This window comes from Myotis nattereri, assembly GCF_964212035.1.
Source record: "Myotis nattereri genome assembly, chromosome: 18".
NCBI classification, from domain to species: Eukaryota; Metazoa; Chordata; class Mammalia; order Chiroptera; family Vespertilionidae; genus Myotis; species Myotis nattereri.
Window position 1 is genome coordinate 22435550 of NC_138093.1, and position 61584 is coordinate 22497133.

At 47.9% G+C, this 61584-nt stretch overlaps 1 protein-coding gene across 1 annotated transcript; it reads left to right on the forward strand.

Annotated features, from left to right (window-relative positions):
- The first annotated feature begins 11881 nt into the window (after positions 1-11881).
- FAM163A (family with sequence similarity 163 member A) lies at positions 11882-58602 on the forward strand. The gene is made up of 5 exons (XM_081112308.1): positions 11882-12155; positions 48982-49073; positions 53324-53344; positions 54940-55054; positions 55547-58602. Exons 4-5 carry the CDS (start codon positions 54962-54964, stop codon positions 55949-55951), a joined length of 498 nt encoding a protein of 165 aa, XP_080968434.1. The 5' UTR covers positions 11882-12155; positions 48982-49073; positions 53324-53344; positions 54940-54961; the 3' UTR covers positions 55952-58602.
- The last annotated feature ends 2982 nt before the right edge of the window (positions 58603-61584 follow it).

Sequence of the window (61584 nt, forward strand, 5' to 3'; positions counted from 1 at the left end):
CCTAAAATTTATATGTTAATTCAGGAGGCTCAGAATAGCCAAAACAACCTTAGATGGGGGGAAAAAGAGACCCAAGTTAAAGGATTTACACTTTCAGATTTCAAAACTTACTATTAAAGCTATAGTAGTCAAAACTGTGTGGTACTTAAGTATAGACATGTGAATCAATGGAACAGAATTGATAGGTAATAAACCCATACATTTGTGGTCAATTGATTTTTGACAAGGCTGCCAAGGATAGCACCCTTGGGAAAAGGATTGTCTTTTCAACAAATGGTGCTGGGATAAACAAATAGCCACATGAAAAAGAATTAAGTTGGACCCTACCTTGCATCATATACAAAATTAACAGAAAATGAATCAAAGACCTAATTTAAGAACTGCAATAGTAAAACTCTTAAGGGAAATTATAGGCATAAATCTTAGTGATCTTGGATTTAGCAATGATTTTTGTCCTACCCCTCATGTTTCATGAAGAATATTTACAGAGTATATTAGTCACTGATACTTCTTTTCCAAATTTCAGTGCAGGCATGTTAGAGGCACTCAGGTGACATTTTCCCTTATGGCAATTTATATCTGAACCCCTAGATCTTTAGAAATGAACAGCTTTCCCTAGTGGGATTTGGAATAGTAGCTTCTGTAATAATACTTGCAATGCCTTTGGAATAAAAAGAATTAGCATAAGGATTAACTTTGTTTAAAAGTCTATGTGAATTCTAGTGAAAACTAGAAACCTCCATCACTGAATGGCATTGTGTATGTAAGCCTGTTGCTTACAACCTCAGTCTTGGCAAGTATTAGAACACAAACTCTCAAGGATTGTTCCAAACAAATTGGGTCCCAAAAAAAGAAGAATGACTCATGGCAAGAACCCTGCAGAGTGCCTTTGTCTGTTTTTATGATTTATGATCCCCAACCTCAGTGGTGGCTCCCACAATGTGGTCCGGACCCACAGAGGCCGTGTCTGAAATTTTGGCAGAGAGAGGGGCATATACCATCTTGAACCTATCTTGGACTCACGAATCACCTTTCTTCCCTGCAAAGTTATCATCTGCTTAATTATAGATGAGAAGTTTGCATCTGTGGCCTGAAACCTGGGCCAGGTTTAATAAAACCTGAACTGGCTCCCAGTTTCCAAGGACAGTCAACATTCAAGGAATCCCGCTGCAAACTTTCCCAGGATTATGGAGATAATGAAAAATGCCAATCTTCCCCAAGTATAACGTTTTCTCAGATTCACGAGTGGCTACTAACAATAATCTATAACAAAAGTAACTGCTAATATAGCAGGGTTTGAGTGAGATGACAGGAAAACCAAAATTAACTATCAAGGTGACATACAAAAATCATTTCCCATCTGTGTTCGTTCCTCTTCCTCTAAAACAAAATGTAGGGCAGTTTGGTATGGCCCTGTAAAAGAGGGATGAAGGACTTCTCAAGATTCCTTAACTACCCGTAGTGTAAAATCCAATGTTTGGGAAATTCTGTGCAATTACTATTTTTATAGCTACTAACATGCATATTGTATAAAACTTAGAAGATTCAAAAATATCTACAGAGAAAGATCTCCCTCCCATCCATTTCCCTTAATCCTCCGGTGTTTATCTCAGGGGCAGTGATGCCAAGTACTATTCTAGGTCCGGTGGATAGAGCAGCGAACAAAACAGAGCCCCTATCCTCAGTGAGCTTACATTCTAGTCTAGAGAGACACGAAAGAGCTTTAGGAATTGATAAATCCTATGAGAAAAATAAAATAGCCTGAGGAGGACCAGCCTTTGAGATTCCCAAGGAGATCATGGTCAGCTCTGGTAAATGTTGCCAAAAGGTTAAGTATGGAGTAAGATGCAGTGGTATGTCTATAAGATTTCCCAACATGAAGATGGTTGGTGACCTTGGCAGGGGAGGGTAGGGAAAGGAACTGGGTTATAATGGGCAAAAGAATGCATAGAAAGTGAGACAGTGTTAGCCTGTAACAGTGGAGACCATGTTAGACACTCACTCTAGAGATCTGCTGTGAGTGGGCAGAGAGATGGGGCAGTAGCTGGACTATTGTGCAAGCTAAATAAAGTAGTGCATATAAAGTGCTGAGCCCAGCGCCTGGCACAGAGTGGGCACATAGCTATGCTTAGTATTGTGTTTCCTATCCCTACTCCTTTCTAGGTCTATTCCACGTTCATTTTTTCCTTAGAATGTTTTCCACCTATGATGGTCTTATTTGAGTCCTGGGAATGTAAAGGACTCAAAGAGTTACCTGGCGTTATGAATGATGGTGTATCTCTGGCCACTGTCGGACAAAAGCTACTCTTTGAGAAATTGTAATGGAAGGGCTTTGCGTTTTCAGTGGCCTGTCAGAGCGCATTTGGTGCTGATAGGATGAACTTAGATGACAGTGCATTTCAGCTTGAAATCATGCGCTGGAAGGTGCTGCGAAGTACCCAATCTCAGACAGTAAGTGATCTTTCTCCTTTTTTTCTCTGCTGCTCTGGTCATAGGGCAGAGGAGAGAGCACCCAGGGAATTTGTTGTCTCTAGACAGGTTTTCTGGCATTTTCATATTTTCCTGACAAATCAAGACGGGGTGGTGGTGGTATTTTTGTGGCTTATTTGGTCTTTTGTTTGCTAAATGTCTGCCAAATAGACACATTTCCCTAGTTGCCATCACTTAAATGTCCACAGTCTATCCGCGGGGATAAAAAGACAAAGCAACGTGCAGAAGGAAAAGTGGGCTGATGACGTTCCTCCTGAAGTCACTGCAGTGCTGTTCTGCAGAGCACCAACTCACTTCCCAGGCAGCAGAACCAGATGTTTCCAAACCTGGGCATCTGTGCACCAAGTCCTGTTGAAGAATCAGTTAGTTAATCCCAGCGTTCTCAGTTAATGCGCCTGTTTGTACCCAGCTGGCTAACTGTTGTTCTGGGAAGAGAACATTCCTTCTCATCTTCATGGCTGACAGTCAGAATAGACCCTCTGTTCTTCTCCTGCCAGCTGAAAGGCAGCACCCTGACGCTTCTTGCCTTGGAGTTGTTGCTTCTTAAAAGCCCTCCTTGTTGTCTCTAGCAGTCTCCTTTTCCCAAAGCAATACAGTGTATGTTCATTATATCATCCCAGGTATTTGTGACTTCAGTCACCCATTGCCTTGCACTGACATATAGTTGTTTTGTGTGCATCTTGTTTTTCCAACTATAACTGTGAGCCCCTTAAACTTCTTTGAATTCCTTTCAATTGAATATAGAATATAGACAGACATTCTGTAAGTACTTTTGAATTAGTTTTAATGCATTGCTTTACCCTCGAGGATCTTAGAATTTCACTGGGGAGGCGAGGGGTAACCAGATGAAATAGTGGGCTGATGATGAATAACAGGGCAGGGCAACAATTTAATGCCAGAGTGGAAATGTAGAGCCAGAGGTCCTATGCTGAGGATGTCAGGCGAGAGAAAGTCACGAGGCTGGGCCAGTCTGAGAAGGCTTGTACTTTGCCTGTAACAGTCTTCACTGTGTCCTGAGAGAAGAAGTAGGTAGTTGCCTTCAGAGTTGGCCTGGTTTGACCAATGAATCTCGCTAGCATGACAGTATTACCGCAACTGTCATTTTGTCCTTTGCACACTGATCTCTGCTTCCCAAAAGGAATTTGTTCTGCAGATCATCCCAGCTCCTGGCCCTGGGAGGTCTCACAGCAAACTCTACTTCTGCCCTCTTTTCCCACTCACTATCCAAAGCTCTTTCATCACTATTACTTTTTTTAAGCCTCTGTTTCTATGAAAAGATTTATCTTATGGTTCATCTCTCTAAAAGAAAGCGCCAGTAGCAGGAGAATGGGCGTAGAAAGGGTGCATATGTTTTCCTGCGCTGCTTTCTGGGTGCTGCATTTGTGCTTTTAATCTTGCTGCTGTCAAACTTCATTAGGAGATTTGAGCATCAGCCTCCTACCTCTGGGGCCTGCCTCCCATCAGCCCTGGCAGAAATGAGGATGGTGTTTGAGATTGGAAGAAAGATAGGTTGGGTATTACAGAGAGCCCTTACCCACCAACCTTCCAGCCTACTCACCTTTCATATTGCACAGGGGCATTTATCCTACCACTTGCAAGCACTGGCTGCATTAGGGAAGCCATCAGAAGGCCATGCGCTGGCATCCATAAAGTGGTTTAAAAACAGTAGTGGAAAATCAAGGCTAAGCCTCTGTAACCTTTGTACACCTTTGAAAGGGAATGGATTTCCTCTTTGGGGGAATATGGAGCAGTGCTGGAGGAGACCCTACTCCCATCAAAGTAGGAAGAGTCATTCCAAACAGTCCTGGCGGTCACGGTGACAGATGTTACAGCCAGACTGCCTTCACATCTGCTCTCTGATGTGGTTTTGCTGGGTCCAAGCAGTACGTGGACTCTTGCCTCAGAGGACCGGCAGTGAGCTGCTGGGAAGGAAGAGGCCCCCTGGTAACATTCCCTTTCTTGTCATTTGATATAAAGTAGAAACCAATGCCATAGAAAGAAACTAACTTGTGGACATTTTTAAATGTCAAATTGTGGATAAGGAATTATAGACTTGTATAAGAGAAAACCCATTGATCTAGGCTTCATAATCTGGTCCCTCTCTAGAGAAATCTGTGGTCTTAATTACTGATTAAGCAGTACATGGCATCTTTCAAAAGCAAACTTAAATCCTGACGCTGATTTAATACATGGTGTGAATGTCAGATGGCAGAGTTGGCCATGTGGAAGAAATTAAACTAACTGTCCTTTTTGATATCTCAGGAAGCTTGCAACAGAAGAACCTGTTTTTGGATTTTAAAAAATATTTTCCCCCAGTTATACCAACACCACCAAAACTGCTTTGGAAAATGAAGAACAGCCCCCTCAGATAAGGGAGGAGGAAATGTGTCCACTGGCCAAGGAGACTAGATTGATGCGTGAGTATCATCGCACTTCTGTTAAGTGATGTGGCCCCTGTCTGAATGTTACTTTGCTTTTTTAAAAATCTTCACCTGAGGACATTTTTCATTGATTTTTAGAGATAAGAGAAGGGGGGAGAGAGAAACATTGATGTGTAAGAGAAACATCAATTGGTTGCCTCTGACATGTTCCCTGACCAGGAATTGAACCCGCAGCCTAGGTATGTGCCCTGACTGGGAGTGGAATCTGTGATCTTTCTGTGTGCAGGTCAACACCCCTACCAACTGAGCCACAACGGCCAGGCAGATGGTCCTTTGATTTTATAATGAAAGTCAATAGATAAATATTACTGACTTTGCAAGCTACTTTACTAAGAGAGCAAAGGATATGGGTACTTTTTTCCTTGATGTTATCCTATATATATATCTTTAGCAGAAAGGCCATTTTCAGCCTAAATAAGTCCCCGCAGATTAAAACAACAACACATGAACACATGCCATGGCTTCCGATAGTGGCAGATTAAGTAATTCAGACCCAACCTCCTGAAGTATAAGCTAAAAATAAATAAAAGGTTGGTTAAAGGTTTATTTTCTAAATTAAAATATGTTTTAAATCTTCTTAAAAACACCAAAGAGCTAACAAGTTAATGAAGAATTACTGGCTTTAAGCACCAAGAGAAGATAGAAGTACAAAGAAATGAGCTTTACAGTTGGGGCCACTGGGGGGCATTTGGGGATTCTGGTTAGAGGTCCAAAGTTGGAGTCCATGGTTCACCCAAGGTGTGGCTGCTGCCCCACCCCCTGCTGATGGTTGGGATCATATACTCTAGGGCAGTGGTTCTCAACCTTCTGGCCCTTTAAATACAGTTCCTCATGTTGTGACCCAACCATAAAATTATTTTCGTTGCTACTTCATAACTGTAATGTTGCTACTGTTATGAATCATAATGTAAATATCTGATATGCGGGATGGTCTTAGGCGACCCCTGTGAAAGGGTCATTCGACTGACTGCCAAAGGAGTCTCGACCCACAGGTTGAGAACCGCTGCTCTAGGGTAAGGTGAATGGGAAGGGGAACAGTATTTGTACTTGGGTGTGGGCTGGATTTAGTGACTTACTCCTAATGAACAGTATATGGCAAAAGTGGTGGATACTCTTTCTCTACATGGTCTTTCATCCTGGGTTTCTTTACACCATGGTGGTCTCGGGGCTCTAAGATGACAAGGGAAGATGTTATAGGGCTTCTTTCTTAAGCTTTAGACTTTGGAACTCATACAGTATTACTTGCACCATATTCCACCGTATTCTGTTAGTAAGTCCCAAGGACAGCCAGAGTCTAGGAGGTGAAGAAAGAGACCCCACCTCTTCAGGGGAGAAGTACAAAGTCATACTGCAAAATACTATGGCCACTGGAATGAGAGAAGTTTCCTTCTGTATAAAGAGCATCTACAAAGACCTGCAAATGTTATACTTAATGGTGAAACTTAAGTTGTGCTTGCATATTCAGATCTGAAAAATGGCATTATAGCTCAAAAATAAATAAAACAAAAAGTGATAGAATTGAAGAGAGAGACAGTTCAACAAACCAAAGTTGGAAACTTCTAAAATCCCACTTTCAATCATAGACAGAAAACTAGACAGAAGATCAATGATGATATAGAAGACTTGAACAACACTATAAAACAACTAGATATACATCTATAGCACACTCCACCCAACAACAGCACATGAAACATTCTCTAGGCTAGACCATATGTTAGGCCATAAAATAAGCCTTAATAACTTCTAAAGGTCTGATATCATAGGAAGCATGTTCTCTTACCAGAATGGAATAAAATTAGATAATACAAACATTTGAGAATTTCAGAAATATGAATAAATTAATACACTCCCAAATAACCAATAGGTCAAGGAAGAAATCACATGGGAAATTAGAAAATTTGAAATGAATGAAAATAAAAAACAATACACCAAAACTTATGCAGCAAAAGCAGTGCTAAGAGAAAAATTTATACCTGTAAACAGCAATTTTAAAAAATAAGAAAGCTCTCAGATTCATTACCTAAACTTCCACTATAGAAAACTAGAAAAAAATAACAAACTAAACCCAAAGCAAGAAGGAAGGAAGGAAATAATAAAAAGATTAAGGTGGAAATAAGTACAATAGAAAATAAATATAAAATCTATGAAACCAAAACTAGTTATTGGGAAAAATCTACAAAATTGACAAACCTTTAGCTAGACTGACCAAAAAAATAAATAAAAAACTCAAATTACTAAGCTTAAGAATGAGAGGAAGGTAATCTCCTACCTCCTTCCAACTGTACAGAAATAAAATGGATGATGAAGGAATGCTATAAACAATTGTACACCAATTAGAAAACCTAAATAAAATGGACTAAGTCCTTCAAAGATGCAAACTATGACACTGACTCAAGAAGAAATAGAAAAATCTGAATACCTATAGCAAGTAGATATTGATTGATAATTTTAAAACTACTCACAAAGAAAAACCCAGTCCCAGATAGCTGATGAATTACACTGTTTAAAGGTGAATTAACACCAATCTCTCACAAACTCTTTCATTAATAGAAGAGGAGGGAACACTTCCCAATTCATTTTATGACATTAGTGTTACCCTGGTACCAAAATCAAAAATAAAACTGACCCATGTCTTTCATGAATATCAATGCAAAATGCTTTAAAATATATTAGTAAATATTGTTTCAAGCAATATAAAAAAATGATATACTAACCCATGTGGGCTTTATTCCAGGAATACAAGGCTGGTTGTTTTTAGTCAATGTAATCTACCATGTTAACAGGCTAAAAAAGGAACAAAACAAAAATCACATGATTATCTAACCCGATGTAAAAGCACTCAACAAATTCAACACTCATTTATAGCAAAAACTTTCACAAAAATAGGAATAGAAGGAAAATTTATCAACTTGATACCGACAGCTAAATCTTTGATATCTAGGGCTAGAGTAAGAGTTCTTAGATAGATTTACACCAATAGCACGACCCACTGTAAGAAAAAGTGAAAATTTGGACCTTATTAAAATTAAAAACTTTCTCTGTAAAATCCCATGTAAAAGGGGTAAAAAGACAAGCTACAGACTGGGAGAAAATATTTTCAAACCACATACCTGCCAAAGGACTAGGATCTAGACTAAAGAACTCTCAAAACTCAACGATGTTTTTGTAAAACAAAACCAAACCAAAAAATCCAATTAGAAATGGCCAAAAGATAAATAGATAGCCAAAGAGAATATGTAGATGGAAGTATAGATGCCATGCCAAATAAGTAAATGGAAAGATGTTCAACATCATTAGCCATTGGGAAATGAAAATTAAAGCAACAATAAGATATCACTACACATCTGTCAAATGGCTAAAACTTAAAAACTAGTGACAACATCAAATGCTTGCAAGGATGTGGAGAAACTGGGTCACTTACACATTGCTAGTGGAATGCAAAATGGTATAGCTACCTTAGAAAACAAGTTGGCAGTCTCTTAAAAATCTATGCATGCAACTACCATATGATCCAGCAATTTTACTCCTGGGCATTTATCCCAGAGATATGAAACGCATGTTCACAAAAAACTTGTACATGAATGTTTATAGCAGGTTTGTTAGTAAAGCTCAAAACTGGGAGTGGGGGAAGGAACAACAGCCAAATGTCTTTTAATGGGTTAGTGAGTGGCTAAGCAAACCATGACACGTCCATACCACCCAATAAATAAACCTAGATGAATCTCCCAAAAATTACACTGTATGGAAAAAATTAAAAAGATTACATACTTTATGATTTCCTTTATATAACTTTCTTGGAATTCCACAGTTTTATAAATGGTAAACAGATAAGTGGTCTCTAGAGGTTAGGGATGGGGAGGGGTGTCAAAGGGAAGTAGATGTGACTATAAAAGGGAAATATGAGGGATTCTTCTGGTTTTGTTCTGTATCTTGAGTGTCTCAATGCCAATGCCAATGTCAATATCCTAGTTTTGATATTGGACTAAAGTTTTGCAAGATGTTAACAATGGGACAAACTGGATAAAGGGTACCTGGGATCTATCTGTCTTATTTCTTACAATTGCATGTGAACCTATAATTATCTCAAAATGAACATTCTGATTTTAAAAATTATTCTTGATCCAATGATCAAGATTAGCAAGTAGAGGAAGATACTTGCAGCCTATAACTGACAAAGGCATATAGACAGAATAAACAACAAGCTTTTATGAATCAAGAAAAAGTCAGATGACTCACTGTAGAAATAGGTAAAGATTTGAACAAGCACTTCACAAGGCAAAATTCAAATAGGCTATAAACACATGTAAAAGCGCTCAGCCTTATTAGAAATTAAGGGTATGAATGACAATCACAATTGTGATACAATTATGCATCCACCAGATTGATAAGCATTAAGAAGTCTAACAATACGATGTTTTGGCAAGGATGTGGAGCAACTACCATCCATCTTTAGTGGGAGTGTAAATTTGATGACCACCTTGGAAAACAATATGGTATTCCTTAATAATAAAAGAGTAATATGCAAATTGACCCTAACAGCAAAATGACTGGGAATGACTGGTCACTATGACACACACTGACCACCAGGGGGCAGACACTCAGTGCAGGAGCTGCCCCCTGGTGGTCAGTGCACTCCCACAGGGGGCGCTCTGCTCAGCCACAGGCTGCCAGTATAGCAGTGGTGGTGGGAGCCTCTCCCGCCTCCTCAGCAGTGCTAAGGATGTCTGACTGCAGCTTAGGCCTGCTCCCCACTGGCAATGAACATCCCCCGAGGGCTCCCGGGCTGCCAGAGGGATGTCTGACTGCCAGCTTAGGCCCAATCCCCTGGGGAGCGGGCCTAAGCCAGCAGGTGGTCGTCCCCCAAGGGGTCCCAGACTGCGAGAGGGCACAGGCCGGGCTGAGGGGACCCCCCCCCCCCAGTGCACAAATTTTTGTGCACCAGGCCTCTAGTTCTTTAATAAAGTTATATAAGCATACCCTGTAGCCCAGCAATTCTACTCCAAGGTATACACCCTAAAAAGTTTGCATTTGCACATCTGGAGATATATACAAGGACTTTATTAGCAGTATTATTTGTAGTGGCTGCAATGATAACTACATGCAACAAGAATGAATGACCTCACAGACATAATGAAGTGAAAAAAGAGGCCAGAAGCACACACACACACACACACACACACAAGTTCATGCTAAACAGAAAGTAAAACTAAATGGTCATGTTTAGGGATGCTTAACAATTTTATAAAACTTTAAAGATATAAAGGACATAAATACTATAAAGTAAGGATCGCTGTTGCTTTAGGGGGAAGGGAAGGGGTGGGGAGGGGAGGGGAGGGGAGGGAAGGGAAGGGAAGGGAAGGGAAGGGAAGGGAAGGGAAGGGAAGAGCTATGAATGGAAATTGGTGGGCAGGGGAGGTTCTGGGGTGATGGCAATGACCTGGGTGCTGATTGCACAGCTTTGGTTTATGGTGACTCATGAGGCTATACATGTATCTTGTCTTCACTTTCTGTCTGTTTATAACCCAGTAACATATCTCTTCATATTTCAGTTTTGCCTTTGAGAAGAAATGAGATGGAGGAATTTAGGTGTGAAGTTTGTGTACGAAAAGGCAGCACATGAAAATCTGAGGTCAAAATTAAAAACCTGTGATAAGAGAGAGGAAATAAGTGGAGTGTTGAAGTCACCGGTAAACCTGCTGGAAGGATCAGGTGGGTAGCTTGCCTTTGGATGTTTGTTTGTTTGTTAGTTTAGAACAGTGATTTAGGAATAATACAGGTTGCTCCAAGTGCTAAATTTCTTACTCCCTCTACTTTACAAGTTGGGCCTGGGCTGAGGGACCAAGCTTTTTATTTTATTATATGTTATTTTATTTTTTATTGATGCATTATTCACCATTGACTTGAATCATCCAGACTACCCAGGGTATGCAGAGGAACACATTTGATTTGAGGAGAACACTCCCTGTTTGAGCCCCTGTTAACCTGGGTGGCCCCATCCCACCCTCCTCCCGGTCTTCAGTCCAACCAGGATCGGAGAGCAGAGTGAGGAGAAAGATGAGCAGACCAGGGCAGGGAAGAGTTCCACGTTGAGATGCTTCGGACGTGCTAAAAAGTGACAGTTCCCTTCCATCTCCTCCGGTCATGTTCTCAGAGCAGACTGATGTCAGAAATTGTCGTTAGGGGTACAGCGCAGAAGCAGCCGGTAGACTTTTAAACATTCATTGTGGGTGGAGTGGCGGTCAGCTTTGCTTCTTTCCTGCCAGATCTCCCCATCACAACTATAGTTACACACTGTCTGCTCCGCCGGGAGTCCTGTGGGCAGCGACTCACCCTGGTCCTAAGGCGTTCTCGCAGGGTTTCCCGTGCTGGACCTGTCTGTACATAGCACGCCGAGCTCCGAGTTTGCATTTCTTAGGCACAAGGACAGTGGAGCTAGAGGAAGGCACCAGCCCGCGCTGTTCTATCCCCTCCCTTCGCTCTCCTGTGAACAGGCTCTGGGGTGGGGGCTCTCCCAGGGGTGGGGCCCGCGCCAATCAGGTCGCGCGGTACCTGCCCCCAGCCCTGGCTACCTGGAGGGGCCGTGAGGTTCTGGGCTGGCTCGGTGCAGGGCCAGTACTCAGAGCGCCACCCCGGCCCCCGGTGCCCGGAAGGACGAGCGCAGACCCCGTGGGAGTTGCCTCAGGCGCGGAGCTGGCTCAGCCTCGGTAACGGTAACGGGTTGGGGCGCTCCTGGGCACCTGGTTCCTCCAAGGAAGGAAGAGGAGGGCGGAGACGGGGCCTGGCGAGCGGAGGACCCCCGCAGGACACTGGGTCCGCGCGGGGATGTCCCTCGAAAGTGAGCCTCTGCACCGGGATAGCGCGTCCGGGCTGCCTCCCACTGTCCATCTTGAGCTTGACCTTGGCGCTGTCGGGCTGGGCTGGGCTGGGTCCGCAGTTGGCTCTCCCTCTGCACAGTAAGCCGTTCACTCTGAAGGGCGCGGATGTGCTGGGGGAGGCGGGCGGCTCCGGCCTGGTAGCCCGGCTGCAGGTCGAGCGCCCCCGCCTCCTGGCAGGACTCGGGAGTCCCTGCCCCAGAGTGCAGCCTAGCGCTTGCCTTACCTCCGCCCGCCTCGCCGATCTCCTCCGCGGCGCGTTCCTCCTGCAGCCGGACCCCACAGGACGCGCTGCTGCTCCCCGTGGCGCGACCACCCGAGGACCATGCGGTGGCCTGAGCGCTGGGCGCACGTGAGTGAGAGGCGCGGGGACCGAGTGGGGGGAGCGGCCGGATGGGAGCGGCCGGATCCGTCTGCGCGGCCAGGTGGGTCCGAGAGCGCAGGCACCTCTGGGCCCGCCTGGCCACCGGGCTAGGTTTGCTGGAGATTTTCCTGGAGTTGTATAGAATGAAGAGGGAGGCGGTGCGTTAGCGGCGCGCCTCCACCTCTCTGCCTGTGCATTCGGGTCCAGAACAGGGTTGGAGACACCGGACCCTCGCCTGGGTCACCAGGCAAGTCTTCCGAAGGCCCCAGAGCTGGTGGCCCTCACCCTTATCCCTTGGGGCTGGTGTGGCCTTCTGGGCTCCAGAATCCAACCACAGCGAAGCCACCTCCCTCCCCCTTGCTCAGTGGCCTTGGAGGAGGATTTGGCCCAAGTAGAGAGACCAAGGGGCGAGCAAAAAGCCTCGGGTCAGGAAGAAAGCCTAGTTCTGCTCCTTCATTCTGAGTCTCTGGCCAGGCTGGGGTGAACCAAGTGCAGGGCTCCAGCAGGCTGGCGGCAAAGGTGGCATCCTGGGTCCCCCACGGCAGCGAAGGAGGCAGCGGGGGAGATCTGTCTTCTCCGTCAGCACTCTGGGGCTCCATACACCCCCCATGTTTTTCAGCCACACTCGAGCATTCCTTTTCTCTGAGTGGGTTTGTGTGGAGACCTGGAAGTTTGCTCTTCTAGCAACTTTGCGGGGTAGGTATCCAGCCAGGAGCCCTAACCCTAACCCCAGCCCACACTCGTGGCCTGGCTGGAGGACAGGGTTTGGGAGGAGGGGAGCCTCATGGGCTGGGCTAGGGGCTTCTGAAGAGGCAGCAGTGTAACTGGCAGGGGTGGACGTCTGTGCGGTCGGATCCCAGTGCCCTGCCACACCCTCCAGTGTCTGAGCCAGACCCACATTTTATGTCGCCTAAGAGACAAACAGTGATGCAGGGACTTTAGATCCCGTGTGTCCACTCTGCTTCAGAATCGGGGGATTCGGAGACCTCAGGGGAAAGGCAGTTTCCTGTGTGTGCTAGTGCAGCGCCCCTAAGTACATCCAGATCCTGCCCCTTCCCTTCTAGGGGAAAACAGAGCAAAGGAATGTTCTCTGAAAGCAGTTGTAACTTCTCAGTTCTCTCTCAGGCGGTCTCAGCTCCATGCCCGAGGGGACCTAAACCAGCATTAGAGATGGGGGTCATGTTGGCACCCAGACAGGAACTAAAATGTGCTCCCCAAGGTTTAGCTGTGGCGTTAGCTGAGTCAATAGCATCGTTTCCCCTCTCACATAAGGGGCATGGCTATAGTTTCTACAGCCTGGGGGGTGAAATGAGACAGGACCATGTGGGAATGGGAAAAGCCTCTGAAGTCCTTTGGGGTGGGGGTGGGGTGGGGGACCCATGTGTACATAGAAACCTTGTTTGGGGCATCGCTGGCATTTCTGCCAGAACTAGAAATCTGCGTTTTGTGGCCTCATCGAAACCGTGCTCGGGAAAGGCTCCGATGCTGGGGAGGGCAAATCCCTCATGTTTTGCCCAAGGATCTCTGTTTTGTCTCTAGCTTGCCCGTCTGTAATTGGAAATGAGCTCTGCTCAGTCCAGAGAGTGCCTCTGTCTGAATGCAAACATCGTCTGGTAACAGGGAAGCCTGGCACAGAAACAGCCCCTCTAACCTCCAGGCACAGCAAGGGGTTTTAGCGATATCTCCTGCTAACTGTGGAAGGAGGCTGGGTGGGTCACAGGAGGAGCTGGGAATCCTCCCGGTAGCTATTTAACAAAGAGCTATTTGGCCCTAGCGGGGCTGTTCCAGGTTCTGTCAGTTGTGAAAAGGGCCCTGAGGTCTAGGATCTGGCCTGATGGAAAGTTGCTACCATTTGTTAAGTACCGTCTATGTGCCATGCACAAGGCTTTGTGAAATCAGTATCATTATCCCCATATTTCATGTGAGTGGACTGAGTTTGGAAAGGGTTAAGTGATTTGCTAAGATCTTTAAGCTGATAAGTGGCAGAGCTGTGCTTGGAATGCGGGTCTCTCTGGTTCCAAAGTCCCTGCTCCTTCCACGGGGCCACTCTCCTCCCGCGAAGAACTGACACATACGCGGTCACTGAAAACCCAGAGCCATTGTGAACAAGAGGTGTTTGTGACCCCGTTAGGCTTCCCGGATAGTGCTGGCCTGGTAAATGCATGCTCTTCACTCCACGTAGGACTCAGGGATTTAATTAATACACAGAGCTTAATTCTTTAACATGTAAAATGCAAACTACAATGACATACTTATTTACCATTCAGTTAGCAAACTTCATAAAGACTGATAAGCTACTGATGAGGTTCTGGTAAAACAGGCACTTTCATATGTTGCTGTTAGGAGAATAAATTGGTACAACTTCTTTGGAAGGCATTTTAGAAGCATCTTTCAAAATTTGAAATGCCCATGCCATTGACACAGTGGTTCCGTTTTTTTAGACATTTATCTTGCTGTTATACTTGCCTAAGGGCACAAAGAAACATATGTATATTGTAGCATTATTTGAGCTGTGAAAGAACAACCTATATACTCACCACAGCGGGGTAGTTAAATACTTTGTGGTACTTCCAGATAGTCAAATACTGGCCTCTTCATCCATAAAAAAAGAAGTAGGAGAAGCTTACTCTAAAACTGACATGGAACAATTTGCAAGATACATGGCTAAGTGGAAAACATGCATAGAGTGTTTATAATATGCTACTGTTCACGTTATAAAAGAGGAGGAAGAGGGAGTGTTCCAAGATATTTGCTTGTCAGTGCATAGCTATATACACAAAACCTAATATCTGTTGCCTCCAGGGAGAGTGGACCTGTAAACTCTCTGTATCTTTTCAATTTTGAACCATGTGATTGCATTAACTATTTTAAAAATTATTCTCCTTGCTCTGTGCCTGACATTCTTTCAAGCTCTTTTCTAGCTGAATGGTGTGGGACTACTCCCTCCTGCCCCCCCCCCCCAAACACACACACACCCTCGGGTTGCTTAAGAGGTTTCCACTGTAATAAAAGCCAGCAGGCTGTGAGACCACACAGAGCCCATAGTATCTGGCCATCCAAAATCCCTTTCACTATGCAGGTTGTGCTTGGAAAACTGGAATTGTGTGTGTGTGTGTGTGTGTGTGTGTGTGTGTGTGTTTAGACCTCTCTGAGCTGGATAGGCAGGATCTTATCCTCCAACTTTGAAAGCAAATGGAGAAATAGAAACTACCTCTCTTTTTATTGCCATAATGTTCCCCTATACAGGATGAAGCATCAGCAATCAGATGGCATTAATAAGGGCACGGGAGGAGCTCTGTGGCTGGATATCTGAGGGGCAGAGGGTATGTCCGTTTATTTATGGTGTTGTATTTGGAGAGGAAGAGAGATCCGCTTGAAAGAAGAGGGTTGGAAATTATTCTGGGACCCAGGACTCTATTGCCCCAGAGGAGGAGGGAAGGTTATTTGAGTTTCACACTATCCGTCCATGTGTCCCTGGATGCCCCTTTGGGTGCTTTTTATCAGCACAGATGCCCAGCTCAGTTGTGTTTCCTCTCCCCCAAGAATTGCCTTCTTGATCACCCAGGCTTGCGGCCAGCGGATGCACGAAGGGGATGGAGGCAGGTATCAGGCACTGCCTCCACTCCTTCAGGTAGGACAGGCTGTTGAGCAGCAGGAGCAATGGAAGAAAGGCTCGCTTCCAGCCACACCAGACGGGGCTCCCCTGCACTGTTGGGTGGTTAGGCTTCATTTCAGTTAGTCTGCTAAGCACTCTGCCCACACTATGTCATTTAATCTCTAGATCAGGTATGTGTGAGAGCCCAGGCTCATTGCCATCAAGCAAACAACACCTTTCTGCTCCCCCTTCAATGACTTTTCTGTTCTCTGCACACAGGTGCTCGCAAACTCAGTTTGGGCATTAACAGCATGTGGCTGAGCATTTCATGCCTTGATAGATGATCTGGAATCTTTGCAGTCTGGATAGGTTTGGACAAGGCACAGTTCAGGGACAAAGCAGTCAGCGTTCTTGGTTTGGATTTCCATCTGTCTTGCTTCTATCTCTGTGTGTGCATTAGGGTTGGGCTGAGTGGGCAGTGTGTGATGTTCCCCAGGGACGGAGGGAGGAGAAGGAGTGATTGCCTCTGCTTTGGTCCAGATGTAGTGCCCAGAAGGGCGGTGAGGATGGGCTTATGAGGCCCTGTGTCTGCACCCAAGGAGGAAGGTGAACGGGGTGGTCTCTGAGCCGCAGGTCTGTGCTGGGAGTCTGTTTGGAAAAAAAAAATAGCCTGAAAACTCAGAGCCCTGCTCATTGCAAACCTTTCTCCTCCCACGCAGCTCACAGGCTTGGGCTCACCTCTGACTCACATTCCACTTCAGAAAGAAACAGCTTGAATTTTCCCCAAAATAAATTCTGGGGCACACTGGACAGCTGCTGCTTCTGTGTGCTGCTGCTGCCCGCAGGGGTGAGAGCAAGAAGCTGGAACGGGCTCTCGGCCACGGCTGCCAGAACCTAGCCAGGAGGGCGCCCCAACTATTTTCTACAAGTCACCTTATATCGCATACAGAAAGTGTTGTTTGCATAGCATACTGTAACGGATGATCTGTTTAACCACTTCAATTTAGAAAATATCTATTGTTCAAGGCCCTGGGAAGACAGAAAGATGTGGGTGGCATGGTCCCTGGGCTTGAGTTGCCCACAAGGCAGAGTTGGGAGAGGAGCATTCACATCACCAAGAGGGCCCTGCAGACTAAAGTTCACCTTTAGGGGAGATACAAGCAATATGCTGTCATGTGCAGAGGAGCTAAAGTGAATCAAAGGCTGGCCCAAGTAACTCTGGTAGATTATTAAGGTCCTTTGGAGGAGGTGAGTTTTTAATTGGACCTTGAATGTTAAGTATGATTTTGATAGGCAAGCTCAGTAGAAGTGGCTAAGAAAACTGCTTGGCTAAAGGCATAGGGCTACAATAGAATATGGAGTGTTTAAAATAAATCAATATTCATAATGTCTTCATTTACCCAACTTCTGTCATAGACATACTACATAGTACTTTTTTGGTACTCACAGAATGAAACTGTTTATATCCCCATAAAAATAATCAATCACTATGATTTTTTTGGGTGGTAAAATCAACACAGCTTGACCATAGATTAGATATTAAAAGTGAAGGCCACAGGCCCAAGATCTATAAAGCTATAATACGTTTATATCAGATTCATTTTGCTTTAAAAATAATGGATGGTGTTTTACAGATGGAAAATCAACATTTTGGGCATCAAACTGCTGTCACCATTAGTTTTTCAGTGAGGAGGCAGCAGGGCCTAGGAAGAGCACTGGGAGGAGGATTCTCCTTCCTCCTGACCATTTTATTCATGCTTACTCATTCCATTATTCCTGCACTCAACAAACATAATCCGTGTGTCTGGGCCAAGTGCTTGGCTGGCTAGGGAGAGATAAAAGGAAATACCACAGGAAGATCAAGGGAAAGACCTCCGGGAACTCAGGCGGACCTGGGACATATGGCAGGTTCGGTTCTAGACCACTGCAATAAAGTGAATATTGCAATAAAGCAAGTCACAGAAATTTTTTGGTTTCCTAGTGCATATAAAAGTTATGTCTACACTATACCGTAGTCTATTAAATGTGCAATGCCATTATGTCTAAAAAGTTTACATACGTTAAGTAAAAAATGCTTTATTGCTAAAAAATGCTAATCATTATCTGAGCCTTCAGTGAATTGCAATCTTGTTGCTGGTGGAGGGTTTAACACTAGCAGCATCAAAGATCACTGATCACAGATCACCATCACAAGCATAATAATAATGAAAAAGTTTGAAATATTAGGAGAATTACCAAAATGTGACATAGAGACATGGAGTGAGCAAGTACTGTTGCAAAATTGGTGCCCAGAGACTCACTCAACATGGAGCTGCCACAAACCTTCAGTGTGTAAAAAGCGCAGTATCTGTGAAGCCCCATAAAACAAGGTATGCCTGTTCATGGGAGAGATCACAAGAGAAGGTAATAAATGCCTTAGTGAAAATAGGGACAAAGGGTAATGGGGAAATGTATGTTCAATAAATGCTGGTTGCTAAAATAAACAGACAGCATGATAAACAGTACCAGATACCTCCAAGAGAACAAATCAAAGAGCAAAACATTATTTCTTTGGATTTGGCCAGTGAGTATCAAACACTTGTTCATGTCCTGACCTCCATGGAAACTGTGATGCTCTCCGGATAGCACTGTGAAATATTTACATATTAAAATGGCTGAATATATGATAATTTTTAAATCAGAGAGCATCTTATGCTAGATTCTACCACAGATATAGAATAGCAGGCACTAAGTTTTAAGAAAGAGACCTTTATAGAACAAAAACTTTTAATTGAGAATATTCTGTGAGCTCATTTTTCTGTGAATTGAGGAAGGACTGCCAAGATTCTATTTTAGTGCAGGAAACCCTCAGTCCAGCTGGTAGAACCCAAGGCTCCACAGGAGCACAGCGCTGGCAGTGTGAAGGCTGTTGATGACTTTAGCAAGGGCGACTTCAGAGGAGTAATGAGGCCAGAAGCTAGACAGAGTTGGGTTGAAAAGTGAGGATTGCATTCACAAGATGTCAGCAAATATTTATTGAGTGGCAAATAGTATTGAATGTCACAGGGGATGCAATGTTTGTGGTTTCATTATGTTTCAATGAGAGACAGTTGAACACATTTAAATGCCAACAGAAAGGATCCACTTGAATGGAAAAGTGATAGGTTAAGGAAAGGTAATTCATAATAAAATTCCTAAGAAGATGTGTGGACAGCATCAGATACGCAGGTGAAGGGACTGGCTTTGAGTAGAGGAGGGACCGTTCTTTGGGCCAAGAAGAGGAGGAGGAGAGGATAAGGGCAGATATCAGTATATTTATATGTGGTGGTGGGAAGATGAGGGTGTTGCCATCGAAGGAAGGGTGGATAGCTGGGAGACAGGATGGAGGAATCAATTTATTTAATGGAAGTGAGAGAAAGGGTGAAGAACCTAAAAAAGATGCTAATATTGGAGCACTTATTAGCTATGTGACACTGAGCCCATTCTCTTACCTGTAAGATGGAAGTAGTAACGAGGTTGCCTATTCCAGAGTTATGCCTAGCCCACAGTAAGCGATCAACAGATGTGGGCTGCTGTTTTGATTTTCATCCTGTCAGTGCAGTGCCGAACACATAATTGGTTTTGGTATGAAATAGTCGTCAATACTCCCAGATTGTTAGTACCTAAGGAGTAGATGGACATTCCTCCATTGACACTTGTCTCACATCCCAATGCTGAAGCACCAATCTCTTTCTTCTCTAAGCACTTGGAAGCTTTTCCACTACTTAATGCTGAGGGATTTGTATGTGGTGCTTAGCCAGGGCAGATTCTATTAAGGAATTTAATCATACAGGCAGGGCACTAGGCCAGGGTGAAGAGAGAAGAGGTTCAATTAATTCAAGAGCCCAATTTCCCCTGGCCTCATTCATATAACAGAGGACAAGGCGTTTATGGGATTCATTCCTTTATTTCTTTCATAATATCTGTTGAAGCCAACTTTGAGCCAGGCCTGTACCCAGGCTGAGATGCGGAGATGAATAGGAGTGGTTTCTGCCCTCAGATATGTATCACAGTTTGAGATCATCCTAGATAAGATTTTGGGTTAGGCTAGGGATGAGGGCAGGAAGATGAAGTAGTTCACCCTTGCTGGTGTCAGTACCCTCCCTGATGTAGACAAAGTTGTGTGTGAAGAACGAAGAAGATGGCATTCCAATGAGGTCACAAGAAGAAGGGTGAAGGTTTGGGACCGTCCCTAAGGGGAATAGAAATATTGTGACTGAAAGTTTCAAGTTTTTAAGCCCAGACAACTGAACAGTGAAGATTGTGTTGATAGAAATGGGAGTTATTTGGGGGGAAACTTGGGAGAATGGGAGGGACATTGTAGAGCCTGTTAAATGTGGGGCAGTAACAGGGAACCAATAAGAACAAGTCCCACAGGTGATGCGACTATCTCATGGGTACATGGCTGTCAAAAGCCAGCATCCTCTCCAGCCTCCAGACTGCATAACAGAGCAAGGGGGAGGAGAAACCGATGAGAGGTTCAGTGCTTGCTGTGGGAGAGTCTCTAAGCGCCGAGTGACATGGGCTAAAAGGTGTTGATACATTACTGGATTCCTGATGCCTCATTAATTGAAAGGTCAAATGTGGAAAAGTAGATTGGGCAAGAACATGCTGATATGACCTGGGCGACAGTGCTTATTTGGATTTCAGAGCTTTCCTCAATCCAGTTAATCTTCCCAAATGTTTACCCAGGGCAGAAGCATAAAACCTGGGACAGGTACAGGTTAGAGGAGGTTAGCAAAGGCCAGATCATGACAGCAGATGCAACCTTTGGGTCTCAAGGGGCAAGTGACTACGTGGTGGAAACAGGAGCAGATGAGAGGTGTGGGCTCTCCAAGCTCCCAGTCTAGGCTCCTCCAATGTATCCCTCCTCTTGCTACCACAGGGTTCCTTCTAAAGTCTAGAACCTCTTAAGACTGTTCAGTGTTCCCCTCGTGTGCCCCATGAGGTTCTCCATTGTGGCTCTGAGTGTCCTCATCCCATTCCACTCCTGGCGCACCAGCGACGTTTACTTCTGCAAACCCAGCCCTCTCTTCCATCCATATGCGCTCCCCTCATGCTGATCCCTAAAACCTAAAAGGAAATCCCAAAAAGAGAAATCACAAAATTGTTCTCACAGTGAAAATAACTACCTTCCACCGAAATGTTTAAAAATAGGGGTCTTCTCTAGTAAACCAGCAGCTACTTAAAGTGATGTAGAAACATATTTTACATGATCTGTTGTTAAATGAGAAACCAGCATGAGCACAGTAAGTATGTGTATGAGAGTGTGACAGAATGTTAACATTGCTTATCAGCAAGTGCAAGAGTTACAGTTAATTTTTAATGTCTATACTTTTACATTTTTCTAATACACAATTATTACTTTTACAAACAAAGCTGCTTTAGGGATCTCTCTGGTTGACCATGCTCCCCAGAGTGATTGGCCTCTGGCTGCTTACCCTGATTGCTCCTTGTAGACACGGCAGTATTTCTGTCCAGGACTGCAAGCGAGACTAATTCATTAAGTGCTTCCAGTCCTGAAGATGACAGGAGCCAGGAAAGCATTAAAGTCTTGTTACTACGACAGCCGGTAGCCTTGATGTCTGCGTGTTTATTTATTAACGGGACTTTGTGTACCCCTCCTCCCACAAGCTCCAGGACCCTCACAGCTTACTTAGATACAGCTCACATTCTCCAACTGGTACAGCCTCGCAGTCAGAATAAAGTCAGGGCCAGCTCCCCAGGGGACCAAAGCAACGAGAACAGGAGGCAGAATGAGCTTGAAAGCATATTGACTGGGGTTGGTGAGGTGTTAGGTGAATTGTGGGTTGAGGGACAAACTGGATTCTAGGGTCAGTGTCTTTAAGCTAACATTTATTGAATGTCTTTTTTTGTGCCAAGCATTGAGTATTGTTCTTTATACACTATTCTCTGTTTAAACTTCACAACAGTTCTAAGAGGAATTATTTTCATTTTAGGGTTGTTGAAGCTGAGGCTCAGAGAGAATGATAACTAGTTAGTAACAGAGCTTAGGTTTTAAGTTAGCTGTTTCTTCACTGAACAACCCCCTCTCCCACCTTCCTATTTAATGGATACTGCTTAAAGGCATGGCGTTTTAAAGCTTGGAAAATGTCCTCTTGGTTTGGGCTTAGAAATTACATAGCATGGAGAAGATGCCAAATGTTACTGTTAAGTGGATGAATGGCTGGATGAGTGAATGAGCGAACAAAAGAAAGAATGATTTTTAAAAAGCCATATAACCACAAAAAGACAGAGTCATAATCACATTAGTAACCTATCTCATAGATAATCACTGCAAATGGATGTGACGGGATTCCATAGCTCTTTCCGTCCCCTACCCAAGATGTACAAGTATATGACTTTCATGGGAGTGAACATTAGGAGAGCCATTTTTCAAGTGCTGGAGAGAACTGGGATCTTGCTGGGTATGAGGGTCAGTCAGTCCTCGGTCCTGGGGAGAAGAGGTGTAGTCCTGGTTCCCAGGCACGAAGATGGAAGTCTGTTGTGTTCATTTGCAAATTGGTTACCAGGTGTCCTAGCTCTTTGCCTGCATGGCTCTGACCTCATGGTCTAGGGCAGGGGTGGGCAAACTTTTTGACTCAAGGGCCACAATGGGTTCTTAAACTGGACCGGAGGGCCGGAACAAAAGCATGGATGGAGTGTTTGTGTGAACTAATATAAATTCAGAGTAAACATCATTACATAAAAGGATACGGTCTTTTTTTCAATAGTTTCATTCATTTCAAATGGGCCAGATCCGGCCCGCAGGCCGTCGTTTGCCCACGGCTGGTCTAGGGACACAGAGCAGCAAGGAGGCCCAAACACTGTGCTTCCTGGGCCATGTGTTAGAAAAATGCTTTATTTTTATTTTTTTACAAGGTTGTGTCAAGCTGACAGCCTTCTTTCTCTTGGCTTATATTAGTCCTGGGAATGTCCTGAGAAATAAGGTCCGAGAAATCATTTGGTCTGGCCCTGCCAACACACTAGGGGTTAATTAATTAAATGTTTGACCAAACATAGCAGGCTAATTTTTAAGTTGGTAATTGTGTATGGCCTGTGAATAATGTTATAAATATCCAAATGGTCGTTGGCAGAAAAAAGGTTCCCCACCCCTGGCTTAGATGAAGAACTGGTTTTCATGGACAGTTGTGTGCTGTCAGCTTTAGGAATGCTGGAGATTGGTTATTGGGTCAGCAAGTAGAAAGCGAGGGACGCTTTGGTTCCCATTAGTATGCACCACAGACGGAGAACAAGCATTGGCTAACGTCCTGTGGATAGGCTTTGGGTTCCTCAAATAGAAGCAGGTTGCCCAGACATGAGTCAGTGCTCCAATGGCTCAAATTCTAGAATCCCAAGGATTTCCTATTACATTTAATTTCCTCCCCTTCTGTTACTCTTCTGTGAGAGGCAAGGTATCAGGTATCATTAGAGCAATGAACTTGCCCAAGATTTCCCCACTTTTAGCACTGAAAGTCTCACATCCAGGGACCTCTCTGAATTCTGGGCCATCCAAGATGGTTGATCACCCTAAAGGTATGTCATGGCTTCCAAAGAAACTTTTGTCAGGGAAGAATGCTTCCCTTTTAAAGATAGTCTCACATGGTAGTTACGAGGGTGGGCTCTGGGCACCTGGCCAGGTTCAGAGCCTAGCTCTGGCACATATCCATGCCAGACCCTGGGACAAGTCACTTGACTTCTGTGCCTCGGTTGCCTCATCTGTAAAATGGGGATAATGATAATTTATACCTCAAGAGGTTGCTATGTCAAATCATAAACAAACACATGTAAAGCACTTCTATTTAAAACAGTGCCTGTCTCATAATAAGAGCTCAGTAAAAGTTAAGTACAACTGTTATTTTGTCAGCATATGTCTGTTAATGAATGACAAAGATCACGGGATCTCAGAATTGATTGGATGTCTTCACAGATTTTATCTCAGTGCCTCCAAATTTAAGTGCACTTCATGCATTATAGTGACCTGCCTTCCATGTCCACCTCCTGCCCCCCTTTGCCTCCTCCCACAGTGGTAACAGCTGCAGCTGGTGGTTTGTTTCATCCACCTCACAGTGGATGCCACTCTCCCCGGTGGCAGGACAGGCCGGCCGTGATGTCTAAGGACCTCTCGGACTTGAATGTGCACACATTCACCAGGGCTCTGATTGGGTGGGGTCCGAGATTCTGCATTTCTAACAAGCTCCTCAGTAATGTCCATGTTGCTGGTCTAAGGACAACACTCTAAGACAGCGGTTCTCAACCTGTGGGTCGCGACCCCTTTGGCGGTCGAACGACCCTTTCACAGGGGTCGCCTAAGACCATCCTGCATATCAGATATTTACATTACGATTCATAACAGTAGCAACATTACAGTTATGAAGTAGCAACGAAAATAATTTTATAGTTGGTTCACAACATGAGGAACTGTATTTAAAGGGCCAGAAGGTTGAGAACCACTGCTCTAAGACCAAGGCCACACCAGGCATCAGCCTGTGTGAGTCTGAAAAAGCTGTGAAGTTCATGTCCAACTGCAGTTCCTTGGATTAGAGCCTCAGTACTGGGGGCAGGGTGGGAGTTGTTAGAGGATTAGCGAAGAGCAGCTCAGGGCCTGGAAAAGCCAGCAGGGCACCAAGACTCTAGGTGGGTGTTGAGATCTGTGGTGAGGAGTGTTACAGCTGATTTTCAGAATCAGAGCTGGTTCAAGACTAGTGCTTCAGTCATACCCCTCTCACTCACTGCGTCCATGGGTTTGCTCCCTTGAATGGTAGACAGAGGAGTGTATGCACCACCAGTGCCCAGGAGTCACACATGCTGAGTGTGATGGATCCAGAGGGTGACTGCGTAAAGGCTCAGAACTGCTGACCCGAAGGGACAGGGCCTCAAAGCTGGGCCTCCAGTCTCCCCACTCCGCACTCCTCGCAGGCAGCCGGCCAGGCCTCGGCCACTCAGATGGGTCTGCATCCTGTGCCTCCACTTTGGATGGATGGATCCAACTGTCCCAAACTAACAATCTGAGTATCAAAGTAAGCATGGAGAGCCAGCCCTCACATTTGAGGCGTCTTCACTCCTTTTTCAGAAGCCTGGAACTCTAGGATCCTCTTGCCACCCCTCTCCCAGGCACCGAAGTCATACTACCTGCCAGTGCCGTGAGCGTGCTCTCAGCTCTCTGGCCTGTACAGATTCCAGAGGAACCTTCCCAGGAGAGGTCTGAGAGGTGGAGCTGGACAACCAGTCCTGCCCACTGCCACCTGGGTTCCCCGAGGCCAGGCTGGTGCAAATCTGAAAATGGGCTTATGATCGTGAGTGCTAAGAGCACTGCAGCCAGTGCAGCCCTGGGAGCGGATTCGGGGACCCAGTCCTCCCAGTGCACTCCCCTCCACATCCTGCTGTCGGCAGCCGCACACTAATCTCCCACATGTCTGCCCAGTGTACACACATTTGTATCTGTCACTTCTGATCCCCCCGCATGGTTGCTCCCGGCCAACTGGGCCTTCTCCTTTCTTCCCAGAATGTTCCCCAAGGACATCCCGGTGGTGATAAAGGGTTCTACTTGCTTTTGTTTCTCTTATTTGGTGAACCCCAGCCCCAGCCCCAGCCCCCAACTCCTACATTACAGAGCCTGCCCAGCCCCCTGGCGCCCCCTACCTGCAGCCAGCTGGGACACAGCCTCGTGCTTCCTAATGATTCGGCCAGAGTTGAGAAGGTTCCAGATACAGCTTCCCTTCCACCACATTGCCCGGAAGGAAAGTAATGGTGCTCTGATACTCCTTCCACCACAAATCAAAGTAGCAGCATCCCAGGATTTTATGTCCCTCCAACCCCTACAGCCAGAATGGCCCTCAGAGGTTGTTTTTTGTTGGCTTTTTATTGTGATGAGAAACAACATAAAAATTACCATCTTAACCATGTGAGGTGTACAGTTCAGTAGCTTTCAGTCTATTCACATTGTTGTGCAACAGATATTAGAACTTTTTATTTTATTTTATTTTATTGATTTTTTTACAGAGAGGAAGGGAGAGGGATAGAGCGTTAGAAACATCGATGAGAGAGAAACATCGATCAGCTGCCTCCTGCACATCTCCTACTGGGGATATGCCTGCAACCCAGGTACATGCCCTTGACTGGAATCGTCCGCAGGCCGATGCTTTATCCACTGAGCCAAACCGGTTTCGGCAGATATTAGAACTTTGTCATCTTGCAACAGTGAAACCCTTACCCATTAGACACAAGTCCCCCCCCCCGCCCGGTCTCTGGCAGTCACCTTTCCACTTTACGTTTCTCTGCTTTTGACTACTTTAGACACTTCATGTGAGTGGAATCATGCAGTGTTTGTCCTTTTGTGACTGCTCCTTTGGCTTAGCATAGATATTGTCCTTGAGGTTCATCGATGTGGTGTGTGACAAGATTTCCTTATTAAGACCCTTGGGATGACTCTAAGCTCCGGCTGTGCCTTATAGGTAAGGCCTTGGCTCCTGGCTCTACTTGCCTCTCCAGACTCATTTTTCACCCCCACCCCTCTTCCCTGTGCCCCAGCCACCCTGACATTCTTTCCCAAAATACAGTGTGCTTCCTCATTCCCAGGCCTTTGCACATACTGTTCCCTCCGCTTAGGACACTCTTCACCCCACCTGGATGAGTTAGTCATCCCGCAGGCCTCAGCTAAACCTCACTGCCTCCTAGAAGCGTTCCTTGATCGGGTCATTTGTGTGCCTTCTCTGAGCTCATCATGTAATCCCCCGTCATTAGCACTTAGACCCACTTATTGTAGGTGTTCTGGAAATATGTTTTATTTGAAAGAAAGGGAAAATATAGCAACGTATATTGTAACAAGAAGTGACAGGTGCCCTGTGCTCTCTCAGTCATCCCGCAAATATTCCTGGTCCTATTATCATTGACAGTTTTCCAGTTGCAGTGAAAGCCCTTGTGCCGCCCTCTGCTGGCAGGGCCTGCGTGTTCACCATGTGACCTCACCCTCTTTGTATCTGTCACTTACCCTCCTTGATCTGTCTTCTTACCATCCCCCCACCTCCAATGCACCACCCGTGCACAGCGCCCTCTGGACACTCCCCCTTTGATTGGAGGAGCTGGGCCTTCCCAGGTGGTCTGCCCAGTGGTCTCACCTCTCTAGCCCTCGTTGAGGGTCCTGCCTATGTGTATCTCGTGTGTTTGTAGCTCTGCCACTTCTGCACCCACAGAGCCTCACCCAACAGTGGGGTCCTCTTCTGCCCCTTAGGTGCTCCAAATCCATCAGCATCCACTCTCTGATCCCTGGGCCTTCCCGAGGCACTCCAATGAGAGCTACTATCACTTCTCTTCTCTCCTTTGCAATGGTTCTGTCCTTTCCCCTTCTGTCATCTTGTCTCTGAAGCGTCCCTCTAGCCAAGTGATGGCGAACCTGACATGCGTGTCAGAGGTGACACGCGAACTCATTTTTTTGGTTGATTTTTCTTTGTTAAATGGCATTTAAATATATAAAATAAATGTCAAAAATATAAGTCTTTGGTTTTTTTTGTTGTTTTTTATTTATATTTTATTGATTTTTTACAGAGAGGAAGGGAGAGAGATAGAGAGCCAGAAACATTGATGAGAGAGAAACATCGATCAGCTGCCTCCTGCACATCTCCCACTGGGGATATGCCCGCAACCCAGGTACATGCCCTTGACCGGAATCGAACCTGGGACCTTTCAGTCCGCAGGCCGACGCTCTATCCACTGAGCCAAACCGGTTTCGGCATAAGTCTTTGTTTTACTATGGTTGCAAATATCAAAAAATTTCTATATGTGACACGGCACCAGAGTTAAGTTAGGGTTTTTCAAAATGCTGACACACCGAGCTCAAAAGGTTCGCCATCACTGCTCTACCCTGTGCTCCCACCCCATCCTCTCCTTCCTCGCTCGGGACCTTGTGCCACCGCTGCCCCCTTTTCTAGTATCTTTGCTCTGTCTCCCTCTTGCCTGTGTTCTTCCCTCCTGTCTATACTCCTGCTTGGACATATACTGTTATAAAATTCCCCTCCCACCATAACCCCGGTAAGTACACCTCCTGTCTCTGTTTCCCTGCCTCTGTGTCATTCACTCCTCACCCCGTGGCCTCACAGTCATCATCAAAACTACCCATGCCCATCGTCTCGAATCCTAGGCAGCCTCCTTGACCTCTCTGCTGCCTTGGACACCGATGACATCCTCTTCTCTCGGACACTCTGGGGCTCCCCGGCACTGACCAGCCAGCCTACCTTGGCTTTTGTCCTTGTCACTCTTTCTGACTTGTCTGCTGGCACATCCCCTTCTTCCTCACCTTGGATTGTGTTTTTGAGACTCCATCCTCTTCCTACGCCATTTACCCCGCTGCTCCAAAAGCACCCAGGTCATGGTCTCCAGGCCAAACCTCTCTCCTGCCCTATCTTTAACGTTGCTGAATGAGGCTAAACTCAAACTGCTCCCCTCTAAGTGGCGGCTCCTCCAGACCTTCTCTTTCTGTTAGTGGCACTGTCGTCCGCGGGTGCCCTGGGCTCAAATGCCCACATTCGCCTTCAGCACTTGCCTCTGCTGACATCCAGTCAGCCCACGGGCCCTGTCACTTCTGCTGCCCCTGCGGTTCTCACACCCCTCCCTTTGAGTTCCTCCTCCCCACCCTTGGTTTAGGTCTCACTGCTGCTGGCAGAAGCCATTGGTCACCCCCTCCTCCCCTAGATCGTTTTTTCAGTCTTTGTGCCTCTAGTCCACTGTTCATTCTGCTGCCAAGTCTATCCATCGACTGACGAGGTTCTCCAGGTGCAGTCCCTGGACCTGCAGCTTCAGCATCAGCTGCGAAGTGCGTGCTCTGAGCCCCCTCTCCACACCTGCTGATTCAGGAGCTCTGAGTGGGACCCAGAAGTCTGTGTTGGGTGATTCTGGTGAATACGAAAGTTGGAGAATCACTGCCCTAAACCAGCATTAAGCAAGTTTCTCCTCTGCTTAACAAGTTAGGGGTGGGAACCATGTGAAGGAGGGCACTGGGGGTAAAAAAAAAAAAAAAAAAAAGGGGGGGGGGCATCTATAATACTCTCAACAATAAAGATTTAAAAAATAAAACAAAATGACCAATAAGCAAACAAACAATCAAAAACAGTTAAAACACTTTGATTAGTAAGGATTAAGTTTGGATGGATATAACAACTAAAAAAAAGTGGCTTAAGCAAGATACAGTGAGAGCAGGACACACTGAAGCATATTTTAAAGTGACTTTGAAAGAACCAGCCTGTCCTCTCCCTCCAAGTTCTGGGGCTCTTTCCTCAAGGCATTTTCTAGCACCAGCTGCTGCCTCGGCCTTGGGCAGCTTTGCTGAACTTGAGTGTGCTCCCCTGGGAAGGAAGTACACTGCTTGTCAAGAGCTTCTGCTCCACCGGAATCCTCCCATTTCCAGAGGCTTTTCCCAGCCAAGGGCAGCACTGCTGTGAGCTGGTGGAAAGGAGGGATCGAGGGCCTGGAGTGGAGCCTCGACCATGGAAAAGGGCCCTCGGTGGCAGAAAGATCCTGAAGAGAGAGAGGGACAGCATCTGGAGAAAGAAAGAGGGCACAGGCCTGGGGAAGTGAGGAGGAGGAAGGGGGTCAGGCAGAGCCATCATTAAAGGGCTGGGAAGAGAACATGGAACCCCCCTGGCGGAGCTCCCCCAGGCCCTGAGGGACAAGCACGTTGAGGGACAAGGGTGGTCAGCCAGGCCAGTGAACTGGGAGCAGCCTCCTGGGCTGCCCTCTCAACCCTGAGTTCATGAACTCTGGGGGGGAGGGAGGAGTTGGGTCCAGGGATGGGCTCTGGGGGTTTCCATGAATTCCCTGAATTTGTGGGCAGAATTCTGTGAGGATGGGTTTATTTTTCAGGAGAGTGTCCACGTCATACATCAGATTTTCAAAAGGGTCCACAAACCACTAAAAGCTGAGAAGGATACCCTGTGATAAAGAAAGGGGGCTTGAGTGGGGAGGGAGTTGTAGGTAAAGGGCCAGAGTAGAAAAGCATGTGGAAAAGTACTTACTAGTAGCTGTGGCTGAGCTGGTGCCAGCAGCACTGCTCCTCTCAGTTCCCTGTGGGGTTCGATGTCCTAAGCTGCTCTCAGTCTGGGCGGAGGTCAAGACCAGGGTAGCCAGCACAACCTGTTTCCACTCCAGATCCGGGAGGAGCCCTTCTCCATGTTGGCTCCTACTGATCTAATTCTTGATCTCAGTTTAGTGAATCCCTCAAGCTCAGCGCCCCCAGACCTGTCTGCTCCACTGGGAAACCCCTCCCATAGCCCCCTGCACTTCCTGTCAAAGCCCCAGCACCTTTGTCAGTGAGCCTGGGCTTTGCACGTCCCTCTTCTAGTCGTGCCTACAGTTCCAGCCCCAGTGATGGGCTCGCCTAGTGCCTGGCAGATGATAGACACTCAATAGTCAATAAATATCAACTGGATGGATGGATGGATGGATGGATGGATGGATGGATGGATGGATGGATGGAAATATGAAAGAGTATGTTGTCTTATGAGTGAGCACATGACACTCTGGGATTAGCTTGGGGACCCTCTGAAAGCAGCTGAGGCTGACCTTTAATTGAGCAGGAAAGAACAGGAGAAAGATGAGTCTGACTTTGTATCTTCATTGAGGTTAAGCCTACTTCTATACTTTCTGTGGAGTCCTTGGGAGGGAGGATTTATGCTCATTAATTCTTTGTTATATATTCAAAAGCAGATGAGGCCAAATGAATTGATGGAGGTGAAGGACAATAGGGGAATAGTTACGTATGAGGGTAAGTGAAGTAGGTGAGTCATGGAGTCAGAATGGCAGGGGCCCACACTGATTTGTGGTCTAGTCGGCCAGTTAACACGTAAGAGTACTTACGGTGGGCCAGGTGCTGAAGAGATAAGAGCAGTGCGAATCCTAGGCAGGAACCACATGAAAGAAAAGCCACCTGCAACTTTCCCACCCTGACATCCACGTACGGCCCTTTATTCCCTCAGCTGCGCTCTGTAAGGAGGAATGTGTGTGTCGGTCCAGATGGAGCCCTTCAGTTCCCACGAGGATGTCAGCCCTCCCCTCAGCTCGGCTGATTGTCAGATTGTGACATGGCCTTTAATTGGCAACATTGATGATTTGCCCTCCAACTTTTTCTGTTTAATTTATTGAAGTGAAATTCACATAACATAAAATAACCATTTCAAAGTGTACAATTGGGTGGCATTTAGAACATTCACAGTGCTGTGCCATCACCACCTGTATCTAGTTCTGCATTTTCAACACTCCAAAATAAAGCCCCATACCCATTAGGTAGTTTCTCCCCAGTTTGCATTCTGTCACTATGAATTTTCCCATTCTGGAAATTTTATATAAATGGAATCATACAATATATGAACTTTTGTGCCTGGCTTCTTTCACTTAACATAATGTTTTTTGTTGTTGTTAATCCTCATCCTAGGATACTTTTTCCATTGATTTTTTTTTAGAGAGTGAAGGTTACGGGGGAGGGAGAGAGAGAGAGAGAGAGAGAGAGATCGATATGAGAGACACATCAATTGGTTGCTTCCTGCATGCACCCTGCAATCCAGGTATATGCATGCCCTTGACCAGGAATCGAACCTGAGACCCTTCAGTGCATGGGCCAATGCCCTAACCACTGAGCTTGCCAGCCAGGGTTAACATAATGTTTTTGAGGTTCATCTGTGTTGTAGCATCAGAATGTCGTTCGTTTTTACGGTTGAATAATATTCCATTGCATGTATATGCCACAGTTTTTTATCCATTCACCCATTGGTGAATATTTGGGCTGTTCCCACCTTTTCACTATTGTGAATAGTACTTCCATGAACATGTGTGCACATGTATTTGTGTGAGTGCCTGTTTTCAGTTCTCCTGGGTATATACTTAGTCATAGAAACCTTCCAAGTTTTTGCCCTACAATTTAAACATGAATTTAAAGTCTGCTGGCAAATGCTTGTCAAAAGGTCAGCGAAGAGAAATATTACTCATGACAGGTTTTTGAGCTTCAGTCTGTTGATGCAAAACTCCTTTGTCAAACAGCTGACCCCAAACTCTGTTATGTAAAATAGAAGAGCAGAGATGCTGCGGGTGAGATGGATGCGGAGGCCAGAGGTCTGTGAAATCAGCCTCTGCACCACCAGCCACTCTGCCTTCTCCCCTCTCCTGCCCCCGAACCTCGAGGAGGCTCCCCAGACCTCCTGGGCTCTGGGCAGCCCCATCAGAACCGCTCCAGATGCCCTAACTCCAGATGAAGCTCCCCCACCGAGAGCTGTGGGTGTGAACACTGCCACCTCGGCACACTTCCTTTCAGAGAGCTGTGCTTGGTTAGGCCCTCAGCCCTGGGAGATACAGTTAGGAGCTGCCTTTCTACATTGCTGGCAGTGTAGTAGCTCTCAACCTTCCTCTGTAGATCTCAGCTCCCCTTTGAGAGGATCCTCAGGAGACGCTCCTCTCAAGGCTTAGTGGGAAGCAAACTGAGCTCCTCTTAAACTGCGATTTGCTCTAAACGACCGTATTTCCCTTTTTGCTTTGGTTGCTCAGCACCTCAGAGTTCGATTTGCAGCCCACGTCCAGTCATTCTGTATCCTGACTCTGTGGCTGGCCACACATTGCTATGCTACCCTCCTTGCCATCTCCATCTATTTAATTTTTATTCTACGGAATGTTAATGTGTTTCTGAAGCACCTAAAATCCTTTGTGGGTTGAAGTAAGATATGAAAAAACAGTTTCTCATCTTGGCAGTTGTGACTATACTAGTACTTGTCCTCCCGCCATAAACTCTGAGCACAGAACCCCGTTGACCCAGGAAAGATCATGGGCGGCCAGAGCAGCCTCCTCATACCCCGCTGACCTTGGCTTCAAGAAGATGCCACCAAGGACAGATCAGGTGAAGGTGGGCGGGCCCAGGGCCCTATCCATCCATTATCAATTTCAGTTTAACCGACCCTGAGCACCTACTTGTGAATAGCACTTTATAAAAATAAAAGGCAGCATAAGGATGATTTCAGGCTACTGGGAATTCTAGAGGGCGAGACAGCATGCGCATTAAGGACGGTGGTTAGTTACATGGAAGTGGAGCGGTTGTCACATGCCCCAGGAGCAAAGGGGAGCAAGACATTTTTCATACCATGGAACCTAAAACAAAATGAGGATTTGATCCAGGTCTCTCGAGCAAAGGCTTATAGGCAGCTCCACACATAGGCCGAGGGGCTGTTCAGTTGACATACATCTCTAAAAGCCGTGTGTGTGTGTGTGTATGGTGTGTGTGTGTGTAAGGTGGTAGGTACCAAAGGGCTCGTAGTGGGGTCTGGTACCACCCGCCCTGCCTAATAACACTGTCCTTTCAAAGCACTGCAGGGCCTCACAGACCAGCCAGCCAGACACACAGACACACACTTGATGGCTGTGTGTCTCAGGCTCTAAGCTAGAATTACAGGGCTTGGGAAAGAGGTTCTAGGCCGAGATAAGACTGACCCGGGGAGGCAAGGAGTGTTTAGGTTTCATCTTTATCTCAGAGATAAAACCTACATATTTCAATATATACTCATATATTGAAAAATGGTAGAAAATAGTGACAGTGATTATCCTGGGTTATGAGTCTGGATGGTTTTTATTTTCCTTAGACTTAAAAAAAAAATCTTTACTACTGTTTATGTTACTAGGAAAGGAGTCAGTACTAACAAAACTTATATCAAAATAAGCATTTAAAATACTTTATACTGTCCATAGTCTGAGATGGGTCACAGGGCTCTAAACCAAGGTTTTGGTGACAGAAGTAGAAGAAGGGTTGGATTTGAGGAGGGAGTTAGCCTAGGGCCTAGGCTGACGGGGGGAGGAGTTGGCTGGAGCGGTGGGGATCCTACCTTTACTTCCTAATAAAGCAGCCCCAGGAGAGCCCAGGTGCCCCTGGCCCATCAGTGTTCCTGATCTCCCAGTAGTTTAATGGGAGTCAGGTGGCTCTTAGCTGGCACAGAGAACTGCTTCCTCCCAAGGCCTCAAAAGCCCCAGTGGGACTTGGTTAGTGGGTCTCAGAGAAGGAGCCAGGCAGTTACAAGATGATGTTTCAGCTAAATGAATAGACTGAAATGTTCCAGGGAACATGGTTTTGCATTTCGGCATTTGAGACTAAAAACTGAATACTAATATGCATTCTCATTTCCTGCTTATCTTCTCCCACTGTTTTTTGCTATCCCACTGTAGATTAACTGATAGATTTAAGTTTTTTTCAAGCGGATGTCCCAAAGCTTCCATAAAGACAGGTGGAGTTTTGTTTTTTTGTTGTTGTTTTGTTAATCCTCACCTGAGGATATTTTTTCCCACTGATTTTAGAGAGAGTGCAAGAGAGGGAATAGGAAAGAGAGAAACTTTGATGTGAGAGAGACATTGATTGGTTGCCTCCATCACATGCCCCAACTAGGGCTGTGGGTCAAACCTCCAACTCAGGTACATGCCCTTGACCAGGAATCAAACCCACAACCCTTTGGTACACGGGCCAACGCTCTACCACTGAGCAACACTGGCCAGGGCGACAAGTGGGGTTTTAACTCTGGGGATTCATGTGAATAGAAAGCTATGATAGGTGGCCATGGCCTTGGTTAGAGGCCTGGCTTCCACTGGCTGGGGCATCTTGAGAAAATCACCTGTGCACTGAGCCCGAATTGATGTATGTGTTAAATAAAATAATAATAATGCCATCCCACCTTATATCACTTATGTCACAGGGTTGCTTTGAGCTTTATATTAGATGATGTGAAAATACTGTATGTGCTTGTGTGTGTATATGTGTATGAAGATACTGTTGTAAATATTATCATTTATTTCCCGATGAGATATGATTTTTTTACAAAGCATGCATGCCCTGAAGGATGTCTGGCCAGGACCCAAAGTCTGATATTGGCTCCATCCCTGGAGCAAAACCCTGGGGGTTTGGGACCGAGCAGGTTCATGTGGATATTATGGGACAAGGCTAGACACACTCGTTCAAAAGAGAGCCCTGTAGGTGATGGGCCAAAAGGGCCCAGGACTATGCAAGTGTATTTTTATGTTATGGGTAAAGATCTCCAAGGGAACCATAACTAGTAGGAGAATATAATATGTAAATTTACAGTCACGGTTCTATTCAGAAAGAGAATTATTTACTATTTGATTATGCCCTTTGCAAGCACATTTAGGAGTTGCTGAGCGTGTCTCTCTAGAGCGCAATGGAAAATTTTGAATGTAAAACATGTTTATGAAAATACAGGCAATGTAATTTACCAGTGACTCTAGTCAGTGAGCTTGAAGAAGTGGCCCATAAACAAAGCCAAATGCATGAGATGGTGACTGTTCTGTGCTGTGGCCGTTCGTCCACTCAGGGGTGGGGATCCTGAGTCCACACCTCAGTGCTTCTTTGTGGTGCTGGGCCAGGAGCATGCGCATCACCTGGGAGCTTGTCAGAAATGCGCGTTCTCCAGCCCACCCCAGACCTGCTGAATCAGAAACTCTGGGGCTGGGGCCGGGGCCGGCAGTGCATTGTAACCAGCCCTCCCATCCTGGTGCTCGCTAAACATTTCCTGATTCCTATTCCAGTACCTGCCCCAAAACAGTTTGCATTAACTTTCTTTGTGGATTCTTATGTTTGCTTAGGATGCCTTACTTTTCATGCCAAAATAACTCAAGTTCTTAACACGGGTGAGCCATCTAACACCATCTACTGATATCAGCTATACTGGACCCATGTTCCAGACTTCAAAGGACCAGGAGTGTGCCTCTCAGCGTGTTGGTGATGTGGGGACAGAGGGCACCTGTCAATCACAATGTGTGGCAAGAACCGAGGAACCTGCCGTTTTTAGTGCTTTGAGATCTTGGAAGTGAAAGCATCCAGTGTGCTTCCTGCAAAGGTCTCTTGGTACCCAGTTATGAAAAAATGTAGAGATGGAAAGGGGGGAAGCAGGTATGCAGGATGACTATTAAACCCTGAGATTTAATAAAGGCAGAAAGGAGATTAGTGGTTTTCCAGGGCCCGAGGAAGAGGGGAGAATGAGGACTGACTGCCTAATGGATACAGGGTTTATTTGATGGTGATGAAAATATTTTGGAAGTAGGTAGTGATGGTTGACAACATTGTGAGTATACTAAAATACTACCAAATTGTACATGTTTAAATGGTTAAAATTTGAATTTTATCTCAAAAAGTTTTTTAATGGTGTTTTAATGAGGAAAAATGATTAAACTTCTGTGTGCTTCCCCTGCCCCCCCCCTCCAGCCGCCTACGGCTGGGGCACGTAATAGGTGCCCCGAGAGCTCTCTGTTGATCCGCTGACTCTCTGAGCCCTGAGAAAGGAACTCAAATGTGCAGGCACCTGGGGATTAAGACATGGTTGGACTGTGGTCCCTCAGGATGGCTCCCTGAGGCAAGTGTCCCCTTCGCTGGAGTAAATCCTCCCCTCTAGTTCGAGATTCCACTGGGACTGTGGACGCAGGTTAGAGAAAAAAGACTTCCTGCTTCGAGAGCGAGTTGTTTCCAGTTCCCTGTGATGAGCACAGACTGGTTTGTGCCGTCAGAGGCAAAGCCCAGGAGGCCAGCTGCTGCCCCTTGGTGTGGGGAAGGCGCCTCCCCGGGCTGACTGCTGCCCACGCAGACAGCCCCAGGGGACCGGGCGGCATGATCTCACGGCCTGGGTGGAGCGTGCCGCTTGGACAAGGACCAGGCCCCTCTGTTTGCAGATATAATCAGCTGTGATAGGCAGAGGTTGAGGCTGTTTTTCCAATTAGGGTTGTTAGAGGATTCTGGCAGGGCAGCAGTGGGCTTAATTTAACAGACCTGTGACTCATTGAATTAGCAAATGTAGAGGGGGATGAGGAGGGCGCTAATGTGAGGGGTGCCGGGGTAGAGATGGGCAGGGGCGAAGGGGGCCTGGCAGGCCTCTGTCCGCAGGAACACAGTGAGGCCAGGTGATGTGGCCAGGGGGCTGCCTCTGGATGTCTTTCATTTGTCGAAGGAGCTGTGCAAGTAGGTGTGGGGCAGAGCCTCCTTATGTTCTGATAAGGCGGGGAGGGGCCTTTGCTCATGGAGACCCGCTTCTTAAGGGCCATTGCCAGGGTTCTGGACAGTTTCTTGTGTCCATCTGCCTTCCCACGGACTCTGCAGCTACTGCCGTCTCCTCCCCTTTCTAGAACCCACAGTTTTAGGCCCACTCCACCAGGCAGCCCTCCTGGTTGAGAATGAAGAACATGAGGGCCAAAGTGATCCTTTGAGATCCTGAGTCCACACCTCCCTTTTGCAAATAAGTTTAGAAGCTTATCTGAGACCACCCAGCTCGTTAGAGACGGGGTCAGGGTTGCAATCCAGGCCTCCCTGTGTCAGTTTTCTACCGCCCCCCCCCCCAACATTCCATTGAAACAACAGAAGAAGTAGGAAAAGATCATTTTATTTCCTTAACTAATAATAATTAAAAAAAGATCATTTTATTTTATATATGAGGAAAGCAGGACACAGAAAGGTTTAAAAAGCTGCCCAAGGTCACATTGATACTGATCCTAAGCCTATGTGAAACCTTCGTCACTGTGTGGGACGGTCACTCCTCTATACTTCCCAAATGCTCTCCAACTGAGCACATAAAAACCTAATTGTGCTTCCTGGTGGGCTAGGCTAGGGGCTCTAAGGGACAGTTCCCTAAGTATACCTCCTGGCTCTGGAGTTTGCTCAAACCCTGGCCATCTTCACCCTTGGGGACACACAGGGAACAGAAGTCCCTACAAGAGACGTGCACGTGAGCTTCCTGCCTCCGCTGGGCCCACCGAGAGGCCTGCCCTCTGCACACGAGCTGGAGGTGAGCTCTGGCCTGCAGTGACCGGGCTGGACGATTTCTGGAAGGCTGGGCTGTTCCGGGTTGGGCAGAGTTGGTTATATTTGAAGATAAGCTTGTCCTATACCCCCAGAACCTTTAGTCTTCCAGAACCTCCTGTCCTCTCTAAGAATGACCTGGCCACAGCTACACTTGTCCCCGTGCCCTCCTCTCTCATCCCCCCCCCCCCCCCCCCCCCCGCCAAGGCCCAGGCCTCCTCTTTGAGAGCAGGGATGGAGGGGTAAGTGTGGGGACTCGAGGCTGTGCTGCTTAAGTCCACATCCCAGCTATGCTGCCTCCTAGTGACCTGGGCAGGTTACTTTAATCCCTGAAACTCTTGCCTGGTTTGAAAAGAAAGACAAGTCTGTGTTATAGACTCCGCTGTGAGGATGAATAAATTTCCAGTTAACGCAGTGCCTGGCACAATAAAGCTATTCCTCTGGCGCAACCTCCTTCACGCTCTGTGTCCAGGATTGTCCTACATACAGTTGATGCTTGAACATCATGGAGGTTAGATGTGCCACCCTCATCCCCCACACAGTAAAAAATCTACTCCCCCAAGTGACTCCCCCAAATGCTTAACTCCTAATAACCTACTGTTGACCAGAAGGCTTATCAATAATAAAAACAGTGGATTAACACATATTTTGTATGTTATATGCATTATATACTGTATTCTTAGAATAAAGTAAGCTTATAGAAAAGAAAATTATATTAAGAAAATCATAAGGAAAAGAAAGTGCATTTACAGTACTGTATATATTTATTGAAAACAATGCGTGAGTAAGTGGCCCCGTGCAGTTCAAACTGTGTTGTTCAGGGGACAACTGTACCTGCATACCCAAGTCCAGAGAAAATAGGACGTGACGTCGTCCCTAGAGGGGCTTATCTTGTGAAGGGCAAAAACACCTGCACACATGAAACACAAAATTAGAGAAAAATATCCTTTTGCTGCATTCCTGTTGTATGCCAGAAAAAGAAAAAAGGTGCTGTGTCTCATTTCTTTTATGTAGGAGAAGGCCCAGAATGGAGACACATGGCAGTGCACAAAAGCTAGATGCTGGGGGTGTAGGACACTCCTTCCAGTCCCCTTCCTGTGATTATTTCTTTCAGTGAAAGAATCCTCCCCATCCCTGTCCCTTCAATGCTGCCAGGCAAGCTGACTCTTCCATTGCCTGGCTACCAGGCAGGTGGTCCCAAATGTGGGGGAAAAGCTACCCAACCTTAGAAGTTGGTCATGGACATCACTGCAGGAGGACAAATAAATACAGAACATCAAGAATTACTCATTTGGAGCCAGCCTCTCCAACATCTCCTTGCTGTGATTCACCAGATCGATGAAAGGCATGGTCATTCAGTGTGTCAGGGAGGCTGTGAAGAGACCAGGTCCAAGCTCTCCTGCTACCTCCCTGCCCCTCCCCTCCCCCACCATCCTACCCCTAACCTCCCCCCATCCACCCCCAACCCTCACCCAGGGCTCTGGTGGGATTTGCTCCTCCCTTGCCTGGGACATAAACCACTGCCTGTTTCAAGAAAACCAATTAAGAAACCATAAATTGCTGTCGACTAGAAAGGTCACTGCACAGGCTATAAATATAGGCGTTTCTAAAGCAGGAGCGGGAGAAGTCTGTAGCACGTTCCCTCCTCCACACCCATGTCTTCCAGCTGAGGTTTTCCTTTGGCAGGATGAGAGCACATCCCGCTGGGGTCACAAGGCTCACTCTGCATTGCCATCTGGGTGCACCTGGGAGTGCCGAGCCTCTGGCGGGCTGTGCGCCCCAGGCACCCAGCCAGACTCCTGGTTTGGTTTTGGTTTTCTTCATAGCAATTATTTCTTCACAGTGTGTAAAAGGTATATGAGTTAAAGGTAAAAACCTGGAAAACATTGAAAAGCAAAATGGACAAATAATGACATATAGTCCTACCCCTTACAAAAAAATCTGTTAGCATTTTAGAATATACTAACCTAATCGGCAAGGATTTCTACCACAGTGTCATTGACTGGCATACCTGTTCCAAGCCAGATAAAGCTGGGTACTGTGTGTGTGGAATTTCTCTCCGATGCTATTATAAAACTGAACAGTGAAGGTGAGAGACATGCCCGTTGGAAAGGCTGATAGGGTCCTCCGTGGGCCGTGTACAGCTTGGGTTGGCTGCTCATTCGCAGGTATGTCACTGGTGCTACCTGTGGGAGACAAAGCCTACTGGTACAGAAGGATGCATTGGAGAGGAGCTGTGTCCATATTCTGAGATTTACAATCAACTAGAGGCCCGATGCACGAAATTCATGCAAGAGTAGGCCTTCCTTTCCTCCGGCACCTGGGACCCGGGATTCCCTCTGCTGCTGGCAGGCACCCAGGACCCGGGCTTCCCTTGAAGCCCAGGCTTCGTCTGGAAGGCCGTCTGGAAGGACATCCGGTCTAATTAGCATATTATGCTTTTATTATTATAGATTATTCCAGGCTTTTCCCCCACTGGGCTCTATGTATATATATTTTTCTTTACAAAACATGTTTAAAGACTATCATTTAGTAATGCTGTTTTGTAGTCTGCTTCCTCAGCGGTATTTATGTTAATACTATTTTTCCATAGTATTCTATATGTACCATAATGTATTCAATTTTGCCCTTGCCGTTAAGCATTTAGATTGCTTCCAGACTGTCACTCATATGTAATGCTGCAGTGAACTTTATTGACTTAGAGTTTGCAGATAACCATAACAACTTCTTTTTTAAAATATATTTTCATTGATTTCAGAGAGGGAGGGAGAGAGAGAGAGAGAGATAGAAACATCAGTGATGAGAGAGAATCATAAATCAGCTGCCTCCTGCACATTCCACACTGGGAATCAAGCCCGCAACCCAGGCATGTGCCCCAACTGGGAATTGAACCCTGATCTCCTGGTTCATAGGTCTATGTTCACCCATGCCAGCCCGGTGGTAACTACTTCTTTTGGTAAATATGTGAAGTGGATGTGATGATGGGTCCTTGATTTTTTTAGACTGGTCCATATTGACACATAGCTTTCTACAAAAGCGATTTTCAACCTATTTCATTTCCTGGCACACAAAAACTAATTATTAAAATTCTGCGGCATGCCAAAAATATGTTGTATCTTATGCTGATCTGATAAAAAAAAAAAAAGGTATAATTTTGATTCATTCACATTGGACAGCTGTTGTTGTGTTGGCTGGTGTAATTTTTTTATTAACAATCTATGGAAAAAGAGATCATTGCCCCTAATTAATAGACAGGTATTCCATGTTTTAAAAATTCTGGCAGCAGACACTGGCTTTGGCTATTCGGGACTAGATTAGGGTCCTAGGGGCGAGGCATGGCTCTTCGGAACTAGTGTCAGCCCTTTGGGACTAGATTGGGCTCTTAGGCCTTGACTGGGCTTTTCCAGGCTAGGTCCGGGCCGAGGCATTGGGCTTCCACTCCTCCTGTCTGGGTTCCGCGCTTTGGGTCTGAACTTGATTCTTGGGGAATAGGCTCTGCCCTTCGGGGCTAGCTAAAGCTGTTCGGATTCTGGGCTCCATCACTTGGGGCTAGGCTTTGCACTTGGGGACTGGCATGGGCTCTTCCAGTCTGGCTACAGCTGTTCGATTCTGGGCTCCCATCTTCAGGGCTAGGCTTCGCCCTTCTGGACTGGCATTGTTTACTCGAGACTAGATTGGGCTCTTAGGCCTTGGCTGGGCTATTCCAGGCTAAGTCCATTAAGCAAAAAATTTTTGCAACACCCTGGTTGAAAATCGCTGTTCTAGAAGGTTTAACCTAGTTACACTTCGCTAATGTATGCTTGTGGCCATTTCCTCACTTCCTTGAGACAAACTGACTACCAATTTGGTGGATTAATAAAAGCTGTCATGTTTTTCTAATCTAAACCACTAATTACCACCTCTTCACACATCACGGAAGCTCCCAGAACCCCAGGAGCTTAACCTGCAGTGGATGCTCCTTCCCCCCACCCTCAGCTAGGCTCTTCTGAGATCCTCACCTGCAGGAGGGTGACAGAGACAGCACCAAGGTCCCAGGTCCCCCCACGTGGATCTAGTACCAGGCACAGGTTAGTGAAGGGTCCCTGTCCAGGGCCCTTTCTCCAGGGCCCGGCAGAGGATAGGCTGGATAGGAGAGCAGGGCACCTGTGCCCCACACTGGCACCCTGCCACCAGCTCTGCCTGCACACTGGCCACATGAGGCCTGCTGCCAGGAAAAGGGAGGGGGACCTCCCAAGGAATATGGGAGAGTGAATTAGATAACGTCCATTAGGCGAACCTTGACATCCTTTGACTTAGAAACAGTATTATTAATAATGTTGGAAATGAGATTATTTCAGAAACATGTAGTGGTCATGAAATAAGTGGTATCAAACCCAAAGCAGAGTCTTCCAACTCCCTGGCAATCTCTTTAGCCCAGGCTCCTCTTAATTTGTGGTAAATGCAGTAAGCTATGTAGCAGCTCTATTAGGCCTTTGAGCAAGGAGTGTTCACCCTAAACACATTTGTTCTTGAGACTTGCTTGATCTAAAGTGAACATAAATGACAGCTCAGGGTACCTGCATGCAAGCCTATATTCATTCATTCATTCATTCATTCATTCATTCATTCGGTGTCTATAGAGCCACTAGCATGTGTTGGTCCTGAACTGACATGTGCCATACAGAAATGAATAAGACCCAGCCCCTAACCTACATTCTTTTGGGTCTATAATCAAATAACTGCATACCTGAGAGCAATGGTAATAGAAGATACATAGCACCTATTACAGGCCTGGGGTGAAATCAGGAAACACTTCACAGAGGGGCTTTGCACAAGAAGTTGGGGGTGGTAAGAGTGAGGTCTAAATATTCACTCTACAGAGCCCCCCACCCCCGCCCCCAAGTGCCAGCCTTTACCCTGAGGGAGTTGGGGAGGGAGAGAGAGGTGGGGCCTGATGAGATGTGTTTTAGGGAACTCAGTCTGGGGCAGATTGAAGAGACTGGGCAGAGAAGAACTGGAGACAGGAGCCCACTGCAGGGCCCAGGAGAGAGACCATGGGAGACAGTGGTTGTCAGCCTGGTTGAGATCAGTGCCCAAATCCAAGCCCCGTGGGAGCGTTTAGCCATACAGCTTCCCACCTGCAGAGCTTCTGATTCCATTGGTCTGGATGGTAACAAAGCTCCCAGATGAAGCTGGTGCCTGCTTGGGAACTCCTGGTCATGTGTCCTCCAGATCAGAGCTTCTAGAAGACCATGAATTAACCTATAGGCTTTGTAAGCTATAAAATGCTATGCAAATTAAAGTGATGTGTTTCTCAGGATTTTTCTCTGTAAAAGTCGTTTTGTCCAATACCCCCAGATCACATCTCTCCATGTGTGTAACTGGTGGCAGGCCTGACCTTCCACTCCTCGTCCTCCAGCCTCTGACCAGTCAAGGCAGAGACTTCTCCTCCAGCTAAGGGAAACAAAAGGGAACCATTTTGAAAGTGACTAATCTTCCCTCCTTCCCACCATCCACACACCAGTTCATATATTTGGTAAATCCAAATGATATTCCTCTGGTTTTAAATAAGACTGTTACTCCCAGACTGCACTTTTTAACCATTCAGAGCCCATTTACCTCCTCTCAGAGGGGCTTCCTTGACCTAAGCCTCTCAGGGAAGCCTGCTCTTCCACTGACCCTATTGCCTTCCTGTACATGTCAAAGCCCGTGAAGACCAATACAGGTCTCAAGTCCTCCTTCTGATTATCCAACCAGGAGGAAGGATGCCTCGAGGTGTCCCTTAAAAGGGAAAGACAAAGTCTATCCTAGACCAGTCCTGCAATGACTGAAAACTCAACACCGTATTTGCAGGAGGATTTAAGTTGACAAAGTGCTGTCACATTATCTTTGTTGGTCTACCCACCCACCCTAGGAGGAAGGTAAAGTCATCCAATAATGAAGTAATATCACCACCCACATTTTGCAGGATGAGAACACAAACTCAAAAGCAATGAAGAGCCCTGTCCAGGGTCACAGAACTAATAAATGGCACAGACCTCTATAGAGCCTTGAACTTGAGCTTTATCTTGCAAGCAAACACCCAAGTGATCAGCTCAGATGGTAGGGGGAGAAGCTGGCTCAGCTAGTAGTCTGAAGGCCCAAGTTCAAGGCCCAACGCCAGCTCCTTTCCCAGCGTCCAATGCCTCTGATATTGGGATTATGCCAGAGTTCTGATAGGAAAACTACTGTTTTGGATGTCCTTTTGGCCATCTGTTATGGGATCATTGTTGTTGGGGTTCACCATCAATCTGCTCCCATCAGCTTCATCTCATCCATCTTGTGGCATCCTTGTCTGGTTTTGGTTGATAATGGTGGCCTCATGAAATGAGTTTGGAAGAGTTCCCTTCTACTCTATTTTTTGGAAGAGTTTGAGAAGGATTGGTATTCTTTTTTGAATGTTTGGTAGAATTCACCAGTGAAGCCGTCTGATCCTGGACTTTGTTGGGAGGATTTGTTTGTTTGTGTTTTTTAAAATATATTTTTACTGATTTAGAGAAGAAGGGAGTGGGAGAGAGAGAGAGAAACATCAATGATGAGAGAGAATCATTGATCAGCTGCCTCCTACAGGCCTTGCACTGGGGAATCAAGCCCGCAACTCAGGCATGTGCCCTGACCGGAATCAGACCCTGACCTCCTGGTTCATAGGTTGACGCTTAACCACTGAGCCATGCTGGCCAGGCTGCTGGAGGTTTTTTATTATGGATTCAGTCTCTTTACTGAGCTATTCAGGTTTTGTATTTCATCATGATTCAGTCTTGGTAGGTTGTATGTTTCTATAAATTTCTCCATTTCTCCTAGATTGTCCAATTTGTTGGGATATAATTGTTTATAGTATACTCTTATGACCCTTTGTATTTCTATTTTATCACTTGTAACATCTCTTCTATTTTTTATTTTGACTTCCCCTTATGAATGTGTTGAGAAATTTTGGGGACTGACACACGAGCAGAATTGCTGTTTTAGGGGGTATGTGTGAACTTAATATGACCAAGGAGTACCTGGTTTCTCCCTCAACAGCTGCCCTAGCTATACCCTAACTGGCAGTGCCTCTAAATTCCCACATCTGTGTTAACACTTGGCATTATCCAGCTTCTTCATTTTTGCCAGTCATACCTATGTGGAGTGATAGCTCCTTCTGGTTTCAATTTGTGTTTTTCAGATTACTATTGAGTTTGGGCATCACTTCATTTTCTTGTTAGTCTCTGGGTTTCCTCTTTTAGAATCCACCTGCCCATGGCCCATTATTTTACTGAGGCTCTTTTTTCCACCTTGATGATTTACAAAAGTTCCTCATATCTCTTAGGCCCCTTCTCAAACTGCACAGGGATCTTTAATGCTGTAGTTGCTCATCTGGGACCAAGGAAGCGATCTGACCACTGACTCCTCACACCTTCATCCTGGGGGTCGGGGCTTGGTAATGGCCATACATCCAGTCAAGGTAAAAGGAGCCCCTTCCTCCCATACCCTCTGCCAGGCTTGCCTGAGGCTTGCTGTCCAGGAAGACAGGTAACAAGGAAAATAAACTCTTTTTCTTTCCCGGGGCTGCTAACCTGCTGTGTCAATTTCATGAGCTAATAAATGATTGGAGAAGGTTTAATTGCATCAGAAGAAATTCAGATCAGCCAGAGCTTATGCCCCACTCAATTAACCTCTGCTCCTAAGGGGGCCGGGCATGGAGCAGGGGACGGCCATCATTAATTACATGTGCTGGTGCCAGCTGCAGCTGGCGTTTCCTTCCTGTGTTCACCCAGGCAGTGAGGTAGGTGACTCTGCCTCAGCGCAATGAAGTCAATGAGGGCAGGGACCCTTCAGAGAAAGCACAGACCCCGGTCTGCAGAGAGTGGGAAACCTACTTCCCAGCACATTCTTTCAGGGCTTTTAATGTGCCCCAGCCTCCACTAGAAGAGTGGCCTCTAAGGTCCCATCCTGACCTCTTTATTGGCTCCATCCCTCACAGGGTCCCATGTACCTTTGGTTCTCTTCCCTTCTCCTGCTACTTTCTGGCCCATTCACCCCAAGGACGCAGAATCCAGTGCCAGTCTTGTTATGGGCTGCAGGTTCTGCAAGGTCACCCACCATCCCTGGGCCTCCAGCCTGAAATCCTCCCAGAGACCTTTATCCCTGCACCGTTCCCCAAAGGACCAGATGGTAAGGCTCAGCCCTGTTATAAGCACAGATTCTGGGGCCCCTGCCTGGAGATGCTATTTTAGGAAGTCTGGAGTCTCTGTTTTTCTAACACATGACTCAGGTGATTCTTACCATCAGCCAGTTTGAGAAACCCTACTCTAGGGGACACTTTAGTTCCTGGTGAAATACGTGCAGATCTTCTGGAAGGAGAGCAGCATCCTTAATGGTAGGCCCTGGCTCCACTCCCAGTGTCTGTCCCACTCTGTATCTTGCTGTGTGTGATTAAGCAAGTCACCTGTGCTCTCTGAGCTTGGTTTCTTCATCTAGAAAATAAAAAATATTGATCCAGTTCTCTTAGAGTTTTCCCATTTCTGTGGATCATTTTTCTATAAGTAACTGGCATGTTAAGCAAGCATATTGCATCGTTTGTCCTCAAAAAGCAACTTTGATTTGTTTTCTTCAAGCATCCTTTTATTTTTTAAAATATATTTTTATTGATTTCAGAGAGAAAGGGAGAGAGAGAGAGAGAAACATCAATAATGAAAGAGGATCATTGATCAGCTTCCTCCTGCATGCCCCACACTGGGGATCCAGCCCACAACCTTGGCATATGCCCTGACCAGGAATCTGACTATAACTTCCTGGTTCATAGGTCAACGCTCAACCACTGAACAATGCCGGCCAGGCCATCGCTTTACTGGGAGAAATCTTCCCCTACCCTGAGTTAAAAACTTGGGCCAATCTCATTGCTTTTTCATCCACTCTTAGAGTCTTACTAGAGGCCCAGTGCATGGATTCGTGCATCCATGGGGGTCCCTCGGCCTGGCCTGTGCCCTCTCACAATCCGGGACCCCTTGGGGGATGTTAAATAGCCAGTTTCAGCCCGATACCTGCAGACCCAATTCAGATAGGAGGGAGCCTGATCCTATGCATTGAGCATCTGTCCCCTGGTGGTCAGTGTGCATCATCGCGACCAGTAGTTCGGTAGCTTAGGCTTTTATATATATATAGATAGGCACTCCAAGTTATAGATGCCATCTCAACTCAGAAATTATATCAAAATGAGTAGTAATCAAGCACTCCTAATCTGCTCTAGCCGGTTTGGTTCCGTGGATAGAGCGTCGGCCTGCAGACTGAAGGGTCCCAGGTTTGATTCTGGTCAAGGGCACATGCCTGGGTTGCGGGCTTGATCCCCATAAGGGAGCGTTTTAGAGGCTGCCAATCAATAATTCTCTCTCATCATTGATGTTTCTATCCTTCTCCCTTTCTCTCTGAAATCAATAAAAAAATATATATATATTTTTTAATATATTTTATTGATTTTTTTACAGAGAGGAAGGGAGAGGGATAGAGAGTTAGAGACATCGATGAGAGAGAAGCATGGATCAGCTGCCTCCTGCACACCCCCTACTGGGGATGTGCCTGCAACCAAGGTAGATGCCCTTGACTGGAATCAAACCCGGGACCCTTCAGTCCGCAGGCCGATGCTCTATCCACTGAGCCAAACCAGTCAGGGCAAAATATATATTTTTTAAAAATCCACTCCTAATTTGACAGCGTTAGGTTTCTTCTTTCCTCCACTTTGGATCTGCTTCAGTATGGAAGCAGGTGGGGTGGCAGGCCATGCCCACCTGCTATCTACACTCCCTCTTACACCCCACCCCCAAGCTGCCGGTCTAAATGCCAGAATTGAAATGGAAATTCTAAGAGACCAGGGAGATGCTTCAAGATGGCTCTTGCTTTTGTGAATGTTCTTGTGGGCTCTTTTGAGGTTCCCTGTTGGGCCCCCCTCTTCTGCAGTTCCCTTAGCCCAGGTGTCCCTTACAACTTGCCCAGCACCTGGGCCTCTGGAGGTCACCTCCAGCCTCATCGGCTGGGGTCTTCTCAGGCCTCCAGGTGGCACTGTTGGACAGGACTCAAGATGGCCACCCAGGCCAGCTCCACAGCCCTCCTCCCTTGGGGCCTGGAGTGAGGGATTCATGGCTCAGCCACAGTTCTTGCGAAGGAAATCTTCCTCACCAAGTTTTTGCCTCATTTGTATTTTACAAAATGGCGTGAAGGGTTCATGGATCTTGAAACAGATGTTCTGACCTTCCCATGTCCGGTCTTCTGCCCATAACCCAGGAAGAGGGACCCATCCCAAACTCACAACTCAGCCAAAACTTAGGGAGGGCGAGTCCTGCTCTGGCATCCAGCTCCATATGGCTTCCATTTTAATGAGGGTGAGAACATCTTTGAGAAAAGAAAATCTGAGTTTTTGTACACCCAAGGCAGGGGCTGGTGACGGTATTAAAGCCTAGATCTAGAAGGGAGGTGAAGGCAGGGATGGGGCGACTCTGTAGGTGACCATCTGTCTTCTCCTGGAGCCCTGCTCCTGACTTGCTCTGTCCCCAAAGAAGGCGGCTTTGCCAATCCTGTTAATGGTTGGGTTCCTTCCCCAATCAAACACACACGCAGTGGGACCTGCCCTGCTTAGGTCGGTGAGCAGGATGGGGCATCACCACCAGAGTGTGTCCTTCTTTTCCTGCACCGCATTCCCAGTGTAAGGCTCATACTCCTCTAAATAATGTGGAGAGGATATTTAAACATTTTTGGTTTGAAGGAACCCCCACTAATTAGTCTACACTGGGTTCCTAAATGTTTCCGTTGGATCCTGCCTCCTCCATCCTCCGTGAGCACATCAGAATGATGATCTTGTCACATAATGATCTTGTCATGTTGTCGGACTTGTTCATCCAATGGTCCAGTGACTATGCTGGCCTGAGGGGTGCCGGGATATCAAAGAAAGGGAAAGGAGTGTGCAGCTTACGGGAATGTGGACAGGCCCAGAGGAGAATGAAGGAGAGAATGGGAAAGAGGAATGCAGGGCCATTGAGAAAGGTATCATCCGTGCAGGCAACAGGGACACCGCACCAGCAGACAGGTCAGAATTCTCCAGGGAAGCATGAGGCAGAACTCTTCACCCACTGACCCTCACTTCCAAGAACAGGCAGGGACTCCTGCTCAGCGCCCTGCTGCTGCTCTGGGCAGAGGGTTCTGGACAGTGGCACTGAGATAGAATGTGGCCTCGGGTTCTTAGTCCAGGGACCTCAGAAACCAAGGCAGCTGCGGAGGTCAAGAAGGAAGCCCTTTTGGGGACATCCACTCCAGAGTCTTGGGGTCACAACCTGGTGCCAGAGTGAGCCTGTCTATCCTCTCAGCCTCCCTTCTAGCTCTCACTGACCTCTCCCTCTCTTCTCCAACAGGGACTGATGCCCTTGGCCATGACGCAGCCCCAAACACTGTCTGCTCAGGCTCAGCCTGTTTGACGGAGTCATCGCTGCCCCAGGTGTTTCAGGTAAGTGTGAGGCTCAGGCCAACCCTCTACCCGAAAAAACAAGGTGCGGAGTGTTAGTGGGGAGGGAGCTCCAGTGAGTCCTGGTCACAGAAGGCAGCCTCGGGGTATTTAGTTGGCAACAGGTTTGTCCTTTTTGGCTGCCCTCAGCCCCTGAGTTGGCCCCCACTAAATCCATTCTGTCCAGATCTGTGAGGCCCTGGGAGGAAACAGGGGACCTCTTTCTCCTGTCCTCAGGAGGAGGCTGGTATGAAGGAAACTCCATAGCAGGGATCCTTGGGTCCTAACTGAGACTCTTGCTGTCGTATGACCTGTCACGGCCAGCCTGACAAGGTTGAGCCGGGCTGAGGCAGGGAGGTGGGAATTGAGAAAAGAAAGACAGGAAAGCGGGATCGGGAGGACTCCAGTTCTCTCAATGAACTGAAGCAACTTTATTAGCCACACAATCCTATTTATACATAACACGCTGAATAGGAGGTCTGTCAAGAGGAATGTATTCTTTGTTCCTCTTAATCTCTAAGGGAGAGACACAGCAGAAGGACAAGTTCTCAGTACAGCATATCTCAGTAAATAGTTACAGACTTCTTGGTAAGCTTTGAAAGGCTCTTCTTATTCTACAAAGGTTGCTCTCATTCTACTGATAATCACCATCCAAACAAGTCTTGGAAAACTGTGTGGGTAAGGGTTTCAGCCTTGCTAGCCCCTTCAGGTGCAAGGACCTTGCCAGCTTACATCTGGCCCCCAACAATGACTGGGCAAGTCATGTAATGGCCTGGGTTCCCCTCATGTGTGGAGTTTTTGTACAGTCCAAAAGAGGTGTTAGGTCTCTTTTGCTACATAACAGACTACCACAAACTGAGCAGCTTAAAACAACACACATCGATGATCTCATAGTTCCTGTGGGTCAGGACTCCAGGCGTGGCTCGCTGGTCCACTGCTTCAGGGTCTGAAATGAGGCTGCATTCAAGGTGTCCACTGGGGTTGCATTTTCATTTGAAAGCTCAACTGGGGAAGGATCCACTTCCACTCTGACTTATGTGATTATTCAGTTCCTTTTGGGTCATTGGCTTGAGGACCTCCAACAGAAGAATCTTCAGTTCCTTGTTACATGGGCCTCCTCAACATGGCAACTTACTGTGTCAAAACCAGCAAGGGAGAAAGTTGGCCAGCAAGAAGGGAAAGCCAGAATCTTACATAATCTATTCACAGAAGTGACATCCCATCACCTTACTGTATTGTGTTGGGTGGAAGAGGTCACAGGTCACACCTAGCCTGATGGGCAGAGGAGTACACAGGACACAGAGCTCATTTGGGGCCTTAGAGCCTGCCCATCATAGGAGAGGATACAGATGAAAGCATGTTGTAAACTGTAGAGTGCTATTTAGATGTACTGAGTTATTGTTATCATTTGCATATAGTTACAAAGAGAAAATTAACCCATCTGAAGTAATAGAGAGCCACTGGATGTGGAAATTTAAATGCTAAATTGTACCATTAGCTCTGGGCCCTCAGGGAAACCGACTGGGGCCTCGCTAGCTCACTGCATGCCTTCTTGGTTTATGATTGTAAGGCCAGAGTTAAGCAGCCACAAAATGTCTAGGTCTTCCTTTCCCCCACAACTAAGGATCTTTTAGTTTACAAGGGGCCCTCGCAGACATGAATCTTACTTTTTGCTCAGAATCAACCTGTAAACTGAGTTTTTGGTTAATTGCCCTTTTACAAATGAGAAAGGTGGTCAGTTTCCAGGCTGGGGTGGCTGGTAAGTGGTAAAATTGGGTCTTGAATGGGCCTTCACACCCATGATTGCTTTCATTGCCATCTTCTCCCCCCCACCCCCAATCATTTCTGCTCTACAGCCTTCAAGGTACTGAAAGAAGGGAGACCAGTCATGGAGGGCAGGAGGGAGGGCACTGTTCTCATAAGGCATCACAATCTCCTGCCTCCTAACAGGCTGGGCACACCCCAGGGGACTAGGCCAGAACTTTCAGCAGAGTGGGTCTCTGCTGCCTCCCCCAACTTCAGTTCACTCCACAGGCCTGTGTCTCTTAAGCGGCCCTTGGTGGTACATAAATGTGAAGGTACATAAATCCTCCCTAGGCTGAGCTTCATCCCACATCAAATGTCCAGTGAACCCTTGAAGCATGGACCACCATGTACCTGGACAAAGTTATACTGGTCTTGAACCACATCTGTATATAGGATGTGAGCTGAGAGATGAAACTTGCTGCCCCCTGGTGGTGGATCAGAGTCGTAACTGCCAGAAATACTATACCACATGAGTTGCTGGTGCCAGGCACTGTGTGTAATGCTGCAGGGAGATACAAAGCAATATAAAACACAACCCTAATCCCAAAGGACTCATAATTTAGTAGAGGAGTCAAGATATTCGCACATCGATGTTGACAAGCGTCCTACCAAGTCAGGGTTTGAAGAGTGGCACATGGAAAGGGTTGTGAGGAGCACAGAAAGGGAGCATCGCGGTGGGGCAGTCAGGGAGGCTTCCTAGAGCCTCCAAATATGGGCAGGACTTAAATAGATGGAGAAAGCGAGGTCATGCACTCCCCTCCCGAAAGCCCTTTGGGAGCCCCATCATCTCCGAGAGTTAAGTCCCTTGCCTGGCTTACAGACTGTCCAGCTTCATGCCTCCCCCTCCCGGTCCAGGCCCTTCCAGGTTCCTTCCAGGTCCTGGAGCACCCATGTTCTTTCACACTCCTGCCCTCTCCACCATGTCTACCGGACAAGCTCCTACTCAGCGTTTAGGATTCTGCTCACGCTCACACCTTCCTTGTAACCTTTCCCCGAGCACTTGGGGGCCCCTCCTCTGTGTTTCCCCAGCCCTTGGTCATATGCCTCCCTTGGTGTGTCCTGTACCAGGTCATACGGTGTGCTCGGTGTCTTTTCATCACTAGGCTATAAGCACCATATTGGAAGCCACATTAAGTGTCATGTTATGCCCAGGCTTTAAGCTTCCTAAGAATGAGGCCTGCCTGACGGGCAGAGGATTCGTGTAGGGGGGGGACCCTGGGGGTGAGGAGGGGGAACATGAATTGGTGGTGAGCATGCAGGGATGTGGGGCAGGACAAAGCTTTTGAAGTTTGGTCTAAAAGTTCCCACCCAGGTAAACATCCTGCAGGCAGTGTGATGCTGGGACGGCTCTGGAGGAAGAGAGGGGCATCGGGGAATGATGACAGGCTAAAGTGGGGGCTGCTCAGAGACAAACTAGTGAAATTGATCAGGAAGCCGTTGCACCAGGGCAGGCATGACATGCAAAGTGTCTTCACTGATGAACAACAGAAGACTAGGGGAGCCTTTAGAAGGATTTGAGGATTTGGCCCTAACCGGTTTGGCTCAGTGGATAGAGCGTCGGCCTGAGGACTGAAGGGTCCCAGGTTCGATTCCAGTCAAGGGCATGTACCTTGGTTGCAGGCACATCCCCAGTGGGGGGTGTGCAGGAGGCAGCGGATCGATGTTTCTCTCTCATCGGTGTTTCTAACTCTCTATCCTTCTCCTTTCCTCTCTGTAAAAAAATCAATAAAATATATTTAAAAAAAGAAGAATTTGAGTATTTGAACATCTAGGCAACTAGGGGAACATGTGAGGCCTTGTCAAACTCTGTGCAAATTAACCATCTGGGACCTTGTTACAGTGCAGATTCTGCCTCATTAGGCCTGGGGTGGGGCCTGAGATGCTGCGTTTCTAACTGACTCCCGGGTGCTGCCCATGCCGTGGTCCACAGCCCTCACTGTGAGCAGGCTGAGTGAACTAGAAGTAGGGCTGGGGTACATGCTGTGCGCCAGGAGCACATGGTGAGGAGCAGATGGTGTCTTTGGGTGAAGAGAAGGTGCCCCTTCCTCCACGTGAACACAGCACGGTGGTGCGTGGCTTCTTGAGCAGAAGCAATGTGTGGCCCCGCCCCACGTGCGCTTTGAGTAACGAACAACCTGCAAGGGCCTCCATAGCAGCTCTGTGGAACCACTGACAGAGGTCGGGGAGGGGACCCATGCGGAGAGCGGGTGATGACTTAGCCTGAGTTCGAGCTGCCAGTGGGACATCCGAGCGAGATGTCTGTCCACTAGCAGTTGGAGACAGAGCTGGAGACCCAGGCTTGGGACCTGTAGGCTTCCTGACGATAGAGCACACAGTGAGGGGAGAGGAGGAGGTGAGGTGGAGCTCAGGGACCAAGCTAACCTGTGGGGCCTTCTTCAGGGTAACACTCTTCTTCCAACATCTCTGTCCCTCTTATTGTCTTGCAGGTCACCGTTCCCTGACTGAACGTAAGTGCTCACGGTCATTCTTCCACCCTCCTGCTCCGTTGGCACAACCATCCTTAGTCCCCTTGAAGCCGGGACACTTGGAAATCCCATTCAGTGTCCTGCGAGGGGAGTCGGCCTGAGGCCAGACAGCCTCACATGGAGCTGGCCTCTGTCCCATGAACCCACAGTAGCCAGGACCATCTCCCCAGGCTTGCCACAACCCTCCCGGAGCCAGAAGGCCGCCTACCTGCTGCCTCTAGGCCAGCGGTTCTCAACCTGTGGGTCGCGACCCCTTTGGCGGTCAAACGGCCCTTTCACAGGGTTCGCCTAAGACCATCCTGCATATGAGATATTTACATTACGATTCATAACAGTAGCAACATTACAGTTATGAAGTAGCAATGAAAATAGTTTTATGGTTGGGTCACAACATGAGGAATTGGATTTAAAGGGCCAGAGGTTGAGAACCACTGCTCTAGGCTCACCTGGCCCTTGTTTTCCAGAGTTGGAAAGGGAGAAGAGATTCCCCCCAAAAGGAGTGTGGGTTTGAGCCAGGGCAGAATTGGGGAGAATTTTAGAGATTCAGACCCTGTCTTCTCCACCTAAATCAAGGGCTCAGAGACCACTGGTGTCTGGACTCCGGAGCAGTGGTTGAGAGAATAGCCATTGGGGTGAACCAGGCTGGGTGGGAGCTCAGCTAAGTCAATCAAAGCCTCGTTCATCACCTGTGAAATAGAGATCCTTAAGAACCAGCCCAGCCCTAGCCGGTTTGGCTCAGTAGATAGAGCGTGGCCCGTGGACCAAAGGGCTCCATTCTGATCAAGGGCACGTACCTCAGTTGTGGCTCCTCCCTGGGCTGGGCCCTGGTCGGCACGCAGGAGGCAGCCGAACAATGTGTTTCTCTCACATTGAAGTTCCTCTCTGTCTTTCCTTCTCTCTTCCACTCTCCCTAAAAATCAATGGAACAAAGCAAAAAACAAAAAAAGAACTAGCCCAAAGATTATGTGGAGGATTAACTGAGATAACCAGGGGAGTGCTCAGAGCAGTGGTTCTCAACCGTGGCTGCACATTAGAATCACCTGGGAATCTTTTTAAAATCCTGATTTCTGGGCCTTACCCTCCAGAAATTCTGTTTCTTTGTTACTAATGTAGTGGCCCCACCCCATAACAAAGAAACAGAATTTCCGGAGGATAAGGCCCAGAAATCAGGATTTTAAAAAGATTCCCAGGTGATTCTATTGTGCAGCCAAGGTTGAGAACCACTGGCTTAGAGCATTGAAAACAGAAGCTATTTTCCTTTGTGTCTTGGAGCCACAGGGTGGGGGGAAGGGGTATAGTTTAAGAGGGTGTGGGGACAGGAGACAGGAGATGGAAAAGAGAATTAAAGGAGGTTGAAACTGGGTAGAAACAGGAAGCAGAATTATGCCTCAGTTAGCATTCGGCCTCCTCTCTATCTTCCCTAGCCAGTGCAAGGCTGTCACCCCTGTCGCCCCTGTCGTCAGGAAGCCCCAGGTGTCCCTGGGCCCAGGGGCCTCCCTGGCTCCAGCTGTGCAGGAATTTCCAGGAGGGCTCCCTGCTCATGGCGGCTGCCCTCACCTCCACGCATCTCTCTGCAGAGTTGGATGGGGCATCGGGCGGATGACAGCGGGAACAGTTGTGATCACTGGCGGAATCCTAGCTGCGGTCATCCTCCTCTCCATCATCGCAGTCCTGTGCTACTGTAGGCTCCAGGTCAGTTCCAGGCCGTGGCCAGGAGCCGCCAGCAAACCACTTCCCATTATGGGGGCCGACCCTGGAGCCCACTTCCGGGTGACAAGGCCCAGAGCTGTGGGCTGTGGGAAGTACAAGTCAAGGGGTCTGGGAGTTGGAGGGCGGTGAGAAGGGAGCACCCCGAGAGCTCACTGTGCTATGTCTCCCCAGGGCTGGGGGGCTGAGACGTCAGGAGTGGGGGGAAGGGCGCCCTCTGGGGGGACTCTGACAGCTGCTCCCAGAGGCCCCCAGCCCTGTCCTCAGTATGACTGTATGTCCCTCCCTCTGCTGCCCTGCCTCCCCAGCCATGGCCTGGAGTTAATACACTAGGAGCAGGGGAGGGAAAGGGGAAAGTTTTGCAAGGCTGGGAATCTATACCTGTGGAACGTGGTCTCTGGGGTTGAGTTGATCAACAGTGGAGCAGGGGCGTGGTTGCCTGTGCCACTCAGAGGGGGCCCTCCGCCTCTCCCTCAGTATTACTGCTGCAAGAAGAGCGGAGAGGAGGATGCAGAGGAGGAGGAGGAGGAGCACGACCTGCCCACCCCCTCCAGAGGGCCCCCCTGCAATGCCTGCAGCGCCCAAGCCCTGGACGGCAGAGGCAGCCTGGCGCCCATCACCAGTGAGCCCTGCGGCCAGCCGTGTGGGGTGGCAGCCGGCCACTGCGCCACCTGCTCCCCATACAGCTCCCCCTTTTACATACGGACAGCGGACATGGTGCCCAATGGCGGAAGCGAGAGGTTCTCCTTCGCTTCCACATACTACAAGGAGGGGGGCCTCCCGTCCCTCCAGCTGGCAGCACCCCAGGGTTACCCGGTGACGTGGCCAGGCTCTGCGCGCGAGGCTTTCACTAATCCAAGGGCTATCAGTACAGACGTGTAACCCCTCTCACCCCGAACCCCCACACTCACCCACACGCTGCTCCGTCAGGGGCACTGGGCCCGCGGCTGCCTCCCAACACCCCACAGGACTGTCCCCGTTTGCTTGGCTTTTCTTGCCCCGCAGTGGGAGGCTCCCCAGGCTTGAAGCCATGGGGTGCTTGGATGGCAGCTGTGCCAGGTTCTCTGTTGGGACGTTCCTGGTTCCTGGGGCCAACTCCACCCCCCGGCCCCGCCCTCTCCTTCCCCGCCCCACCCCCGGCTTTGCCAGTCTTGTGAGAGGAAGGAAAGCTGTGCAAAGGTCTGGAGGCCTCCAGCATCCTTGGGGGGTGAAGGAAGAAGGGGGCCACAGGGCAGGGGGCCAGGGCACAGTAAACCCGCAGAATTTGAGAAGGAAGGGGATGGTGTTAAAGGGACCGCTTCAGGACTTGCTTGCTAAAACAAATCCCAAAGCCAGTTCACCATCTAGTTTTGTCTTTTTGGTTGTCAGAGACTGCAAAGCCTGTAACTGCTCAAATATAGCTGTTGATTCCTGACCACAGCACAGCTGTGACTGCACCCTTCCTTGTGGACACGTTGAGTTGGCTTTGAAGGCATCAGGTTGCTGTGAGGAAAGCACCTAAAAGCGACTGTCTAAGCTTGCCTCCCCCCACATCCTTGCTTTGCTTCGGGAACCAGCTGCCTCACTGAGCACCTTCTCAAGAGTTGTCACTAGAGTTCGAGTAGCTTAGCCAGTGAGGTCCTGCTGACGGTCTCCAGGGCCGTGGTCCCCCACAGCGAGCAGTGTGTGTGGGTACAGTCCCGCGGGGCGCGTGCCTTCTCTGGTGTGTGCACACACACCTGTCACCACCAGCACCAGGCTCTGCTGCCTCCAGGAGCCGCAGAGTGGAAGGGTCTCGATGTAGCAACTAGAAGGGAAAACCTGACCCCCAGGCAGCATGAGCAGAGGGTGATCAAGGTGACCAGGCCCCACAGCAGTGAGGTGGCTGCTACCGGAGGAGGCCGAGGCACCGCCCCGGGGATACTGCCGCCCTGTAAGCCCCTCTCCTCTGTCATGCAGCCACGACACAGTAGAGCCAGACCCCTGGTTCCACCAGGGCCAGCGCCTGAGGACCAGAGGGATCTGACTTAGCAGCTGGGTTCTGCTTGCTGCCCTCCCTCCGCTGCCTGACCCCTCGTCTCCGGGAGAGGGCCTTCTCATGGCTGTCCCACTCTAGCCCGAGTCCAACTCCCACTTCCCACTTCTAACTCAGCCTTGGCCTCACACCGTTGGAGTGAACGCATCCGATGAGTTTTCCAGTTGCCTCTGCAGTAAGGAGTGGCTGCACCCCCTCTGAAGGGCATAACCAACTCCCACCCCCTCCAGAGTCACTGAATGCTGCAGAGGGTGGAGCAGGAAAGGAGCTGGCCCCTCTGCGCTGAAATATTGATTCTGTATTTGAGAAAGACGGGGTGCAGCCAGGGGAGGGGAGGCGGGGGAGAATTCACCACACCTTTGCATCACCGTTCAGGCTCGGGTCACCCTGCATCTCCGTCTGCGAGGCTCACTGGGTTGAGAACCGGAGGGCCTCGGCCGAGCCACCCTGCAGTCACTCATTAGCTCCAGAAACAGTCACTTATCTTCTCCGAGACCCCGTTTCCTCCAGGGGACTGAGGCTTGCCCAGATGGACTCCAAGGGCCCTTTGAGGACTGCCTGCCTAGGCCTGCCAGCCAGCCACACTCTCTCGCCCCAGTCCTCACAGGAGCTGGACACACTTGCCGACTGCCTGATCCTGTGTGCAGGGACGCGTGCTAAGGGGTGAAAGACCACAGTCAGGCATGGGGTTAGCAGGCAAAGCATTTCGAACTGTATGTGAAAAACACACATGGGAGACCTCAGATGGCACCATTTCTCTTACACCAGGAGACAGCCCTAGGTGGGCGTGATGAGACCAGAGGGACGAGCTTAGGACAGCAGCTTTAACACACCCCATGCCTCCCCAGCCCTGACCGCGTCAAGTGCACCCCCTTGACATGAGTAGCTGGGCCTGGCAGCCCTGCCGCATCCCGACGACCAGCCCAGTGCCTTGCTGCCCGGGAATTCCATTGCCAATCACCCTGAGCAAGGGCTGTCCCTCCCCCCCACCTCCACCCCCACCCCCCCAAAAAACACCAGTGTCATCTTACCTCTTGCCTTCACAAAAATCAAAACAACCTGGTCAATGGTCACCCACCTCTTATCCCTGATCTATTAGGGTCCGCAAGTGAGAACCATCGTGTGCAGTCCTGTCTCCTTAGCTTCCCAGCCTAAATCCTGTCAACCCACAAATGAAAACGTGTCGGGGGCATTGCAGCGACGGTGGGCGCCGGCTCTCCCACACGCAGCCCCACGCTGCTCGGGCACAGGCTCAAGATTGCCCGCCCGCCTCCCTGTAGCCGCCAGGGCCTCACCTGGCAGGAGGAGGCTCACCCCACTCCACTGCACTGCACTTTTTGTGATGGGACACTATCTGGACACTTTCCAAGCTGCACCCTAAACAGGAAGAGGAGAGGCTGGGAGCACCCTGTCCTCCTGCCATCCTCTCTCCACCACTGCTCCTGCTGCGGGTTTCTTCTCCTGCGTCTTTGATAACTTGGAGTCACAACCAAGTGAATGTCAATAAATGAGGAGTTTGAAACAGAAATCCCACAGGGTCCTCCATTCTTCGCCGGGGGAGCTGGGCACAGATGTAAGGCGACCACCAGCTTCCTTTCCCCTCCTGCTTCCACGCTAACAAGTCTAGCCACCCCCCTCCCTCCCCCCCACCCCCAGCCACTATGTGTCCTGCCATCCCGCCCCATTGCCTCAGTCCCAGCTCATGTCCAGGGAGACGTGTTGCTGTGGGAAAGGGGACTTGCAGTGTAGCTAGCTGCTGCTCCCTGGGGTAGATGCAGCCCTGCCTGCCAAGGATGAGGCTCCTCAGGATGAGAAGAGACTTTGAAAACCAGACCCTCAGCTCTGACCCCGGCAGAGGGAGGAGCAGTGGGGGTGAGGGCCAGAGAACCAGGAAACAGCTTTGTGTGCGAGAGGGATATTCAGGGGGTGGGAGGGGGGGACGTGGGTCTGCATGTGTGTCCAGGAGTGTGTGTGAGAGAGAGAAAGCGAGATGCTCTCCCCACCTCGGACCATCCAGAGCCCTGACTGCAGCTGGGTGGGCAGCGGGCAGCCTGGCTGCGCAGTCCAGCACCCCTCTCTCCAGAAGACCCCAGCATCACAGGTGAGCTACTTCCCCAGGGGGTCCTCTTCCAAGGGTGGCTGGTCCCTGGGGGAGGATTTGCCCAGGCCCCAAGGGCAGCACTTGGCTCCACCCTTCCTGTGTTTCCTGTCATCAACCACCCCACCCCTCACCCCTGTTCTACACACACACACACACACACACCCCACCAGCAAGGAGCCCGAAACACAGGAGTTGGGGGGTGGTGATGCAGCTCCCCCCCCCCACCCCCCCAGTGGGCAGGACAGTTGGGTCTTCACAGGAGCTAGTGCCCAGAGGCTTGGTGGCTGCCTCACACTGGGCACCTGAGATCGCCTTCCCTCCAGGTCTCCCTAGAAGAGGACGAGGCTCACCGGGCCTGGCCACAGACACCTGACCACCTGGAGGAACGTGGAGCTCTCCTGCAGGTACATGCCAGTCCCCGCTGCACTCCACCCCATCCTGATACCCATGCACCCTCCTGGGCTGGGTTTTCCCTTGGGCCAGAGGTTTCCTAGCCAGTGGGAACTGCATCCTTATTCTTAACGAAGGACTACTCTCCGGAGAGGATGTGTGTTCTGAGTCTAACTAAACATCCTAAAATCAAAGCAGAGGCCTGACCCTGCTAACAGCATCCCCTGAATTCTTCCTCCAAACATACAGGCCTATTATTCTAAACTGCAAAACATAAATCAGGTTTTCAAAGTCGAATTCAGATTTGGTAGAAAGCTCTTCTCTGAACTATGTCAGTAGGTTGTTGCTTTTAGTTGAGGATAGAATAGTGGGGGTAGAAAGCCAGAAGGGGGTAAGGGGCCGAGATGGGTATTGCAGGGCCTCTGCTCCGATTCTCCTTTGACAACAGTCTAAGGCAGAAACTGTCAGCACTGTCTGGATTCTCCCACACGCAACTGAACGCATTTCCTATCAGCACACCCCAGGTTGGGAGCCATTCCCAGGCTCTAGCTAACAACCCCAAAGCCAAAAGCCTCGTTAGGAGGACTAGCACCGGAGACGCCCAGTGAGAACGGCAGGTTCCAGGCGCAGGTGTCCTGCATCCTTCTCTTGGCCACGAGGTCACCCCTCCACACGGGGCTCTTCGATTTTTGAATTTGCCAAATGAGGGCAATTTTCTTTCCTTCCATTGACGACCACATGCCCATCTCTATAAACTTGCTATTTTTGGAGATATAATCAAGAATCAGTCAACTGAGGAAAAGTAAGGAACTTTATTTTTGGTAAAACCAGACGACTGATTTGAATAAGGCACATTCTTCAACATCCAAGAGAAACAAATGCAAAAGCAGTCACAGCGAGGAGGGAAGGGGCACACCAAGACCCTTGACACGAACACTGGCACAGCCTTCTTTTTTGGTAAGTAGAGAAAAATCAAAGTGCAGTTGTTTGAAAGTCAGCGTGCTCTTCTTTATTTGATGACAGGGATGGCGAGTAGGTTTACATCTCGTGTCATCTGATCAACGAGGAGCAGCTGCCTAAGCTTCGTGCTGAGGAGGCTGCGGCCCAGCGTGGGCTCCGGGAAAGGACGATCGAGATCGCTGTGCCTAACGTCTTGCCAACTCTACCCTGCCGTGATGTTTCTTGGCCTGCTGCTTCCCAAGTCCAAAGCATTCTTTCATTCCGGTGAGTGCTCTTAGCCAACGGCAAATTTATTTTTTTATTTTTATTTTTTTTTTAATATATATTTTTTCTATTGGCTTTTTACAGAGAGGAAGGGGAGGGATAGAGAGTTAGAAACATCGATCAGCTGCCTCCTGCACACTCCCCACTAGGGATGTGCCCGCAACCAAGGTACATGCCCTTGACTGGAATCGAACCTGGGACCCATCAGCCCACAGGCCGATGCTCTATCCACTGAGCCAAACCGATTAGGGCAGCCAGCGGCAAATTTAGTTTCTGAGCCCCAATGAGGAACGTGGGCGGTCATTTCCGAGGACAGAAACCGATCTCTGGATTTTTACAAGCTGAAACAGATACTGCAGGTAGTACTGGCAGGGAAGTCACTGAAGACTAAATCACTTACCTTTCAGATTATTTGCAGATTAGAGGATGCTGGTTATGTGCTCAGGCTCCTCCTTGGTTTACGTATGTATTTTTAAAAACAGGTAGAGAAGCCAGGCCCTCGTCGTGACAGGGCAGTTTATTAGAAACGAGTTTCAAGAGCCCAGTCTCAGTGTCACTGAAGCAAATTTAGGCCACAACCTGACACCTACTGTTAACAAACAGGAATAAGGCCTAGATTAATGTCATCTGGAGACACTGTTTAACATGGATATCTTAATTTAGCTCTGTCTAGAATTGGCAACATCTTTTTTGCAAATATATTATCCACAGGTATGTGACTCTGAGGCTCAGTATTTGATAATTTCATGGGCACCTTTAGAAAAACTTTAAAATAATCTTTTTGTA

Excerpts from the sequence above, each read along its gene's own strand:
- FAM163A (XM_081112308.1), top strand. The coding sequence starts at position 54,962 with ATGACAGCGGGAACAGTTGTGATCACTGGCGGAATCCTAGCTGCGGTC. Across the intron at positions 55,055-55,546 it reads TGTGCTACTGTAGGCTCCAG|TATTACTGCTGCAAGAAGAG; the intron begins GTCAGTTCCAGG and ends CCTCTCCCTCAG.